The 72,089-nt window shown below is 41.2% G+C and overlaps 1 protein-coding gene and 1 long non-coding RNA gene across 3 annotated transcripts; one reads left to right on the top strand and one right to left on the bottom strand.

The window, feature by feature from the left end:
* Positions 1 to 18,666: 18,666 nt before the first annotated feature.
* Positions 18,667 to 56,920, bottom strand: MED14 (mediator complex subunit 14). 2 transcript variants are annotated; one of them, XM_072848122.1, is made up of 31 exons: positions 56,468 to 56,919; positions 54,539 to 54,565; positions 48,637 to 48,742; positions 47,779 to 47,952; positions 46,869 to 46,998; positions 45,023 to 45,151; positions 44,557 to 44,664; positions 43,554 to 43,686; positions 42,846 to 42,996; positions 40,176 to 40,287; positions 39,419 to 39,544; positions 38,456 to 38,534; positions 36,713 to 36,872; positions 36,135 to 36,329; positions 35,407 to 35,541; positions 34,911 to 34,987; positions 32,817 to 32,977; positions 32,388 to 32,534; positions 32,208 to 32,299; positions 30,918 to 31,070; positions 30,427 to 30,696; positions 28,962 to 29,117; positions 28,296 to 28,407; positions 27,534 to 27,665; positions 26,297 to 26,479; positions 25,380 to 25,615; positions 24,522 to 24,701; positions 24,213 to 24,320; positions 23,641 to 23,766; positions 22,835 to 23,024; positions 18,668 to 19,282 (listed from the first exon to the last, which is right to left on the bottom strand). In XM_072848122.1, exons 1-31 carry the CDS (start codon positions 56,647 to 56,649, stop codon positions 19,209 to 19,211), a joined length of 4,344 nt encoding a protein of 1,447 aa, XP_072704223.1. In that variant the 5' UTR covers positions 56,650 to 56,919; the 3' UTR covers positions 18,668 to 19,208. The 2 variants fall into 2 exon arrangements, with proteins under 2 accessions (XP_072704230.1, XP_072704223.1); XM_072848129.1 differs by lacking the exon at positions 26,297 to 26,479 and having other exon boundaries at positions 18,667 to 19,282; positions 56,468 to 56,920.
* Positions 56,921 to 58,089: 1,169 nt separating this feature from the next.
* On the top strand, positions 58,090 to 65,221 carry LOC140644894 (uncharacterized). Its single transcript, XR_012039860.1, has 5 exons — positions 58,090 to 58,489; positions 58,640 to 58,741; positions 61,118 to 61,191; positions 61,815 to 61,929; positions 64,488 to 65,221. It is a non-coding gene; the product is annotated as an uncharacterized lncRNA (long non-coding RNA).
* Positions 65,222 to 72,089: the final 6,868 nt, after the last annotated feature.

Raw genomic sequence — 72,089 nt, 5'->3', positions numbered from 1 at the left:
TTAAAAAAAATCACTTATGTGGCAGGAGGAAGAATAACCACTGTCAAGTTACTGTCAGATTGCAGGGACCAGTTCGCAGTGAAAGGTTAACAAACACAAAGGTAAGGCAAAGGTAAATGCTCTGGGAATATTTAGAAGCCTGCATTGTTTTCAGCTGTCTTGGACATAAAGCAGTTGAAATAGAGTAAAACCACTTTGTGGGATTCTGTTTGTCCTAAACAATACTAAGAGGTTTAAAACATTAAAATACTCTTTAAAAAACAATGGCTACAATAGGTTCCCTGATATTTCAAATCATTCTTTGAAATTTCTAATTACCAATTTACAGTTGTTATGTCTTTTTATATTAATTCCCTTATTGCTTAAGGAGATGCTTAAGCTCCATTTCTGAGACTTGTTGCATTAACTTCCTGGTTAATTGCAACATCTTTGCTACAATGTACAGTGATCACAATGTGCTAAGGTGACCTTATGTTCGGTTAGAAATGAGGAGCTCAGTTCTGCCACAAGAGTAAAGCTGCCATAATTCATTTAAAGTAACTGGGAAGCATTATTGTGACAGAGTTCTGAAGAACCTCTTGGAGAGGTTCTCTCATATGGAAGAACAATATCTCTGGGGTAAAAATATACTACATTGTGATTCTGATAGGCCAAGCACTATAGTATCAGAAAGTTTGATCTCCTCTCTCACCTGCCTTTATCAGCAGTAAGTAACTCAAATTACAGCTTTGTAGAGAGGGTTTCAGCAAGGCCTGTTAAGGAGGGGAAAAAAAAAAGGGGGTAAAACATGTTGCACATCTACGATCTAGTACTAGGACTCCCAATGCTTTTGCAAGATTGGGCTGTCTGGGCTGTGGGTTCTTTAAATAAAGTGAAGTGCTGATTGCCTGAAAATTAGTCATGCTATAGGCCTTTTGGTGAGGACTTACTTCAACTTGAGCTTCTTGCTGGTCTATATTGAATTAATGCGTTCTTAGTTTACTTAGTTCAGAGGTTTAATCAGATTAATAGTCCACTTCAGATACTGGTGTGAAGTTTTACAGGAGCTAGTTGTTTAAAGTGACTGTATAATTAATTGTAAGTCTTTAACGTCTGCATGCCAGATATACCTAGGTAGCGATATTGTAACCAGGCTGCAGTTGGCAGTATAGAGTTTGTTTAAATGCAAGACCTGCTGCTGAGATGGTCATCCTGTCAGCTCTGTTCCAGCTGCTTGCTGCTGCTGTAGGCTCTAATTTTACTTTTTAAAGCTAGTCTTAGACTACTGCCACTTTCTGCCATCTGTTTGAAGGGCACATTTGAATTCCCGCTTCTCGTGTTGTTCATTCTCATGGCTGCAGGCCCTCAGCTGGTACTAAACGTGCTTTTGAGCACTCTAATGTGCCTTATTTCTTAAATACCAGTTGCTTTGTGCGGCACAAGCTACTTTTTGAACCACTATAAAGCCACTGTGCTTTAGTTTGAGCTAGGTAAGCGAGGCATGTTATGTTGTACAACACTATTGGTCCTTAACTGCTAATCAAACAGGCAATTACAATACTGATCCCTGAGCCAGGAATAGCCTTTTTGTATTTAGAATTTAGTTAATTAGAATGAAAGTGCTGTCAACACCACTAGATCTGCTATTGATCATTCTCTTTAATCTTCCCAAGAATATAAATTATAAAAAGATTTGTGATATGCAGAAATTGTAGGTTTTGTGTACAGTGCTACCAGGAAAGCAATGAAACTGTCATGTGAAGCTCTGTGAAGGGAGACAAGAGTGAGAGCAGAAGCCCACAGTTTTGTTTTCCAAAGGGAGGTTATCACTGCTGTTTTGAGGCACTCCTGTGAGGCCGAGGGAGGGAGAGGGATGCAAGGAAAATACAGCCTGTATGGGGATCCTGTCTGCTTGAAGTGAGAAGGGCAGGAGAGTCATTATGCAATATTCAGCGGCAAGCAATTTGCAGCCAGGCTGGGAAAGGCTTGATAACAGTGCTGTCTGTAGGATTTAGGATGTAACTGCTGTAGGGAGTGGTGATCTGGTCACCAAAGAGAGTTTTTCCTGGGGGAGCTTGGCCTCTGGCAAAAAGGGTGAGATTATTTGATTGGGTCTCCTTCAGAGCTTAGTCATATATTGTCCAGTATTTGGACTGGGGAGTGCCTAGAGTCTGGGTAGCTGTTCTCATGAAGCGCTGACATTTCTGAAAAAGGAGAGAATTCAGAGTCAGAGCTGAAGCCTGAACATTGCTTTTGGTATTCAGATTGAAAAGAGAAAGTAAGCCATAAAACAAAGGGTTCTTTTAAGAGTCAGTGTGCTTTTTCTAGATAATCCCCCAAAGTCTAAACTTGGCAGAAGGGAGGTATAATCTAGGCTTTGCATATGCCTCAGCTTTCCAGACTTCTCTGTGGCAGGCATGGGAACTTTCAAAGTTCTTCCAGCCAACGCACTGCTGTTACAACACACAGGCAAGGGAAGCCTAAAGCAGATTTGAAATGTGTAAATGTTATGTTCAAGTCTTTAAAAAAAAAAAAAAGAAAAAAAGAAAAAAAAAAAAAAGGAAGTGGAAATGAAGAAACCATGTTGAAATGCAAATGTTGAGCAACTTGCAAGGGATTGCTGGGATTTACAGGTCAGCCTTAATGGAGGCGACAAGAGCACTGCCAGAGTCTAGCATAAGGAGATAAGCATCTGTCTGAAAACAAAACAAAACCCCCACAATAACAATGACCTTTGGAATCCTATTACTGACACAATTTTTTGGCTATGGTGAAGTGGGTCCTTTGAGCTAAAATTCACACATGTTCTCTAGAAAAAATTAACTTTTGTGCTCAGGTAAGGGTTGGGGACCGTCCTGCATTTTTAATTTTCTCTTCTGCGGGCCCTAAACCATATTCTTAAGAATTTTCATCTTTGTAGAGTGGGGAGAGGGGATCCACACAAGTATTGCAGGACAGAAAAGGAGGCAGATCAAGGAAGACTGAAGTGGAACTATAGGATTTCAAATCTGGCAGAACAGAAGAAATGGGAATAAATGGGGAACCAAGAAGTTTATTTCCTGTCCTGTTCTGCCACTAATGCAAGGTGTTGCTATGGAGGAACTACACTTACTTGCAAGGCTCTGAACTGTAAAGGGCTTCTACAGCTCACGGCGCGGAGGATGAAAGAGAAATGAGTGAAAGCTAGCCAGTGTGCACAGAAGCCGTATCCCTGCAGGAGCAGGACTGGTATGTGGTGTGTCACTGGATCGGAGAGCAAAGACACTGGCACCGCTGCCACCAAACCCTCTCCAGGCACTGCTTGCAACCAGAGACCGTAGCAGGTCTCTGAACTGGGACCACTCCAGGGCAAGTCTTTGGTCTTGCTGTAAATGACTGCAATCTCCTGGTCCAGTGACAAATTTGGGTCCCTCAGCTTGTGTTCTTTATTTTTTTTTTGGGGGGGAACAACATCTGTAGTCAGTGGAGCACTAGCAGATATTACACCACTTCCCATACTTCTCAGAGACTCGTGCCCTGGCACAATGCAGCTGCTGTGAAATAACTGTGCTGTTCTTTCTACTCAGACTTGTGTAACACGTGTCCTGCCTGACCAATGATGAGGTACAGGGTACAGAAAGCCCAGGTGACCACATTCCTCTCAAATAAACAGAGCAGAAACTGATGGATGGCATGAAGCCATGCATCTATATAGCCTGCTCCAGTGCGCTCTCCTACCTGAACTGCTGGAAAATCAGTTGCTACAGATGGTGCCTGTCTATGACAGGCGGGAGAGATGGGTCTGCTGAAAGGCTATCTAAAACCAGGAATGGATAGGCGGTGCTCTGAAACTGAAGAGATTCTGATAGATGTCTATAATAAAATCAGCAGGAATTCTTTTCTAGAATAGGTCAAAAAGGCATACTAAACTGCATCTGTACTCAAGAGTGGTTGAGGACAGCTTTTAGAATATAAATCCCATCCTTAAATAGGGACTTACCTTGCCAGTGTGCTTTCAGAGTTTAGAGATTCTTCTTTTGCTGAAGAACAGCTTCACACTAAAGGACTCGGGCAATCAAATTTAGTAATGCCATCAGTGTCACCCAACATCACCAAAAATACATAGCTAAGTTCTTGGCATGAATACATGTCATAAAATATTTAGAATGCTTCATAAGGGAAATAAAATTCATGGTTGCATCAAATGGTTTTATAAAGGCAGTTGAATTCCACTTTAATTATATTCCAGTGCATGAATTTATGATGACAAATTTACATGCCCTTAATCTAGTGAGCATATGCTTTTCATTAGGCAACGGGGATAGAAGCAGTATGGCTAGGATAAATTCATAGTAATTTAGTTGGTAGCTTATAGCCAACACTGTAAGGTCACTGACTTGAAAGACTTCCGTGCTGCCTACCTACTTACCTGATCAACCCCCTTATTTTAAGTACTTCCTTAAAATGCCATGGTCAAAGTACCCAAGGAGTTGATAAAAAAAAGTCTGTCACAATACCCATTTAATCAATTACAGCATTTGGAACACAGCAGAGCTAAATGGGAGCTCTAACTACATCCTATGGTAGGTCATCAATCAAAATCTTGACTAATGTACAGCATCAGCTTGGAAAGGAAAAAACCTTTAAGTGATCAGACAGCTCTCAACTCCTAAGAATCTATTTCTGTCCCTCTTAGTCTCTGCTGCAGCAAAAAAAGAGGAAAAAATACATAAAAACAGCTGTACCAATGATTTTCAATCGACCTGTCTCAAATGTTTCAGCTAGTTGACAGAGCCAAGAGGGGGCAGCTAGACTCCTCTGCCAGTGCTCCCCATAGCTGAGCTGCCACCTCCACAGCTGCTGGAGCACCTTTAACTGGGGCAGCCAACCCCGAGAAAGTCATCAGCTTTGCAGACAGGTGAGTTAGTACAACCTAAGCCACGTTGGTGAACGTGCAGCTCTGCCCTCTGGAAATCTTCAAGTTATTAGATATATCCTTGGGAGCAGAGGGGCTCTGCTTCATGGCTGAATGTGGTCTTATTTCCAAGGGAAATAAGTCAGAATAGCTCTGGGTAACCTGAAAGGAAAATGTGCTAGAAAAAGGAAGGGCAATCAACCGTCAGTCATGCTGAGCAGCGGATGGGGTGAGGAGGCATAACTGGAAAAAGCAAAAACTAAGATAAGCACTCTCTATATATGAATTGGTCTTGATCTCTTTTGTGCACGTGTGTGTGTGCACGCACACAGAGTTATATCAGTCTTTACAAATGAAACGTTGGAAGAAGAGGTTTCCTCCCCCTATTAAAAACATTACTTTTATTAAAAAGTGGAAATATTTTTACATTCTTTCCATATTTTAAAGGAGATTTAAAGAAAAAGTATGCTCAGTATTTTGTAAAAATGAGGATTTATAAACTCAGAAGGCTAATAGGAATACATCCACCTAAAAAGATGTCCAGTCTAAAAAGATCCATCTAAAAGATGTCCTAAAACATCTGCAGGAAAACTGTGCCCATACCGCTAACATCCCAAAGGTGATGCTGACTACCAGAAACTGGCTTTGATGTGTGTTACTTCTGGAGAAAACCAAAATAAGGGTACCAAAAATAAGCACAAGCGAATCAGGAAAATAAGCATGCTGGGACACAAATAGCACCATTGGAGCATAATGGCGCCAGTGTCAACCTGCAGCACAGTGGTCACTTTAATTTTGCCTTTGTCCCCTAACTACTGTTTTTTATCCAAGGGCATGGAAGAGTCAGTACTAAAGGGAATACAGAGGGAGTCACAGGGGCCAGGCACCAAACTGAAAGAAATTATATCTCCTGCAGGCAGCTGCTGATGCCGTGGGACACGTGCCAAGCCTGTGGTCGCCAGCCTCCTCCATCCTCTTTCCTGACTTCTAGGGAGCCCAGGGGCACAAGCTGCCAGCGTCCCCAGAGGGCCCCCGCGCTGCTGGGCACAGGCAGCCCCCAGCCCACTGCCGCCTCCTCTTGCTTCCCCATGGCCCTGCCGAGAAGCAACTTGCCCAAACGGCAGCGGAAAGCCTGAAACTTTAGAAAGCCATTTCAGGGCAGTGCTCCCTCGAAGTCTGTCTGTCCTGCCATCTCAGGGCAGAGCCAGAGCCTCCTGTGCTGCTAGGGAGGAGCTAGCTGCCGGACAAACTGCTGCATCCCAGGAACCTCGCTTGGGAAAGCAGCCTCTGACATGTCGCAATAGGAGTCATGATCATCGTCATGAGACCAGCTTCCTTGTCTTGAACGGACAGTCTGGATTTAAACATCACAAAACCATTCTGCATTTTAGTTCCTCCTCTGCTCCCTCTTTTTTTCTTTTTTTCTTTTTCTTTTTTTTTCTGTTATCCCAGAGCTTCCCAGGAGTTCATCCACAGAGGAATCACCTTTACTTCTTCTTTCCACCCCGTGTTTGACCACTTTCACGCCACAGGCCTGATGCTTAACAAATTCCACAGCTGCTGAAATATTCAGATTATTGGCAGTGGTAAAACAAGTCCCGGTTGCTATAATTTCTAGCACTGTGTAGGAGTCATTGGTTACTGTAGACTAAATTAACTATTTGGCAGAGGGGAAAAAAATCTAAAAAGCTTAAGTCTTTAAATGTTATTGCCTGCCAAATTCCTTTATGAATTTCCCTGTAACATGCAACATAACCTTAGCTAGAAAATAAATACATTTACATTCTTACCTTCATTTTTTTTCCTCCTCAAGCTCTTCCTCTCCAGTCTCTGTTCAAATTTGGTTTTAGTTATGTTTCTGTTTTTCAAAGAATCGTAGCTTCTGCACTCCTGTCCTTCAAAAAGTTCTTTATAATCTGCATCTCTTGCAGGCATTGGAGTAGCACAAACAGACAAAAATATTCTGATGGAACAAAGTATTACCACATAAATTGCCTCATTTTCCTGATATCTGATGTCTAATATGAAACTGTGTGTTCTCCAGCCAGAAGTAAACATTTCTGATCTTGGACTCTCCCATGAACTGCAAAAATAATGGTGGTTAAACTATTTTAAAAGCTACGAATCAGAGCAGAGATCTAGAAAAGACCAAGATACAGGAAACATCCGAAACAAACAAGTTACAGTGATGGCAGGTTGTTTAACACCTCCCAGTGTTAAAACCCGCTCAGGCTGTGACCGGTCAGCTTCTGGGACTTTTCCATCTGAAGAGCCGGCATTTTACCACATGCTGTTGTGAAAGTGGAGGCTTGGTAAGACGCACAACATAACGTGAAAGATCCAGTTGTTTCTCAGCCCATCAAAGTCAGACCAACCGCACAACTACACTGCTTTGCCGCAGCACTGACCCAGCCGCCCGTGGCACAGATCATTCATTGCCTCACTTTGTTATTTACATCCATAATTTAATGTATCATTGCATGTGAAGCCCCCCTGCCAGAACAGGGGGGCAATTTCAGCTGCCCTTGCCCCATTTTCAGCTGTGTCCTCCAGCACCTGCCCCAGGACGCCCTGAGCCCTCCCCAGTGGCTCAGTAAATTCAGACCTGAATTTACTGCTTCTGCCGTGTTCGTGAAAATGGACAGGAGTAAACCAACATTTAATAAACAGCCATCCAACGTGAACAGTCAAGAGAAAATAATTTCCTGAGATCGCAATTTTCTTTTACACTACAGCATTGAAAAAGAAAATCCGTTTGCAGCCTTATAATGAAGTTGTACTTGAAAGCAGTGAGGCTGCCGGGGACACCAGCTCCGAGGAACGCCTGCTCGGACCTGGCAAGCCTACTGCTGCCCTGAGAAACTCCCACTAACAGGGCGATTCCTGGGAGCAGCAATAAGTTTATGCGATGCATACGTGCTGGGGGGCAGCACTGGACTGCATTGCCATGCTGCATGAGAGTTCAAACAGAGACACAGTAAAATTTCTGCCGTGTCCCACACTGAAACACCAGAAGGATTTTTGGTGCTGAGAGTCCAGAGGAAGTAACTAAGTTTCCATGTTGGAGACAAATTTATGAAGATAATCTGTGAAATGAAACAAAGGTTCTCAGATTAAAGTCTATGAAATGCCAGATTTTGGCAACAGAGCACTGATGGTCAAGACGTGGAGGGATGAAGGGAGGGAACCACACACAGAGTGGGCACTCTTCCTCAAAGCGGACAAGGAGAACAGAAGCAGAAAACCCCTCCAATACAAAAATCTTCATTTTGAAATACTGAAATTTTTCCATCTGAAGGGATACTTCTGTGTCCTTACCGAGTATACAGCAGAGCCAGATAGCAAGTAACTGTGATATATTAAATAGTTAAAGGGAAAAATATTTATTTTCATTTTCTTATGGATCCAGGTATGTCCCAAGTAACCATGAGGTTAAAAGCACTCATATAAATTGAAAACCTACTACAAATTTTAGGAAAATACGTGGAACGCAGAGAAAGCTAGGCTGGAGGATATTTTTCCCCAGAAAAATCAACACTTCATTTAAAAGAACATTTCCACTGTTATTATAAGAATTGCTGTTTAAAACAACAACAAGAAAAAAAAGCCCAACAAAAAATACCCCACTTGCTAAAGGTAAAATTAGATTTGTTCTATCAAATCATCTGTAACAATAGAAGAGTGGAGGAGGAGGAAATGCCACAGTTGCTAAAAGCTTTATTTTAACTCCTGATCTATGGAGGAAAACAACCAAGAGCTGTGCAGGGAGGAGGGCTGGAGGAAGCTGTTAGCTAGACAATAGCAGACTGTCAAAAACAGAGTCTTATTTAGAGCAGGAAAATGGGGTTCTGACAGCACAGTTTTTGTAAGTGCATATCCAAAATTAAAGGTCAGAAATGCCCAACGTGGGCAGCGGTTCACAACTGAACCCCAGCTATTATTTGCTTTTTGTTCCTAAGGCTCCCACACCAGCTTCTGCCCAAAGACTTCACGGTGCAAGACTGAAATACAGGCGTTACAGGGGGGAAAAAATAATGACCCAATTTCTCTGTGCAAAACATTATCAAAGCAGTCAAACACAGCCAAATTTGGGACAACGTTGTGAGATCCAGCAGGTTGGTTCACCTAAAGTAAAAATAGAGAGAGAGTGTGTGTGTGTGTACATGTCTGTTAAGCATCCTCCCACAGCTGGAAACTAAAGGGTTAAACACATCTTCCTTTCAACCTGGGTTCAGAGCCACATTTTTATTTAAGAAAAAAACCAAAAGAAGTCTTTCCCACAGTCAAAGTGTTTATGGAGTTCAGAAAGGCTCCGTGCAGTCCTGGGTCCAGACCTGTTCTCGCTGAGAAAGGTCTCCTCTGGTGTGTTCCCGCGGGCGCCAGCCAGAAGCAGGCTCCTCAGGAGACCTCTCGCTCAAGAGGACGATGTGAATTAGTTCTCCATGGCTGGCCTGTTCCTGCACAGCTTGCACGATCTTCATTTCATCAGCTTTAACCTGTGCTCTGCCAATCCCTGAACCAGGCTAGTCCTGCATGTTTTAGCATGTGGGATGCCCTGGCAAAGATTTGGGATGGGATGGGGGTGTGTGTGTGTACTTTTATTTATCTACTTATTTAAATGGCCGTGCAACTCAAATGTGGAGGAAAATTTGGAAAGTCAAAGAGAATCAGAGTAAGATTTTTATGTCCTTCCTTAAAAACTAAGGTGTGAAAAGCACTGAAGTGATACAGGCTGGTCAGCCTCACTTTCTCTTTGTTGTTGTTGAATAGCACGATGTTGCTATATTCAGATTTGCAGAAACACAGTGATGTTCACATTGAAAAAAAAAACCCCAAACAACAAAATGCAACCCCAAAACCCAGTACTCCATCTCAGCTATCTCCACTGGAATTAGAATTTGCGTAAAAGATTAATTTTGTAATGATTCAATTTTAAACTTTTTAAATGTTTAAAACTTTAAATGTCTTAACATTTCCTTGTAGTGTTAAATCAAACCATGTAGATATAAATAGGCTTTCAAATAACTACATTGTCTCCAAAACCTGATAATGACAGGTTGGCTTTATTATTTTTTAAACCATTTCCTTGCATAAGCTTTGCTAACTTAAGTCCTCCAGAGTCATAGCGTGGTGCATGCAAAATCTTGACTGTAGGACAAAAAGCTCCAAGAAACTGTGGGATGGGGAAAAAAGCAGAGAAAAATAAATTCCTTTTAAAATTCCTTGTTTGGAATTTATTTTGGTTAGTTTGGTTAACTGAGGAGCCCTGTTGCTGGCTGAGGCAGGTAAGAAGTGTCTGAGAGTGCTGCATAACTGCACTGAGGAGCAAGCGAGCAGCTCACAAATGCCAACAATGGAGGCAAATGCAAATATGCGAGGCCTTCCCTGCAAAATTGCCACAATGGACTAGAACAAGAGAGTTGTGAGATGGAGAACATTTCTGATCCCTTTTGGAGGGACTCCAAATTTGTCACATGGCAACCTAAAAATCTGCCTTTGCTTGTGCAGGCCTTCATCAGCAAATACTTTGTTTAAGGTCAAAGAAGGAATCCTACAAAGCTATCTGCCAGCTGCTTTCCTAAAACTAACCTCTCTAAACTGATAAACTGAGTTCAATGGGGAGAGTTGAAGTACCTTCTCAGACAGCCTCTCCTGCTCTTCTGGATCTCTTGAAATCTCTCCTTTATTAATTCCTGCTCTATTTCATTTACTTGCACGGAGATCAAGCACCGTCCCATCTCTTCTTCCAGTTCACCTCAAGGATCTGCCTCCTCCTGTGCATGGACAACCCAACCCAATGACCTGTCTGAGGCACGAAGAGGAGAACAGAACAGGCAATGCCAGCCCAAAGGAGATGTTCCTGTTCCCTCTCAGTTGCGGGGAGGTCATCCCAGCGCCTGGGACTGGGAGAGAGGCCATGGGGAAGGGGAAGGAGGGAAGCAGCCGGGTACAGTCCCTCCACCCAGCCTGCGGTGGGTCCTCCCCCGCATGCTGAACACCCCTGGGCCAGGCTGCGCTGCACTCCTCCCTCCAGCTCCCTCCACTCCTCACTAGCTTTAAGCTAGGTCTTTAAAAAAGAGCTGTGGCTGGGTGGATTTCGTTGTTGTTGTGCTTGCAAGAGAACAAATCAAGATGCTTTTAAAATCATGATTTAACAGCTGCTGCCTGACTGTGGTTCTAACCTTGCCCAAAGGGACTGGAGCTCACAAACAAGACAGAAAAGGAGCAGTTTTTTTCCTTGGACGCTTAAAAATATCACCTCATGCTCATAGCTTTCTGTGGCTGACATAATCTCTGTAGAGCACCACAAAGCTCAGAGCAGTGAGGATCTCCAAGAGCCTCCCCAGGGGATACTGAGCGGACTTGTGAGTTTAGGCAAAAGCACATAACTTTAAGATGGAGCCTGCCAAGTTTATAAACAGCATTTTACAGCGTGTTTGCCTGCAATGGGTCTGGGTTTGGAGACACAGGAGGCCACTGCTAGCCCTATATTTCTCACTAAATGCAAAGCAGAACCCTTTGTTTTACCTTTTTTTATAGCTGTACGAGCGGTCAGACCTCTGACACCTTCTGCAATGCATGCAGTGAATCTTGGGTCTCTGTCCTAAACCCTCTCAGCCAGGACGAAGAAGAAACTCCTTTCTGCAGAACGAATGCATCAGTTCATTGCCACCTCCAGTCCCCCAAGGAGAAGGTGAAGAGCAGCAGCAGTGCCACTGCAGGGCCACGACCGCTCTGCGCCCAGCACTGGTACTGCTGCCCACAAATACCTTGCACAATGTAGGGCTGTACGGTACTACATGTTATGAAAGAAAAGAGGACTCCTTGGAAATACTCTGGTCAGGATGACCTCTGTGACTTTCTGCTGATGTATGTCTGTCTCTGAGGCAGTCGTAGAAGTTAAAAAGATGGAGGGCTGCTGCTGCATCCCACCAATCTGGCCCAAAAACTTTCTTCTGCCCACAACCTAGGTGAACCTGCACAACAACCCTGATGGGTCACCTTGGGCTTCAGCTGCATGCTCTGTCCAGCGTCACTACCTGACCATGAATGCCACTGATGTTTCAAGGTCATGTCATCTGAAGCACATGAAACAAACTGGAATAATCTTCTTCCAGGATGCCCAGAATGTGCTGTTTGCTAGTTAACAGCATGTTTGAATAAAAGGTTGATTCCTTCAGGCTTAAATCATTCTCTATTTGAGCGGCTGACTCTTCAGTAAGAGTAGAATGTGGATGGCACCATATCGCGTGCCAAACTGTGCAGTGAGCAAGAAGGAGAAGGTTGTACGGGCAAACTTTTTTTTTTAAAGCACCTATCTGCAACAAAACAAATTCAGAAAAACAAATGCAGAACTGTGTGTAGAGGAAAGCAATTTACAAATCTGGTTTCAGGCCCAACGAGCATCCTTTCAAATCTAAGATGAATTCAAGTTGACTATGACCAACTATGTATAGACCTGGATACCTGCAGCATAGAAAAGAATGAATGTATTTCTAAAGCATGCCTTACTCCCCATTTGTGAGACAGCACGAAAGGAAAGACACTACCCAGCACAGCAGTCGCTCCCAAGGTAAATTCCGGCCCACAGAAATCAAAAGGAATTTAACATCTCTGACCATCCAGAGCTACCTCAAACACACAGGTTACACGCGTGCATTCAGCATGGAGCTACAGGATGGTGAGGGACTGCACCTACACTGCTACATGAGAGGAATAGACCCTTCGGGGGTCTAGATCCTGGGCCCTTCGGACAAACGGCCCTGACTGACTCACACCCACACACGTCCATACCCACCCAGAACAAATTCAGCTTGTGGAGAGCTAGCCAAAGTGGTCTTGCACAGAGCCAGGAAGCTGGCTAGCCAGTAGGCTCTGCAGGTCAACATGGCAAGCCCGAGTTCACTCCCTAGCCCACTTTTATTTAGCAGAGGAAAACATGCTCGAACTGAGCCTACCCTTCAGAGACTCCTGCTAAACAGAAAATTCAATAGCGTGACCGCTGTGGGTTCCCAAGAGCCGCCTAGCAAAAGCCGAGGTCTGTGGTTCAGTTTCCCCAGCTGACTCCTGCATCCCTGCTGGTGCAGCGTGACAGGGTGGAGAACACAAGAGGTGTTTTTCCATGGCAGCAGCTGCCAGGAGGCTGCTGCCAGGATGGCCACTCAGCAAATGGCTTCTCATATCGTGTCCTGACATGTTAACTGAGGGCTGAACTGGAAAACTGGAACCCAAGAGTGCACAGTAGGTGGAAAGGGTAGAGCTAGGTTCAAATACAGGTGAGGTCTCAGCTGGTGGAAAAGCTGGCAGCTCTCCTCTGGACACTGAGGTGACAGCTAAGGAGGACTCGTGGCTAAGATGGGCTCAACCAGGCTGCTTCAGTGTGGGGGGAAAGATGTCTCAGTAGTATTCAGTAGTATTTGAAATTACGTTTCAGTTTTCACACAGTAATGTTACTAAAATACCTATTTTAACATAGCTAAATCCTTAGGAAATAGTCTGCTTTGCAGGCTGCCCAAGTAGTTAAGGCATATATCCATTTAACCTTTTTTTTCAAGCTCATTGGTGCCACATGTATGCAAACACTTCTTTTCCTTGCAGCTTTTGATGGGAGAAGGGTAGGGGACAGATTTAACTAAACAAGATCTAGTCTGTCCTGCTAGCTGATGTCTTAAAAGATCAGTAAGTCAAAGTGTTAGCTCTTATCTAATAGCACCAGCATGCAATAATTGCAGTATCGTTCGGCATTGTGGAATTGCTTCTGTAGAGGTACACAATGAACAACATGGCTTCTCAGCTGCATGTGAAAATCGCGACGTCTTCCTACAACATTACAGCACTTCAAGAGCAGAGGCCTGATAGGAGTATAAACTGGGAGAGGAGTGGCTGGAGGGCAGCCCTGCAGAAAGGGATCTGGGGGTGCTGGTCGGCAGCAGGCTCAATAGGAGTCAGCAGCGTGCCCTGGCAGCCAAGAGGGCAAACCGCACCCTGGGGTGCATCAAACACAGCAGAACCAGCCGGCCAAAAGAGGTGATTATCCCGCTGTATTCAGCGTTGGTGCGGCCTCACCTGGAGTTCTGCGTGCAGTTCTGGGCCCCACCATTTACGAAGGATGTGAAGGTCCTTGAATGCATCCAGAGAAGGGCACCAAAGCTGGTGAAAGGGCTGGAAGGCATGTCCTGTGAGTAGCGGCTGAGGACCTTGGGCTTGTCTAGTTTGCAGAAAAGGAGGCTGAGAGGCAACCTTGTGGCTCTCTACAGCTTCCTGAGGAGGGGACGTGGAGAGGGAGGTGCTGAGCTCTTCTCCCTGGGATCCAGTGACAGGACACCTGGGAATGGTTCAAAGCTGCGCCAGGGGAGGTTTAGACTGGACATTGGGAAGCATTTCTTTACCAAGAGGGTGGTCAAACACTGGAACAGGCTTCCTAGAGAGGTGGTTGATGCCCCAAGCCTGTCAGGGTTTAAGAGGCATTTGGGCAATGCCCTTAACAACATGCTTTAACTTTTGGTCAGCCCTGAGTTGGTCAGGCAGTTGGACTAGGTGACTGTTGCAGGTCCATTCCAGCTAAAATCGTCTTCTATTCTATGTAACCCCGAGGAGCAAGGCGGGAGCTGCCGTGCAGAGCGGCACCAGAGACACCACCAGCAGCTCGCAGCCCTGCGCCAGGCTGGCTCTGTCCCAGCTTTGCGGGGTCAACATTGCACAGATCCGTGCCGAAAGCACAGCAGGGCTCAGGCTGGCCTGCAGCCCCCCAGCCGCCCCCTCTCTCCCTCAGCTGCAAAATCAGCTTCAAAGGATGGGCGCACTTTTCTCTGTCTCTTTTAAATGCAGCACTTATGGTTTGCCTGCTGCTTTGCAAGCTTGCCAGCTGCTTTCAAGGCTGTATCAAGTCACAGAGGAAGCCTCAAAAATAGATGCAGAAAGGAGCACGCTGCTCGATGAGGGAGCAGCCCCCGCGGCAGCAGGCAGGGCCAGGAGGGCCGTGGGCAGGCCAGGCTGGGCCGGGAGGGCCGTGGGCAGGCCAGGCTGGGCCGTGGGCAGGCCAGGCTTCTGGAAGGCCGGTCCTGGCCTGTGGGGTCCCTGTCAGCAGGAGCACCAGGCAGGTGGGCGGCTGCAGGCGAGAGCTGGGGGCTTGGCGTGGGCTTCCCTGCCCATACGCACCAGGCTATGGCAATGGAGGGACGCGAGTGCTTCAAGGCCACGGTGCAGGTTTCCTAAGGGTAGGGTAGGACTCCTCACTTATTTTAGCTGATTAGCTGAAGCGACCCAAGAGGGATCAGACATCAGGGCAGCAGGCGCATCCCCAGGCGTGGCAGAAGATGTCAGCAAAACCCTTCCCCACCTCAGACCGGCCTATTAGCACACCGCTTCTTTGTAGTTTCTGACAAACTCCCCCTTTAGCCTCTGCTCTCCAAAAGACAGCCTCAGGTACAGCTGAAACTCCCCTGCTCTGGTATTTGCAGCCTTGATAATGGCCTTTTAAAGACATGTGTGGTGGTGGGGAGTAAAACCAGTCAATGACAAGCCTAAACGTCATGCTTTTTCACCCCTACGAGAGCCCTATTTCACATAGCAGAAACCATTTTCTCTGCGGCACTCGCTTACGCCAGCTGCTGCTGGCTGCGTGCAGTGGCTCTCCAGCAAAGGGCGAGGGGACGGTCCTGCGCTGGGGGCCTCTGCCTCCACCGCCTCCGGAGGCCCCTCCGAACTCCATGTCTTGGGGCAGGAATTCAAGCTGTCCAGGCTTAAGCTGCTGTCGCTTTCTGCATCCGTGCTGCTCTGCACAGCCCCCAACCAACAGGAGTACAACCCTTCCTCACTCAGCATCTCTTATCTTTCAGAGCAGCAGCCGGATGTTTCCTGTAAAACCTATTATGCAGGGTCATTTCCCAAAGAAGTTAATCACCGCTCTGGAAGAATGTGAGGGGCTGGGAGTACACGGGGAGAGCGTCACGCAGGGAAGGGCAGCACAGCATTGCTTCCTGGGCTTGCGATGCTCCTGTTAAGTCTTAAAAACATTCCCCCAAAATTCCCGCTGAACCACCCGCAGCTGGTGGAGCATCCTAGGAAAAGCCCCGCAATACGTGAAGTCAATGTGATTTAATCTAAACATGAAACTCTCAATTATATTGCTATTATGGGGTTACACAGCAGTCGCAGCTTCGTAACTACAGTCTAGATGCTACGTACGGTTAATACATTTCAATTACACGTTAATTTATTGAAATACATTCTTACCTTAAGAACATTTGAAATTCTATGGTACATGGAAAATTTGGGCCAGGGGAATAATTATAACCACTTGAGCTGAAATAACCAGTGTAGCACAACTTCTGAAGTGACACCTTTGACAATTTAATCATAAATCTGATTAAAATGACCCAAATATTCTCCTAGTAGTTTATCTGCTATTTTTCATAAGGAAGATTTAGCTTTAAAATGCCTGCTAACTAGAGTAACCTTCAACTAATAGATGAAACCGAGCACATGCTTAGAGACAAACTATAGCTCTTGAAAGAAAAACAGCTTCTATTTTTAAGGAGCTTTGTTTTGTCTCAGCTACTTATTATCAGAACTTGTTTCCTGCAATCTTTGTAAACTCATTTAAAACATCTGCAGTCTCAAAGGCAACCCGCAGGACACTCAAATGTGTAAGGATAGCAAGCAATTTAAACTTAGTTTCAAGAAAAAAAGAAACCCAAAAAACTCACCTTGATTCAGCTCCTTGTCCGAGTGTTTGCAGGGCTTAAAAAAGCCTCTCCCCTCTTTTCTATATTAAGAAAACCTTTAACACAACTTGATCAATATTTGTCATCTGGAAAGCCACAAAGTCCAGTGCTGTCATGTGGAATGGCTTTTTGGATAGCTAAAAAGTTGTGTGTTCCCATTTGACACTGGCTAACGTTGCTATGCCAGATCTGCGGATCAGTTCAGAACTGCTATTTTTCTCTGTATAATTTCTCTCAGGCTTGTCCCACAGGCAGGTTTATCAGAAACAATCTATGGGTACCACAGGATGTGGAGTCACTGCAGCATTTTTAGTGAAATAAATGGACAACCGAATTTCCTGTAACAATTAAAATCTACAAATAGTCCCAATGCAGCAGGTAGGTATAACATCTGGCTACCAGAAAACTAGACTGAACACATGAAAAAACTAAACTTAAAACTGCACTTGTAAATACACACAGTCATTTCTTTGAAAGGAACAAGTGTCACTGGTCAGTGGGAAATGCCTTCTTTTACTAGTAGTGTTTTCCTTGAGAATTTAATTATTTAGGATAAAGGCATAAAATGTGGTGTATGTTAAGAGAAGTGGTGTGTATAACAAAATAAAATTCCATCTTCTCATAATCTCAGGTTGGGAATGTCAGTTTATAACCATCTGCCACAAGTTTATGTATTTTGTTTTCTCTGCCCTATGGGTAGACCTTCCCCCTCCCTTTTACTTCCAAGTGCTGAAGCTCTCGGAAGGCCTTTGCCTGCCAGCACACTCACCGGCCCCTTAGCACAAAGAACAGCAGATACTTCTCTGTGCATCAGGAACCTGCTTTTAGGCATGGGAATGCTCAGACCTTGAATGCAGACTAGCAGCCAGCATAATAGCCAGCCTTTTTCAGACATACTTGTATCACCTCCCAATTGTTTTAAAACATCAGTTTAGTTGTGAAAAGATAGAAATACAAAATCTTTCCAGCTGAGTAGCAGCAGCAACAACGTTTAAAGATTGCCAGGCTTTTCACTCCAGCGGACGAGTTTCGCATTTCAGAAGCGGAAATTGCATAAAAGATTTTAGATACACACAGGTCAGAAAAGTACTGACTGATTCAGTACCAACACCCACAGGTGAAAGATTGAACAAGGCTGAAATCTGGCTGAAAAGTACAAGGCTGAAATCTGGAGAGGACACCAACCAAAAGATTATTTCTAATAGCAAGAGCTTTGAAAGAGACTCATCCATTCATAGGCAAAGAAGCGTTGTGGCAGTTGTAGGGGAAATGGGCAGCCTCAAAGCCAGCAAGGCAGGCTAGGATAGATCCACCAAAAGATTTTTAAAATTAGTTTAAAACATCCTTCAGCTGAGCAGGGAGCTGACAGAGCTCTGCAAAGGGAGTGAGGCAGGGCAGCAGAAAGCTACTCTTGCAGGAAGTCAGGAAACCAACTTGAACTCAATCGAAATTTGAGAATATTGATCCATGAGGACAAATGGTTAAATGACAGAGTAATTCCTAAGGATAGAAATTTTATTCAATTACAAGAGCCTTCTTCAGTTGTCACTGACAAAGTTATCTACATACATCCTATTCAAAAAGTTAAATGTGAGGTTGTTTCTTTTTTGGATCAGCCTCTCCAATTTCATGGTATACAGTTCAAGCTTCTATCTCACCTGCCTTTACAATAAGACAAACAATACTGTATTATTATAGAGGTGCCTATAACTACAAACTCCATAAACAGATGAAAAAAGGTGCTTTCTTCCACTAACTTTTGCTTGTGGGATAGAACAGATGTAGTTCCTTACGACTGTCAGAAATGAAGCATTGTTTTAAGTAATTACTGGTTATTTATACAGCCAGGAAAATGAACAAACTGTTTTCCTATGACTTGAAACAAATCAAACCCACAGAATAAATAAATAAGGTTTGGGTTTGTTTTTTTTTTTTTTAAAGTTTGCAGCACATGTGTGTGTGGCGAAACAAGGTCACATACAGAGCTAGCCAAGTAAGTGTGAATCCAAGAGATCTGGCCAGTGGCTGCAGCGGATAGGAATAAAATTTAAGATTATACAACATCCAGTTTAAGATTTTTTAATCCAGTTTATTAAATATTGCTTTTTGGGGACATGTTTACAACAAGCCCAAATAAATTGTTTAAGGATTCAAAGCAGTCATATTAAAATACAGCTTCAATATAAAGTTTGTCACAGTTTTACAGTATTCAAAAATGACAGACCTGCCTTAAAAAAAGACTATTACACCAAAACATAAGAAAAACAGAAAAACAAACAAGTTTGGCATTTTCATAATCTTTATAGTATAAAACAGAATATTAAATCTATTACCAGCAAGCTGATACTTCAATCTATTACCTAGTCTGAAGTGTCTCCCGTTAAAACACACTATACAACAGCGCTATACAAAAGTCGTGGTGATACTCATTTGATGAAAGTGCATCCCTGAAAGTTTGCCGGTTTATTTATAGTCAGCTCTTAAAAAAAAGGTAAAATTAAAACGTCCTCTTTTAACCGAAGGCTTTACTATAGAGATATTTTTGTGGTTTGGTTTTTTTTTTATTTTTTTGCGGTTTTGTCTCACTTTCAGCCTTCTTTTAAAAGTGTCTAGGGACGCCCACCAGGGGGCAGCGTAAGATTAACCATCAAATCACGAACGGCTGCAAATATTGTGCATTCACCTGGAACAGGGAAAAGAGACAGGTTAGCATCGCTCCACAGACAGGCCTTCACCCTAACAAGCCCGCGAGGCAGCCCGCTACGCCGGCTCCGACCACGCCGGCACGGCTACTACCCCGTACGGGCAAGGGTCGACGATACGCGGTGACTGGGACTCGCAAATCCCAGCGACCTCCAAGGACGGCAGGATTTGTCATGATTTTAAGTGAAGTAGCTCCGGCTTTCCCAGCAGGACCGCTCTTGTTGGCCATGAAATTGCAAGAAGCTCTTAAATTTTAATTGCTTTGGAATGCCAGATTGGATCTATACTAGAATTTATCGTACAAGGCACTGGAATCCGAATTCTTCTGTATGCTGTTAATTAAAAGCACTACATCTTATACAGAAAAAACCCCCCAACTTTTTCAAGTTCTGTTTGTATTGATTAAGAGCAGAAACTAAACATTTTGAAAGACTCAAGTCTGAAACAGCTGGAAGATGTTTTCTGTCCTCAGCCTAGTTTTGGAAACATTTCTAATTCCAAGACTGGGCAAAAATCAGAAATCTGTTTCTTTAAACCAAATTGCTCTGGCTCTACCCTTGACATCTAAACTGCAAAATAAAATACAGAGCAAATGGACTTTTTGTTTCAAACAGCCGAGATCTAATACAGAGAAGAAAAACCAGCCACAGCTGTCTCAAGTTTTGAATACCAGCATTTTTTGACAAACACACACACACATTCTTGAATAGCTTAAAAAAGTTAAAACCAATAGAATCAAAAGGTTTAATTAGAACAACAAAAGGTGAAGTATTAGGCAGCTGTGACTTTCATCTACTGTTTCCTGGTAAGAGAATACAGTTAATAGCCACTCTCACACCCTGGTCACTGTGGGCTGAATTTTTCCTGCGTATTTCAAGAAACATCAATTAGAAGACACTGAATTTTGTTGCTGAAGGAGCAACAGTGTGAGCAAAGAGGTAAGAGCAGAGCCTAATGGGATGCATTAATCCTAACTGCCAAACTCGGGATTCCCCAGATTATTTTGGGCAAGCCATTATCATATCAAAGCTACAAATCTGGGCTAAATACCATCCACTGCATTACTGAAAATCAGACACTGAAAAATCCTTAGTCGTGAAGTGCTTTAAGAAATATCACATGAGTCCCTTGAGCTCCTCCCTAAGGGTCACCTCCAGCATCTGTAGGGACTTTCATTTCCTTACCAGATTGATGTCCACTACATAATGCAGGTTGTAGGCTTACAGCTCAAGTTTAACCCTATTATTCCAGGGCATTGGTTCCATCTCAGTTCATATAATTACTTCTCCCAAATAAAATATTTTTTCCCATGGAGGCATAGGTAAAGTGATCTCAGAAAGACAGCGTACTCACAATGACTCAACATTTTACTGTTAAACACAGCAGAATGTGTTTGCCCACAGATCTGAAAAGAAAACTCTTCCAAAAGAACTTACTTTTCAGGCACTACCATTTTATTAAGAGGAAAATTACGCTGAATACAAAATACTTTCTCACAAAGAGAGAAAGGTAAAAAAGATACAGCCAAAATGAGGCAACACTGATTACGGGTTACAATGAAAGTGCCAGTAATATCACACGTGCATGATGGGAAACCCTGGTCCTTTCTGACTGAAACAGTGAAAAAGTCCCTTAACCAAGCAAATTGCAGTTAGTGCAGCAGAAGAGCTAACACAGGTAGGAAAATCCTGGGTACAGCACAATAGCATCAGAAGAGAAAGGATATGCATCTGGGATCTCCCATGTACTGCTGTTGTAAAAGAAGTCTCCCAACTATCTACTTTCATCTGTTGGCTCTCCTATCACCTTTCAATGGCAAAGAAAAGAAGGTATCTTGTTCTCTTTTATCAGATATAATAATGTAACTTTTGACAGTAAGAACACAGGAAATTGCATTTCAAGTGTCCTCAGGGAAGATCCTACTTTGGCTGGGTGGTGATGGTGGAATTAAATAAATAAATAAATAAATAAATCCAGGCAGACTCATTCTTTCTTTTAGAAGTCAGAGGAAAGACTACTAGAAATGTCCTCTGCTCAGCTACTTACATTCTTCTTTGCCTGGATAAGGTCCTGCTTGGGGCCACAAGCTCTTTTTATACGCATTTTTTCCCTGTCTGTACTCTGCTCCCTGTACCCCATTCCCAAACTACTTCAAAACTTGTGTGACAAACAAAAATTGTCTATCCTATCTATCTACTGATCATCAGAAGACATCTCACCTGGGATACTCAAGAGCAGCTTTGACAATTACTCCCTATGCTGCGGTGTTTTGTGGAGGGTTTACCTTAAAACACAGCTTAGTGCAATAACAAACAGCAAAACAAGTATCTACCCTTCCCCACACTAGGGGAACTCAGTGGGGAAGCACCTTCCAAAAGAAACACCTGAAGTTTAGTCAACGTATCTTGAAATAAAAGTGCTATACAAACAACAGTTCTGTACCACATACAGAACTCTTACAGGTAACCCCACACGCCCTCAAGGCTATTCTCTCTCCTATTTACCTACACTATTAATATATGTTAAACAAAAAATGCATGTTAATTTAAATCTCATCACAGTTTTCAGAAATGTATGCATATCCACACCAATTTAAGATAAACATTGCTCATATTCTAGCAATCGAAATAAACCATCAAGCATATTTAAAATTACCGCATAACAACGAGATGAATAATTATACAGAATAGAAGTAGAATTCAACCGCTGGATTCACAACTTCAACCTATTCACTGGGTTATTGGAAAAAGGCTTTGTTCTTCAGCATGTAACTACAGCAGAACTGAAAGTTATTGTTCTTATGAGCCATCTGTGTATTAGGACCCCAAATGACTGCTTACAGACAACATGCTGCCCAAAGAACCTGCTACTGTTGTTCAGTGTTTCAGATATTTAAAAAAAAAAAAAAAAGGCATGACAAGAGGGAAAGCAAAGCACAATGTTGCTCACAGTGCACTACCTACAGGCCAATGAACATTCAGAACAACTTATTTAGCTCAAACACTTCACAGCACATTTGGTGGGCAGAACTGTATGCGCCTCTGTTAGTGTACACAACTGACAAAGGAGTATACAATCACTCCAATTACTTTTTAATCATTCACAGCACGTGGACAAGTTCTGATAACTATTTTAACATCCCTTTATATTCTATTGTTAAGGTCAATAACTTCATAATTAACCATGTAAACTGATACTTGACCATAGCATATTCCTTGTGACTCATTCTGGGCCCATTTGTTAAAAAGTATGACTCCTACTGTGCAGCAAGAATTGGGCCAACAAGAGGTGCATTCTATCACTTGGGCAGAACAGCAAAATCCAGCCTGAATCATCAGTGTAACCTTCTGCTGTGTTGCCAGTACTTGCTATTAAGTTATGTATTGCCTGTCACATCAGGAGTTTGTAATCACTAAAGAAGTATGATAGAAACCAAGAAGAATTCAGACTTAAAGAGAGGTTTAGTTTTACATTGGAGATTTGTCACAGATGTCTGGGTGAAGAGAATATATCTACTGGACATGTACAGTACCTGTTCGTGGTGAATTCAGTTCAGCAAACCTCTTTAGAATATTGCTAACCATCATTGGAGCAGCAACAGAAGAGTTCTGCTGCCTGGGAATGTCAGCCTGTTGCGTTGTACCCGAAGCCATATCATAAATAATTGGGACAATAATACTAACAGCTTCCTGTGGGACTGTTGTTTTCTGTGTTAGCTGGAGCTGCAGGAAAAAACAAGAAGTGCGTTACATTGAATGACCACATACTTCAGCGCAACTTCTGATACAGTTAAACACTCTAGGCCTACAGACAGCATGCACTTCCACCCCCTCAGTTTTCGGACATCAATTCTGTAACAGAGAAGTTGTCAATCAGGTGTAGACTATTTTCTTCTCAAAAGCACCCTACAGTGAGCATTGCCTCAGAGACCACGCTAATATAGATTTGTTCTAAACATCTCATTCCTGCTATCCTTTCCCAGCACCACTAAAGTGTATATCACTGAATCTAGGTGGTTAGTGCCTCAAAGAAGAACAAAACAACCAGAAGTTGAGCATTCGAAGATACCCACAGCCCAGAGGGAACTGAACTTTATATATTGTCAACATCTCTCCAAGAACATAAAACCTGAAGAGTTGCTGTGCTTTTATAGGAGGGAGAACAGGATTACTAACTGAACTCATTACAAAAGAGATGCACGCAAATCTAGGCTTCCGAACAGCAGAACATTTTTAGCTATTACAGTTGTCAGATACAGCATGCTTATGTTTTGCTGCTAACCCGTGATGATTTCAAAGACATGCAGCCCACAATTTTAAAACAGATAGCTCTACTTACAAAAAACAACATTTTGGATTTCAGCACAACAGCAGGTGTTCCTGGAGGCGCAATTGGCGGTGCACTGGGAGGAATTGTTAAACAAAACTGCACATTCCATTTCAGCTGACTTGCCTGATCAGGAAACTGTTTAGAAAGAGCAGCACAGAGAAAGAACAGCAAAGGTCTCATGTCAGTGACATACATGGCTGTGAACTAGGGAAGCGCTAGAAAGTAGAATGTGCCTCTCTAGCTAAACTTGCAGATGTTGCCAGGTTTAGCATAAGTCAGAATAACTCTGAAGGAATTGAGGATAGGGTAAACAAGAATACAATCAGAAAGATTCCAGCCAGCCTATGCATGTGCCTGTTGTGCAGTAACGTGCCTGCAGCTTCTCAAAATCATCAGTTTAAAGGAGACATTTTCGGAGTTTCCAGGAGAGCTAGTAGTAAAATGAGAACTTCTTTATTAACACTAAATAACATATATATATACATTTAGACTAATTTATGCATTTATAGATAAAGATACAGCACCTTTTTTTAAGATATAATAACCAAAGTTGAGTGAACTAAAGAGAGCAGTTAACTTACCAGCTCAAGTTTCATGATGTGTACGCAGTCCCTGAGGATATGCGTTGGAGCCCCTAGTAATTTTGTGAAGGCTATTAGGGTGTTTGCTTTAAAAGGTGGTCCTGCAACCTAAAGAAAGACACTATTTAGAGTACTACCTATTTAGATAATACCTGTATCATTTAATATGGTAACCAGCATGCACAGCTGTTGATTTTATATTTTGCAGCCCTTACACATGCCAATGAAAGTCAGCAGTACCACTCAAAACACCACCAGAGATTAAAAGCAATGCACAAAAATTTAAACATTAATAATTTGAGTACGTACCCTTGTTTCAAAGAACTTCTCCAAAACTTGTAACTCCTCTGATTTCCACTGTCCTGTATTTTCAGGTGTTACTTTCAGTTGCAAGGTCTGGTTGGTTTTGGGATTGAGAGCAACCCTGCACTTCAGTGCCTCCGTCTTAAACATAATTACACCTGGTTCATTGGAGTTTATTAACTGTAGCTGCATAAAAAGAAGTATCACGTTCAATCAGTCATTCGTTAAATAGCACGAACACACACACGTATTCACTCCCAAGACTGTAGTGATCAATCTGCCCTCTTTCCAGGAAGAAACGTGTGGTATTTGTATACAGGTAAAATTGCCTTGAGAATGAAGCTTATGCAAGATTTGGCTTCTTTGTCACTGAATCAATGCCAAAGAAGCGAAGAGGCATACGTTGTCTGTCCCAAACCCTAAAGCAACATTCATGACTGAGCAGTTCAATTATTGTCAACTAGTAACTAATTTATTGGGCACTCCCGCCAAGTAGTGGCATCCACAGTAACTCTGTGGCTGTTCTAGTTAACCCCCAACGGACATGCTAAACTCACAGAAGCCATGGCATCTGAAAATCTGGTCATAGTCATGCTATCATGTCAGTTACCAAATTTCACCTGACCAAACAGGCTTTCCACTTCTAATTTGTGTGGAAAAGAAGCAGAACTAAATGCTTCTTCTAAATTTGACACTTTAGACAGCAAGATTCAGAAGTATAGCACAAGTCCACCAGCAAAGACTTATTATATTTGAAGCATTTCAGTTTGTGCCTGATTTGAAAGACATGGAGTATAGAAGCATGAAAAAGAACAGTTGTGAAGTCATACTCGCAGGTCAATGTTAAAACAACCTAAACCATACCGTTTCCTGTTGTATGATCCTCTGAAGATGCCTCCTCATAATAACTGATCCAAGGAATCGCTCAAGAGGGGAGCAAAGATAGCTGCCAGCTAGTCCCGGCACAAGCCCAGGGGTAGGAGAGGGCAACAGCAGAATATTCAAGGCACTGTGGGTGAGGATTGTAGGTATAGATGCAGCCCAAGAACGCTGAGGTAGTTTACGAGGTGGAGGCATGCTCGTCGGCATTGCTTGGGAACCTATCGATATGGAAAAAGTACTTGCGGTAAGGAAGGATTTAAGCTAAAACATAAGATACATGTTTACTTTATTTGTTGTCACTATACAAACAATGAGTTCTCTGGGCCAAAGCTTAATCCTTCTTATTTAAGATCTTGGCTGCCTAGTGATAGGCAACAGATAGACAAAGTCAAAGAATTAGAGTTTCAATGCTCCACACATGCAAAGAGTCTCAGTAACATTAAAATCTTATTCCCTTTTCCTGCAGCATGCCAGCCGATAGCAGGTTTGTACAACAAACTCAATGAGATGTGAAGATGGCTAAATCAGTTGTGCAAGAGCAGCATTACAACTCTATGATGTGAAAAGTTAGTATTTGGGTAGGCAAATATGCCTAGCATTGCTTTCATTTCAAAGAATTTTCTCTCAGTCACGAAGCTCAATAGTTTAAGACTAATTTCTGCAGTGCAACAAGAGGTATCAATCCTGCTGAAGTTTATGCTGTATGATTTAACTCATTTTCCAATTCGTTACAGAAGACTTGAACAAGGACAGAATAAAGGCTTCATTTCCTTAGATATTTTACTGCACAAGGGCAGTAAGGACTGTTAGGCTGACACACAAAGAGCTACCAAAAAGAACAGAACTAGAAATGTTAAACATGAGTGTTTCACAGTCATAACACTGATAAAGAAACCTACTTGTTCCAGCTCGTGGGGAATGAGAGGCATCTGGGACAGGTGAATGAAGGGAAGGGTTGGCTGGTGACATTCCAGGCATTCGTGCTGCTGGTGATGGACCAGAGACCTGGGGAGATCCTGGCCAGTTCCCTGCACGCTGACTGGGTGACATCATGGTGTATGGTGAGCTTGGGTCTATGGTACCTACAGATGTTACAAGACCATTATTATTTTTTTTTAAAGTACAAGGTTTTCTAATCTAGAAATCTAAAAAAGGGCTTACCAAAATCTGTAAAGCATGAAAGTGTCTGCAAGCTTTAAGACTATATTTTACAACCATATAAAAAACATAATGGGGGGAGGAATCAAGATAGAGATTCAAGGGTTTTCTGGTTGTATTTTTTAAAAAGTAAAATAAAATTCAACTTTAAGGCAAATCGGCATGTTCAGCACGTAACGGGGTGTAAACTAAAAAGACCTCTTGCCTATAGACTTGGACTTCTACTGCTCCTTAGCAAATGAAAGTGTCAGCTAGACTGTTCCTTATCTATTCAGCATCTTGCAGTTATCTCTGCAAAAGTATCTCTGGTTTTGTACGCCGCTATAAAGACTGGTCAGAACAAGCTTCTTAAACAGTCTGTTGTAGATCTATCTCACTTTGTTCATCTTGACAGTTAAATTGGCATGCTAAAATTATGATCTGAACTGTTCATTTATTGTGATCTATAGAATGGTTTCCAATGCACTGTGATTACAACAAACAATTGTTTTGGCAGCTTTCCAAAAAAACTTAGTAAAGGAAACAACCAAAAAGCATGTTGCTCGCATATATGTATGTCAAACCAGCAAGACTCTGACAACATTTTCAAATTGCAAGTATTTGAATTTCTAACCTGTTGCAGTTATTTTTCCAGGAAACGTAAGCAGTGAAAACACATTAACTAATCTAACAAGAGACAACGCTCATTAAAAGCTGCAGCCATTGTTCTGCCCCAAGACCACACGGAATTTCCCCACATTAGTAAGCAGGAAAGAGTGACTGATAGTCAGTTTTTAAAGTATTAGGAACACCTCAACGTGCCATGCAGCTACTGTTGATTACTGTTAGAAGTTACACCATATGTATGAAAACAGCTACTTAAGCCAATTACAAAACAAATTTTTCTGAATTAACTTTAAGTCTGCTCCAGAAGACAATTTCAAGAAGCAGGTGTGCTCTCCCTGTCACTATACATACACCTGCCAGTAAAGAACTCACCATGTGGGCTGGCAAAGTTAGCTGTTTGTCCCATTGTGATTCCAAGAGAGGAAGGTGAAGGAGTTGGACCAAAGGATGCTGGTGATGGTGCTCTTAAAGCTCCGCTAGGTGAGCTTGCAGCATGCAAATTTCCTAATCAAAGACATCACGTCACTCAACATACAAATTTCCCATTTTTCTGTTACAATTTTTTCTATCAACTGCTACAGCTATCTCCTTTTTAGGGAGACAGCAAACAAGATTCATGAGGATTTGTTTTTGCACTCAAAGGCTGTATTTTGTACACGCATGAGTGTTATATTTTCCAGATTGATTCACCACACAAAAGAAACTTTCCAAGATACTTGGCTTGAAGAATGGCATTTCCCCCCTGCCCAGCCCTTCCCCAAATTTAAATATTTTCAGCTGTTGCGCTGTAACAGCTGGGAGCAGAAAGCAGAGCTTTGGTGATGAAAAGCTCTTCTGAAAAAGCAGGTATTTAAAGTTAACAGGTTTTGATCTGAGCAAGTCGTAAGCTGTAAGAATGAAACACTCCCAAATACTACATAGCTAAAGATGACAGTTCCGCTGAATGGTTTTTTAGCTTCAAAATGTACTTTCCAAAACATGCATGGCAGGACTGCTTTGCTATTTTTCCACAATATAAGGTGCATTCTCTTGGCTAACTTGGAGCTAAACACAGCTCAAATAATGGAAAAAAACATGCACACACAAAGAGCATTTCCAGTACATGATTAGCACACAAACCCTCAGCCATCTTACCTGGTGACTGCGTGTGCATCATAGACGGAGATGGCGTCACTGTGTTGTGATAGGAGGTGGGTGGTGAAGTAAGAGGATATGCTCCCGATGCTCCTGCCTGTTTTGCAAATGGCTGAAATTGTCAACACAGGACAATGAAAATCTTTGATCATTTTGTACTAAGACTAAAGTTAAGTACGTGCAGAATACTAATGAGACTTTGGTCCTCACCTATGAAATCTGATAGGTCCATCAACATAGTTTTTTCATTCTTTGTATCACCTTGTTCAGTGCTTACTATTTTTTTCAGGGACTTTTTGCAGTTTTTCCTCAAGACATAATACCTCTGCACCTCATTCCTTTTTAACTGCCACCTTATAAAGACAAGCCTCCTAACTCCCCCTCCCATCTTTTAACAGTCGCTTTCCCTCCCTCAGTCCTTTGCTTCTAAGGCAGCAAGTCTCCTGTGACCTTCCAAAGCTGCTGTTCATATGCTATGGGCTGTTTACACTGGAATGAGAAATGGCAAAATAAATTAATACATTTTGCCCCAAGAGGAATTCCACAGCAGAGCAGTTTTTTACTCTCCCTTTCCATTTTCTACTGCTAATCCTTTTAGAATGCAAGTTCTTAAAAACCTACAGTTGTGGAAGACAATAAGCCTTTCTTATTTTGCCTGGAGGGTACCTGTTGTTGTGGTTGCTGTGGTGGCTGCTGGGGTTGAAGCTGTGATATCAAAGAATCCATCATGTCTCCTCCAATAGGAGAAGGTGGGTTATCATCTTCATTTACAGATCGCCTTCGTGCATCTTGATTGCTGTCAACAAACATGTTCAGGAACGTCTGTGGAAAAATCAGTTTTGTTAGCAGTTTCCCCATTTAGATTTTATTACATAAATGAGCACAGTATTCACTGAGCTCTAATACTATCTTTATCGGCTACAGCATATAAGAAACAGGCAGGTCTCTAGAACTAACTACTAGCGGGCATTCATTATATACAGTATGAATAGTTTGCAAAATATATCAATTCATAAACAGAGCTTCTCAGTGGATATTTAAGCTTAATTTCCTTTTTCTTTAAAAAAGGGGTCTTTCATCAGCACCAAACAAGAAACCTTGCTCATTAACATGAAATATCTCTAGTTAATCGAAATACCAACATTCTTCTTTTTTCGTCAAAAATAAGGGAAAGTCTACACCTGGAGATAGCTGTTCCAGAATAACTCATCAGTATCCAGAACCTACCGGGGTGTTGTACCACACCTACAACTGCCCTGTTGGGTAAGAATGCCCAGGTCACCTCCATAGCATTCTCTTGTACCCAGAAGAATTTGCCACCCCTCTTGAATTACACTTCCTTGTCTTCCTTCCCAATTTCATTCTCTTATACTCTTCCATTGGTATCTACAATTCCCTTCCTCTTCCCATTAGCCTTCCACTTAGAGTTTGTGAAAGAGGTAGATGTTTAGGATCAGCTAAATGCAGTACCACAGAATCAATGTTCAGTTGCAACTGTCAGAAGAAAAAATTAGCAAACTATCCTGTTTCACAGTGGGTATCACTTTCCAATATTTCAGTGTAACTAGGACTGGTACAAGCTGCCCTCAGCTAAGGTATTCTGTCAGAGTGTGCACAGATTCATTTTTCAGGAAGAGAAAACGAGCACTGTATTCGGAAGCAAAGCCACAGGCTCCTGCCATACACCGATGGAAACTGTTTTAAAAGAGAAGTTTCTGTCTAGAATAATCTGACATGGAGCATTTCCTCATCTGCAACATATGAGCACTGTCCTGCCACACAACATAGTCTGTTAGGAGCAGTTGTTGTTAATCCTGGAGAATACATCTAGCCTGGTCACAAAGCTTCAGCAAATTTTAACAAAAGGGTGCCTGAAGTAGCCTTATTAGTTACTTTATTACATAGATAAGAAAAAAACCTTTGACACTTGATGCTAGTTTTCTTAAAGGAAATGCTTTAATTCAAACTAATTAACAAATCTACTTATAAATCAGAAAATTCCTTCTGTGCTCAGAATTTTGGAACGACTGCAGCTCTTCACAAAGTTTCACAAAACTCTCCACATCAGATCCATATTTCAAGTTAGAAGCTCACTTATTTACAACATGCCACAAAACACAGAAACAGTCACCTTTAATCCAGGCGCAGGGTAAAAACCTTCAACTATTTTGCTGTTGTCAAAGAGACTGTACGCCCCATCACGTATCGCTACAACGCCACGACTCCGGCAGTAGATGTCAATGCAGTACATATTCCTAAAAGCCAGCCTGATATGCGTGGGTGACTGTGGCAGAATTGAGAAACACTGATAGGCAGTGTTGGTGCGTTGAGTCAGACCCAGCATGGGCACAGTTGGAAGTTTGTTGATGGCATTTAATGGAGCCTGAGTGTCAAACAAAACCTGAGAGAGAACAGATATTGAGAGATCACGTAGCTTACCTTTAAGTAAAGCTCAGGGAAAATGGGGCATAGGAGGGATACAATCTTCCCCAAGCCACCTTCTGCCAATGAGATCCATAAACAATCATAACACACACATGTAATTTTGAAGAGAACAGTTTAATCACAATTCAGCTCTTAATTATATTGCACTTTTCTTGAGATAAGTTTTTAAAATGTTACCTGTAACAACTGCACCACATTTGGTGTTTTATTAAACATCTCCTGGAGCTGGTGCAGAATTGTGTTGTGACAATTACTGCAACCTGAGTTTGGGCCAACAGTTCCCAGTGAAATGTGGAACTTCTGGAGTATGGAGTTCCACTGAATGCTGATCTGCAATGTCAAGAACATAAAGTAGTCTTGGAAACTAGAATGACTACGAGGTTATAACAAGAAAACTGGTCTGCTGTAATTTTTATCAAACACCTCAACAGATTCCTCACTCACCTTCCTCAAAAGCTGTTGAGGCTCTGAAAAAAAAGTGCTGTTAGCTTTAATATCCATTTAGCTAGCTGGATTGTTGGCAACCACAAAACTGGGGAATTACTTTAGCAAGTCAATCAGAAAGAACAAAAGCCTTTTCTGCCAAAGGTGAGATCGAGAAAATTAAACTTGAGAGATTCACGCTGCAGAGAACTGATTAATGAGTTGCTGGTGGATTGGTTTTCTCAGTCATATCACACAAAACCGAGAACCGGTCATGCTAATATGTAAGGAAGTGACATGCAAAATCCACACTGCTACTCTTGCTACTTATTAACTGTCCCAATAAAATGCATATAGAAATACTCTTAAAAATTCAGCTTAGAACATGAACACAAAAACCTTCCAGGAAGCAAATTTCAAGTGCATCAGCTACTTTGCACTGGTTGCACACAAAAATACATTCTTAGTCTGTAATAAGTGTGCACTTACTTCCTCCACTACCTTGCATTTAATGCAAAGGTGTGAGCAAGTACACAGTTATCAAAGTAATTAATAAGCTGTAAATTCAAATACTAAAGAGTAAGCCGGAGTTCTGAACAAGTGAACAGAACTGCTACAAAATAATTAAGGACTGCCTCATTAGAAAGCACAGTACTACATTTAAAACTTCATTGGAGTCCTTTCTTCTAAAGGCAGCATTAAGCACACAGCTTACATATGTCCATATATCCCAGTATACAACAGTGACTAGTAGCAACACTTACCGTAAGTTTGTCAGAAAAAGGCTGCCACACCAGCTTTCATCAATCAGGAGCACACAACTGTCCCTCCCACAATTTGAAGCATCTTACACAAATTCTCAAAAATTCTGAACATCTAGTAACCTAGCAAATTACTAACCCTCTATTTCTGTCTTTTCTACATCAATATTAATTCCACAATAATGCAATACAAGGAAATATTTTGTAGCACAATTCTGAGAACTCTAGGCCTACCCATTCTGTTTTCAAACATACATTTTAAGTGCACTTAGGAGTTACTTACTGAGCTCCCCTTGGTAGTTCCATAACAAAGGATAAGTTTTCGGTAATTGTAGATACGAACTTCTGAAAAAACGTTTAAGTGGTTGGGTATGTCTTTGAAGAGAGAAGGGAAAAGAGGTAGAGTGAGAAAACCATAGTAATCTGTAAACATGTTTTAATGAAAAGGAGATGATTTCTGTACCTGGTAAGGATCGTGCAAACTCCAGGACACATTCATACAGCCGAGCAATACTGTTCCAGTCATTAAGGAACATCTCAACAACTTTGCGACCTCCAACCGGTTCAGATAACTGGTTTTCATATGTCAGGTAAACATGACGGGTTGGTCCTGCAGTGTTAGGAGATGATAAATACTGATTAAACTAGTAGTTCCTAAACTGTGGTTTACTGACTATGAGTGAACTGTGGCAAGCGACCAGGAAGCATATTTAAATAATAAAAGTACATCAACTCAGCAGTCAAAAATTTGATTCAAGTGCACTGTGGTTGGTTTATTAGAAATCTTAAGAGCAGATAGTTGTCCAGTAACACCAAAACATTAGAACTACTGGAACAGACAATGTAAAACACAAACAATCAAAATTTACCAGTCTTCCTAAATAAAACTTACCTTGCTCCCTGGATGAAGTGCTATTAAGTGGACAGTTTGCAAACACCAGCTCAGCCACCCATGTGCGATTATTTCTACCTTGTAATCGGAAAGTGCAATCAAGAAGAGATCGGTCCAGAGCCTTCTGTGTTTCTTCGTTTACACCTTTACAGGGAGGAATTCTATTCATGAAGAAAAAAGGATCTCAATTACACACAGTACAGTTCCAAAACTAAAAATACTATCTTCTAACATTTCCTGAAGGACTTCCAAGTCTGGACATGAAAGAACGAACAAAGCAACAGCAAAGATAGCTGGACTACACAGTGAGATATCCTATTCCTCTTCAAGGACTGTAGTGTGTTACAAAAGCACTCTGAGTTAAGACCAACTTTTATATGGATTCAACACCTGCAAATTACAAACTGTTAAGGAATCTGTTGAATTGCCCTGATGTCCTGGTGAGAGTAAGAGCACACCAATACAAAGCTTTTATACAGAGAAACAAGCCAAAAAGGATGAAAAGAAGTAAGTTCTGTGGCAACCTGAATTCATAAATCAGTTCGCCTTCTAGAACAAGCTCACTCTAAGTGCAATGAACAACCTGGTAGTTATCTTAGTACCCACTAATTTATTCATATCCTAATGTGAGAATTGAGCTCAGGGGACAGGCTAAATAAAGCGTAAGTAAAAACATGCCGAACTTCTTCAAATCCCTTGAGACCCTATTCAGAAATTTGATGTACCACCCTTAACTTCAGCTCACAAGTTCTAAGTACTTCTCTGCTCACATGCAAAGTTAAAAAGGTAGGTCCTGATGCATTTAGACTGATGCCTTTCTATCACTGTACCTTTCTGCAGCATAAAAGAAGTTAATAAGGTTTTACTCTAGAAGGTGTCTTTGAGATTTTTGTTTTAATGTTCTAAACTGATATAATCTGTTTTACTTCATAACACAATCCAAAGTTTAACTGGTGAGGCTTGAAGTAGGCTCCAAGAAGTGTGAAAAACTGGATGGACTACCAGGTAGAAAGCACTGTGGTCAACAGGTGCAGGTCCAATTAGTGGCTGGTTGTGGCTGGCATTCCTCAGGGTTAACACAGAGGCCAATACTATTTAACAGTTTCAATAACCTACGTGATGCACCTTTACAGGGAGGAAGTTTGCAGATGACACCAAACTGAAGGGAGCACTTAACATGCTGGAGGACAGGGCTGCCATTCAGAGAGACCTCAGCTGGCTGGAGGAATGAGTTAACAGGAACCTCATGAAGCTCAACGAAAACAAATGCAAAGTCCTGCACTTGGGCCTAAATAACCTCAAGCAACAGCACAGGATGCGGACTGACTGGCTGGATAACAGCTCTGCAGAAAAAGAAGTTGGGGGCCTGGGAGACAGACTGAATAGGAGTCAGCAGCGTGCCCTGGAAGCAATGACAGACCGCTGCATACTGGGCTGTATTAGCCAGGCAATCAAGTAACTACTCCCCTCTAGTCAGCATTTGAGACCGCTGTGCCCAGAGAGGGCACAAAACCCCTTGGAGATTGGAAAATGCAGCTGATCAGCCCTGCTTTGAGTAGGAGGTTGGACCACATGACCTCCACAGGTCTCTTCCACTCTTAAATTACCGTACGATTCTCAGATGTTTCCTCTACAAGTTTTTTACCATGCAATTGTCTCTTCTGGGATTCCTTACATTTTCCTCTGCAGTATCACATACTGGTAATTGTCAAATAACATATGGAGTACGTAAGGCCTCTGATCTGATCTAAAATTGCAATTACATGTTCATGAATCATCATCACCATATCTTCCTTAGCACTGCCTGGATTTTAAGATTGAGACTGTCAGACTTTTCAGAACTCTCCAGTTTAGGCTAATGAAGGAAAGAAATTATAGTTGGCTCTGCGCTTACTTTTATTTTCCTCTTTCTCCAGCACTGCTTCACATGAGCGTGCGAGACACACAATAATTAAAAAACCCCACAACCAAAAAAACCCAAAACCAAAAATCCCCCCCGCCATGATATTTTTAGTGTTACTCTCCAAACAATCCTTTTTTTCTCTCAAGCATATGTACAGTAATAAACTGAAACACAGGAGCATATCCTCTTACTTTAATAAACGTATTGCATGGCTGAAGCCATCTCCTTCTACTTGTACTCCTTGGTGAGGAATGTCCATATTAGATAACTAGGAATGAACGAGAAAAATGTTATCCCAAGCAAAAAAGTCAAGCAAAATAACTGTAACTTTTTCAAGGATTTTTTTTTCCCTAAGGGTGACAGATGTTTCACATCCTCAAGCACTGGAAAGCCAAAAAACTGTCTGTGCAAATCTGGTATAAAGTTGTCTCCCACCCCCTCCCACAAGCGTGTCTTTCATCCTCTCATTTTCCCTTTTCCTTCAACTTTTCAAGCTTTTTGCAGTGCTTGGTATTAGAGAACCAGCTACAAGACTAGAGCAACCCAGTGTAGCACATCAGTCACCCAGGCTCAGCCGGCAGGGGAACTCCAAAGTGAACACATGACAAGTTTGCCCAACAGTCACATCTAGACAAGAGAATCAGTAGTAGAGGGGAAGAAGGAAACAAAATATTTCTTAATACATACCTCCATACGAAGCCCTATAAATGGCATATTTGTATCACACATGGCTACAATATGAGCTAGCACTTTATTGAAGGCACACATTTCTCCCGACCGTTTTGGTTTCTTAGGTTCTATGGAACATGGATCACCAGATAACTAGAATTAAAATAAAGACAAATGTACTTGCACATTTGGAGTAAACATTTTGAAAAGATGTCAGAGAATAATCTAATTTACCTAAGTTTTAAATGAATCACACCCTGAGCACCAACTCCTGAAAGGATCTGGTCCACTTCAGGACTGAAGCAATTAACTTAAAGTAATTTTATTATCACCTCCTTCCTTAAAACAGTATTTACATATCAGTAAGCCATGTCAGCCTGACCCCAAGAAGTAACTCTCATCAGCCCCCACAAGTCTTTCAAAGACTACACCTACACGGCACAAAGCATATCACAGAGTTACCAGTGCTCTATGTATACAAGCTACTCTAGCTGCCTCAGCACAGTGCTCTGCCTTGGCTCTTCAGAACAGCTGAGAAGGTGTGGCATGAATTAAAAGACAACTGTTACAAAATAGTTTCCCAACATCTCCCTAGGGAAGCAGTCCAGAGAACTAACCCGCAATACAAGTAAGATGTCAGCCATACAAACTTTTGAAACAACACTACTAAAGCTGGTATTGATGCTCAGAACATGCATTTAGCTTTCATGCTCTATAACTAGCCCAATGGCCTTTGAAACACATACCTTGCGCTTGACACCACTTTTCATTTGTTTCCCACTTTTTGTGTCTAGTACCAACTCTTCAATGTTTGATTTGAACTGCTGAAGTAAAAGTGCAGTAGCAGGGCTGTCATCTCCTTCAGCATTGCTCACAGAGAGAAAATGGTACTTATACTCTAGTTCTGTGGGGTTGCCAGGAACATCAAACATCTCTACAACCTATATTTAAACAAAGCAACAAATTGAGAAGACCCTCAAGCTAAGAATATGTCTACATCAGTTCCTATCCTCCCCTCCCCGCAAAGAAAAGACGCTAGTCTTTTTCAAGATATTAATATTGTGGCTAGGAAAGGGATCCAAGAAGAGAAGGAAGACTAAACTTTCAGGAAACATAAAGAGAATGGGAAGGTTGCTGAGTAATAACCCTTTAGGTCCCCTCCTCTCTATGCTTAACAAACCCACTGAATGAGAGAAGGGAGGGAGAGGGGAGAGTAGAGGATTACATCAGTCACTTGGTTCCTAATGTTAAGAGTTAACAGTACAAACTGCCTGGTATATCCATGCCTGAAAGCAAAAGATAGAAGCATTTTTCAGTTACTTACAATGTAGTACTGTGGAAGGCGAGTGAGTTTGATAAACAATTTGTGTTTGGAAAGGTTTCCCACTGGATGGCTAGCATAATTAGCTAGTTGAAGAGTTTCACTGCTCACTGTAGGCAGATGTTTTATAGACTGTTTGCAACGTTGCTGTCCAAGCCAGAACCTTGCATTGAAATAAAGGTATTAGTACCCTGAGACCGTTTTAAATTACTCTAGTATACTGCTCTTTAGAGCATCAGTGTCAAATTAAGAGTCAGCCATATTCTAAATCAACATCTATCATTGCTACACAAGTTATACACAGAAAATCACACTGAAAATTTCATGAGTTTGTATTTTCTTGTTACTATCTTTACATATTGTCTTCAGCTTGAGTAACAGACAGCTGTTAATTTATGAAGAAAAGCTCTGAAATTATTTGCTAAATTTTTATACACAATATAAAATTGCAATATAAAAAAGAAGGGACAAATTAAAAAACATGCAGATTACAGTTATTTTACAAATTGGAAGCTTCGATTATTTTTTACTATAGAAAAGAAAATCTTTGCTCCCATATGCTGGTAAACGATACTGTAAAAAAAGTCACCAAAGTTGGATTAACGTCACTCTGGGTTATGTTATAAACAAACTCATTCACCTGAATAAGTTTGGACATGAAGAACCACATGCAAGACACCAACTTTATTCTAATGTATGGAATTAAACTTGTTCTACACTCCAATGGATTTTGGCTATAGTGGCAAGGCCAGAAAGCCTAGCTAGGCTTGAAAGAGGCTCAGAAATGCACAGCTTGGTTTTTCAGTCAAACTTCCACTGAAAACAGCAGCGGAAAGTGTGGGTGCTCAGCATCTCTCCATCACGACACACCACGTTTATTCTCGTAGATACATTTTAGATATAGCTGTCCTAAAAGACATTTCGTGGGACTGCCTAGCTTCCTCAAAAACTGCAGCACTACCCAAGCCATTATCTCAAGTACATTATTTATAACAAAGGGAGGTTGATTAGTTTCTCCAGGGTGCCAGTGCTTCATGCGTCATCATGCTTCTTTTAGAAGCAACATTCCTCAAATAGAGGTTTCACCCTGCAATTAGCTCAGAGTACTGGGAATTTCCAAAATGACAGAGCAGGTGGAACTTGGTTTTCATGCAGATGCAAACTGTATTTGTATTATTTGCTACAACCTCTTATGGGAGCCAAATTTATCTTGTGCCTAAATCTCAGGGCTTTATGGAAGGAAGATTAGAGGTTTAAACCAGCAAGGGCTGATGTGTTAGAAGATAAATAGATATTATTTAAATAATCCTAGGCCACTTCCTGGTTTTCCCTCTATTGTGAGAAGGGAGATCGTTCTTGATGAGAAAAAAGTGGAGTTCAGCTGTAGAAACAGAGTGGAATAAAGGACATAGAAAATGAACATGAACACAAAATGAGATCCTCAGGAAGCAAGTGGTCTGCTATTGACTTAAAGTGAAAAGACTTCATGCAGAGTGTGTGCATAGCAATGCATGAGGCTACATGTAAGGAGGCAGACTAAAGGAGGACTACAGAATCAACTCCAAGCAAAAGCAGAATTTCCTCCACCCATTTAGAGGAGATGGCAAATACTCAAAATTGCTTAGAACAGGGAGAAAGTATATTCCCTACTGCGGTAAAACACAAAGCCATGCAAGTGTGATCATCCATAATACAAATATGGTGATTTATTCTATGCAAACTAGGTGAAACATTCAAGTCTCTTACTTGAGCTGCTGGAGCCAAGGAATGATACGCTTCATATCATCATTAACAGACTTCTCTACATCCTCAAGTGTCAGTTGATCTACAAGAATATTAGGTGAGTGAATAGTCTTAACATCTGCTTTTCAAACAAAATGTTGACCTTTTAATGAAAGTGTCTCATCTAATTTAACAAACAATTAATCACAGAATCATAGGATAGCCCAGGTTGGAAGGGACATCAAAAGATCATCTGGTCCAACCTTTCGTGGGAAAGGGAGCCTAGATGAGATTATCTAACACCCTATCCAATTGCATCTTGAAAACCTCCAGTGATGGGGACTCCACCCCGTCCCTGGAGGGGGGGCTGTTCCAGTGACTGTTTTCACTATAAAAAGTCTCTTTCATATATTGAGATGAAACCTATCCTGCTGCAACCTGTAATTGTTGCCCTTGTCTTCTCCCTGTGGCTCATTGTGAAGACAGAGATTAACATACATAACAAATGATCCATAATGCTTGTAAAACCACACCAGTATGTTATCAGGCAAATAAACTAAAAGAACTCTCTTCTTTTCTTAAGTAATCTGAAACCTGAAGCGAAGACTTGAACAGTAACTCAAGATGTGTAAAGGTCACATAATACAATTCTCAATCAGGTTCATATGAAATGACTGCATCCATTGACAGCACAACCCAAGAATCATGAGTCATAAAGAACATGCACTGCAATAATGTCTAACAATATTTAGTCTGTTGTCCTCTTAAAATATACCTAACTGAACTGTGACTCTTAAGCACAAAGATCCACTTCTCTGTTCCTCAAACTGAAATACCTAGATGATGACCCAAGTGCGGTGTTCATTTGCGTTACCCTTATTTACTTACAGAACTTTGCAGTTCTGACAGAATTGTTCACACAAAATTACCTCATAATGCAGGATTCTTGCAAGATATTAAATACAACCTGGTTTTGCACCTACTTACCCACACCATACAGCATCAGTTGAAACATTCCAGAGTGGAGATCAACAAATACATGTAGGCACTCTGATCGACCACATGGTTCCAAAATTGGAATTACAAGAGTTGGAAGAGCCGTCTCAATGAATGCTAAACAAAAATTGATGTTAATAACTTGAGACAAAATTCAAGCTCATCATATTAAAACTTAGCCCATTATAATCACAAAACCTGTTTGATTTTATAGAAGCAGTCTTCACTTGCACATTATTACACTGTTAGCATAAAGAGGGAATCGAATATAGGAATTTCTCTGTGAAAATAGTGCTAGTAACAAACCAATGAGAAAAGACAGACCAAAGTTGAAAATTATTAATCCTTGAATATCTTTTAACTCACTGCTTCATGATTATAAGCTCAATTTGAATCCCAACAGTTTAAGCAAAGTCTCATCCAAAGCTAGCTCAAGACAGTGAAGGATTTGCTTTCAATTCTGAACACATACAAGTTTTACAGTAGACAACTTTTAACCCTTCAACCCAGACTATAATGTTCTACCAGCTTCATCTATTATACTACATTTAGAGGTATGAGTATTTTACAGTTATCAATGCAGAACAATTTAAAGCTAAGCCTTGATAATTCTGAACACATCTCCCTTTATTTTTTCATATTTTTAAATTTAAATTAATGAAAACAAGAAACACCAAGAAAAAAAGGAAACCATTCCTAGGCACAAATGGAAATTAACTTGAAACAAACTTCAGTAGAAAATACGTACAATTGTCATTACTGTTGTAGCTCTTAAGAATGGCTTTCAGCTCCTGGAGTTTTTGATGAGATCTTGCATGGACACTGTCTATTAGGAGTTTTTCTATTGATAGGTGGTCAATCTGTAAAAAAGGAATGTACTTGAGCAAGTTCAAATTGGATGTGTAGACTTTACGCATTAGCACACTGGAACAAAGCTACATAACTTAATAAAACAATTGCTTAAGAAAGAATTTGCTCAGAACTGTGGTGAACCAAATGAACTATTGAGTATCTGGATCACTATGAAAATGTGCAGCAGGCAGTGGGAGGGTTTTTGAGAGAAGACTAGAAGAAAATGTAAAAGAAAAGACATTTTGCAAACTATGTTGTTACCACTTCCTGTGCACACCTACTTGTTCTGGACCAAGGCCAGAGTATTTTCCAGCTTAGCAGGCACCCTTTATAACTAGCTTACACTAAGGAAAAAAAACCAAACCAAAAACAAGCCACAAAACCCCCAGAACCAACACTCTATTAGAATATGGTTGCCTCTACACAAACACATATGTAACTGTAGCATGAAATACAACACACTAGTTTTAGTCCTGTTAACGGGGTAACAATGCAGTCAGTGAAGATGCAGTGGCAGACAGTGAATATGAGCAATCCTACCGAACCCAGGAGTATCTAGAGGCTTGTTGCACTGCCAGTGCCGAAGCTTATGTCACCACTTATGTTAACTGCAGTTTACTTGTGCAACCTAAATTAAAGCATTTGCCTTTATATCCATTCGCATTACAGTCATATTATTTACATATTTTGCATAAGCAAAGCTACAGATTACTGCAAAACCTTTTTCTAGTTAATCTCACATTGCTTTGAAAACTGTTCAAGGTGAATTAAACTCAAATTTTATTCTAGCCTAAGAGATAAATGCAGAAGAGGTTTATACCAGAACAGAATTATACAGAATTTCAGTATAAGCCTTCGTATATACCAGAATGACCTTCCCAAGACAAGGCCTTAAAAATCAAGTGTTTATCCATCCACAACAGCATTTCAAATCAGCAGCTGCTATGAGTTAAATCTTCCTCACAAACAAATGACTACAGGTTCTATAGCTACATCCAATTTTCAGTAGGCTAATGTATAATAACCTGCTCAGACAAACATATTTGTTCATGTCACTGTTTTATATAGTATCTTAAATAAACAGAAACACAGTGTGCTATCTACGTCATTACAGCTGAGATCATTATTCAAACACTAGAACAGCAGTATATATACCATAGCTGATAAATTTTTTAAGCTCAGAGCAAGTAGTTATAAAGGGAGTCAGCATTAACTTTGATAAATCTCAAATTTACAGTGGCCTTATATCTTAATCTACAGTCTGTAGGCCTGATTCAGTGAGCTTAGATTGCGTCAGCTCCAGTGGAACTTCAGCAGATGTTCTAGATAAATCACATTTTCCTGGATTTAGACATAAATACAGTATCTTCACCAAATTAACTGTATATTTCGTAGCCTAAATATGCTAATTTAGGCTACTAAATGAGTAAATTTAGCATATATTTACTATACTAATAGTAGAATTTCTATTCTAGAAATAGAGTAGAAGACTATGTGCTCCACTAAGTTTCCCACATTCCTCTGCTGCCTAAACATACAAAGTTCTTGACATTCACCATATAGAGACTTGTCTGTCAGACTTGGTAAACAAGATGGGCCAAGAGGATCAAACACAATGTATGTACAGTAGGTGAAGGCTATCATCAGTAGAAGGTTCTGTAAGACAGATGAAGAATCTGAACTGGAGAGTTTTTCCCTGTGGAAAAGCTGTACTGAAAGTTTGAAAACTACACCATTCACTCCAGTTTAACAACTCTCTTTAAAAATCGAAACACTGTAAGAAATAATGACAAACACACATCCTGATATATCACAGCCAGACTTGCTGAGGAACTTACAGAAGACATTATAAAACCTAGAATGCAGTTTCTCTTAGGTATCATTAACCAAGATCTAGAATTATCACCAGTGAAGCCTTATCCAAGTAGGAAGTTGACTGCAGTTACTCATTTTGGATCATTTCAACAATCCCACCTTTAACATATGGGAATTTGAACAACACAAAGGCACAGTCAAATAGGTCACATGACATAATCTGGTTAGTGATAATGTAAAACCAAGCTTCACCTAATGCTTGTAACAAGCAAACCACATGAGCTCTTTTGCACAAGATTTCCAAATCATAATGTAAGATTTTTCTAAAGTGAATAGCACTGCTGGGTAGCAAACTCAAGTGACATAGGGAAGCCGATTTTCAGATAAAGTTTACACAGCGTCTCCAAGACAGGAAAGGGAAGACCTAGCTCTCTATAAAGCATTTCAAGCCAAACACTAAACATAACTGAAACTTTGCTGTTGTTTCCCCCCACCCTCAGCATTCTGTCTCATAAGTGGTACATAATGCACTGAAAAGGAGGCATAATTTTTAAGATGAAGTCAAGGCCAATAATTTACAACAACAATTATAGGTCCCATCATAAACACACCACAACCTAGAGTAACTGCTGACTAGAAACCCTAGAAACAGCTTTTTAAATAGAATCAAAGTGAAACAAACTGACAATGCAAAGCGTTTTTAAGTTTTTGATTTATAAAACTAGACGCCTACTGCAAAGAAAAACTTTACCTTCATGGCTCTTTCCATCAGTCTGGAATCACAGGCTGGCAGTGGCGGCTCATGAGATATTTGTAAGGGTTTTGAGACATCAGTCTCGTCAATCTTAATAGTGACCTTATGAACAGATGCAGTTCCTGTTTTCCTGCCAAGCACCTGTTGACTTGAAATAAAGAGAATAATGAAACCATGTAATTGGAATAGCAGAAAATATGCTTTTCAGTAGCTAATGCTTGTTTCTGAGAGTTCTGCATAAAAGTAAGGTTGTCAGCTGAACTGAAGAAAAGCATTTGTTTTAGTTTACATTTTAATGCAGAATGGTTGGTAAATTATAACTACATAAAGAAGTTTTAGATGGCTGCAAATTCAACACAATCAGAAGAGCATTTGGATTGCTTTTTAAAATTTTATCTAGTGCAAGTCAAGCAATAAATACAGTGAAAGACTGACAAAGAATTGTCTAATTAATTTATTGAGTTAGATATTCACATAAATATGAGCTGATTTATGACCGCGTCCATTGTTCTCCTGTACAATAATGTACATCCCTCACTTCTTTGCAAGTCAAACAACATGTTTAGGTACTTAATTACAAGAATTTAGGAGTCTCACAACAAAAAGAAAGAACAATTCTGAAAATTCTGGCTCAAGCTTAGTAAATGAAAACCCTCCTATTATTTCATTTATTGTTTGTTAACAGCCCTTTTAAAATTAACTTACTTCCAAACAGAGAGCGAGAGACATTTCCCTGCATGATATCGCTCCACTTGCACAAGGTCACCCCAGCGCTCTCGAATCAGCATTAGTGTTTGTGAATGCAAGACTTCCAACTGAAGTGCTAAGCAGAAGGAGTCTAACGAACAGAGTTAAGAAAATATAAGATCTCCAAAGAGTCTGTACACTGCATAAATCCGTTTCTGTACACTACATAAATCTATTTGTCACAAAAGTCAGACAAGATGCTGTCTGAAAACACACTAATGTACTAATCCAGAGATAAAGACATATAAACAGCATCAAATATTTCTCAAAGGTTTTTTTTTTATTTTTTTTAAACTCTTATCTAGGGCAGAGTGTTAGACAAGAGTGTCACAATAGCTTTGTTTTATAGATTTTAACTCTCATCATCTTTTAGGGAAAAGATGATTACTAACAAAGAAATTCAATTCACCCTGTAGTTACCACTAATCCCATCTTCCATGGTCACCCTAAATAACATGATTCTATTTGTTTCTGCAGAAACTGTTTCACTGAAAACCATTTCACATTGTCAAGCAATTTGCCCTTTGCACGTAGAAAGTCACTGCGCTACTTCCTGCACATGCTATATGCCATTTTGTTATTCACACAGGTGCAATACAGTTAACACACCATCATCACCTTACTGCAGTTTGGTAGTAAGAACTGTCAGCTCCCATACCTTCCAAGTCAGCACTGTATTCTATCTCCGAAATTAGCACATGCAGCCAGCTGCTGCTGCACTGACTTAACACACAACCTGCTGTCTTGAGTACCTCACCTCTACCTCTGCTGATTAAGTGTGTAAAATCAAATTTTACACGCTGGCACATGAGAATAACTGTTTCCAAGGCCATCATTTTTACTCCACGTCCAGACATTTCCCCCTAGCTTAATAAGGAATCCATCTTTCTTGACCTCCAGCTACTAGGAAGAGCAAGGCTACATTACACAGCTTATTCAGAAGCAACTTTCAGAAGGATACGCAGACAGCTGTACATGTCCTGAAGCGGCTTTTCATCAGCAAACAGCCGTGACTGGACCAACTGATGGATGAAGTTGATCTGCATGCTGTGAACCAAGGCTCGACCATCTTTCATGAATTAAAAATAATTCACATTAGACATCAGGTAAATAGGTATTTAAAATAATAAAATAATAAATTGAAAAGAAAAAAAGATACAACTGTACTGAGCAATTTCCATATCAGAATTTCTAACAAAATAACAAAATCCTTGGTTTACTCTGGAAATTTCAGTCAGTCTACCACCCTGTCAACAGTCTACCATTGTTAAGGTATCAAAAGCATATAGATCAAGGTGAAAACAGGACAACATATACAGCTTCATTATTTTGTGATATGCAAAAGACCCTGTATAAACAAGACCTATACAACATCAGAGATGAACATCATGTTAAAAAGAAAGTGTAAAGGTTTGATTTTTTTTTACCGCCAGTTTCCTTGTCTTCAACCAAAATTTCCAGTTTGAGAAGGCGCCAGGGGATGTCAGGGTCATCACCCATCACTGTCAAGGTGGCCTCAAACTCACCCTCAACTCGGAACTTCACACGGCCATTGGCTAAGGAAGAAAAAAATGTTTTATTTCACTCAGTCTCCTAAGATGCCTGAAAATATCAGTGTGGTAGCTCCTGTCACTCACAATTAATTACTTCCCTATAGTTTCTGCTCTGTTGCATACATTTCTGTGCAAGTCTGAAGACTTCACAGTTGCTTCTGCAACAGAACCAGTGTCAATAAGCAGCATGGACAGATGTCCCAAACTGTCCTGAACAGAAGTACTTTAGTCAAGATAACTTATTAACACTTGTGCTACTATAATACAGAGTAACATTGAACTGACGACCAGCCTGACAAGTTACACAAACTAAATGCCTAGCTTAATTTTTCCAATTCTTTGCTATATCAACAATGAATACTTTAAGCAATATTCAAAAGAGGTTCAGAACATGATCTCAGCCCAGGCTGAAATCTAGTCCTGGAAACACATCCCAGTGCAAACCATTTATTTAACATTAAAATATTGTGACTCCATTTTCATGTGAGGAAGATAATATTTTGCGTAATTCATATATATGCACACAAGCAAAGACTACGTACCCTATTTATCTAATTGACATATATCCTCACACCTTTGTGAACACTGCTATCAGTTTCAAGAATTGGGAACAAAGACAGTCAAAACTATGTAAGCAAGGTCATAAAGAGAATGAGAATTTAGTACAAGTCCTTACTATAAACTGTGGGTCAACTTTCTTCTCAATCACTTAACAAAATATGCCATATACCTTTACAATTATAGATATATAGAAATATTTCTATAGAAGTTTTAACCATTTTAACTCATGAAGTTTCATTTTCAAAAGCATCCCACACATGCTCTTAAACCAAACCCCAAAACAGAAACTAAGTCATTGAAATGTTTAGCTAACTGAAAAATCCGAAGAGCTCAGACATATATCCATTTATACATCCATTAGACAAAAATGGCTCTAATACTGATATTGCAAGCATTCACATAGGAACCAGTGAAAACTAAGATTTTTCAGAAACATCTTCAATCCAGGTCTGTGGGGTATGGCTTACACATGGCTAACCTTGTCTTAGTTAAAAGCATGGACTAGGTCCATTCCAGTCCTATCCTCTGCGATTCTGCAATAACCTAGTCCAGTTTATAGACATCCTTCCTGCAAAAAAGGTAATCTTAATGTCTACCGCTACTTGGGCTAAATGAAAACAGAGATCTGAAAACAGATTAAGAGATCTGGCACTGCAGTGAGCCACAGAACAAAAGGCATGCATAAATATGAACAGATTCTATGCATGAAGATGAGTATCGAAACAGATTAAAAAAGCAACATTAGAGTGACTTGTTTAAGCTAAAGTTCAAAGAGTTTCTACAGAAAGACCTAACAGTTTAATTAAATTGCATTTTAAAATCACCTTAAGGTAAAGCAGTTACATTGTTAGGCCTAAGACTCCTTCATAACACATTTGCTGAAAGAGCAAGACAACGTCTACAACCTTTTGCTGTTACCTGCACAGAATTTCTTCTTGAAAGTAAGTAAATATTTCAGCAATATTATCAGTGCCCTCATTTTTCAAAAGGGGAGAAGACATATTTTGATGTCATACAGAGACAGGATCCCAGTCTTAATAGATTAAGCATACCTAATAATCTCACTTAAGCCATCTTTTAGCTTTACTTTAGCACTAAAGCAACAATTTTAAATCGGCCTGCAATAACATATTCTTCAAAAGGTAATTCCAGTTCTCACCAACTGTAAGATTTGCCAGCTGTGGAGGGAGATCTGTAGTCACCAGTCGATGTCGAAGAATCTGGTTTAGCTGATGAAGTGTGGTTTGCTTCTCACTCTTTGTTATTGGGTCAGGAGGGATTATTTTATCCTGTTAAAATAAACACAAACAAGTCTATGTATCTCAAACATGTATAATACATTGACAGTAGGAATGGTGAAAACTAACCAGCCTAGAAGTCTGAAAATATAAATACTACAGGCCATTACACACGAGCAAAGTTTTATATCTTACATTCAGATTTGTTTTCTAGTTGACTACATTTTACCTGAGACTGACCACTGAGTAAAATTGCTCAACTTGGATCAATTAAATAAATTCAGGGCCTCAGGCTAAACTTGTTTTTAAATACTAAGATTTGGAAGCTAATCCTTATCTGTAGCTATAGATCTAAGTCACAGGTACTACCGTTTACATTACTTCACAAAATCCTGTTATTCTGCATTTTATCAGTAAGAAAAGGCAGCAGTATTAAAGAGAGCTGTAAGTATTTCAGTACATTTCCAAACACAGGCAAAACCTCTAAGAACAACAGATGTCAGTATCTCCTTTCCACACTTCATTTTTGTAGGATGGTGGCTTAGCATGTGCAAATACTTAAAGAACCAAGGAAGAAGAGTTGCTACTATACTCGTCCTAGAGCAGAACTAGTTTAAATGGAGAGAATGTTTTACTGAGAAGGCATAACTTGTTCAAATAGGAAGCGCTCTGCATGAGAAACTGACACTACAGAGACCTGGCACTAGGCCTGCATTAAAACTACAGTTCCATTTGCACATAGAAAATTAGTTTCATTAACATGCATTTGATACTGTACCGGGGATTCTCTTCCCCCCCTCCCCCCCCCAGACATATGGTAGCATTATTTACCCTAATGCAGGTAGGCAGACGTGGGTATGATCCAGTTGTCAGAACATCAATAGCATACGGGATAGCAAAACTAGGTAGACGAGCGTGAACCAAAGCATCTCTAGCTAGCGATGCCAGACGATCAGCAGTGTCCACAAACAGAATGGCTTGCTGATCTAAAAAACTTGATATCATCTGTAGAGGACAAGGGGGGGGGGGGGGAGGGGGAGGGAAAAAGTATGTGTCCAAAAAATGTACCAATCAATGCCCCTTTATATTCAGTTCATCTAGTGCATATGACTGAGATGATTTTATCTGTCACTTACAATTCAAGTAATCACATCTATAAAACAAAGAAAGAATGAATATTCTGGCCATTTCTTACATTCGTATGCAAGAACGCTTTAAATCAGCATGCCATTTCTGATGCTGTGGAGGATCTGTGAAGCCTCACAGCTCTTTATCTGATAATTGCTACTGGAATGCAACCATACTTGTTTGTAATCACTCGGGGCTTGTTTTTTGCAACATTCTGGACTTTATTCTTATTTAACCAAGAGCAGGATGAAAGTGATAATAAGAACTAACACACAGAGATCACCATCTTCCCTGTCCTATCACCTAACCCCAAAGCACTCCTGAAACTATGTGCAGACAAGCCTTCCATTTTTTGCCACTAATGAGTTCTTGGGAACATGAACTGTTAAAAGACAAGATTATACAATTTCTAAATAGGAAGAAATTGGTTATAATTTAATATTCATTTGCCTATGAAATAGGTGCTTTTTTTTTTAATACTATAGTAAGGAGAAGTTAGGGTGTACCAAAATCCCGTATCACTTAGAGATTATTTCATACCAAACTTTGTTGCTAACTTACCGCACATTTTTCCACCTTTCCAGCATTATTAGCCCATTTGACTAAGGCTAACAAACGAACAAACAGTTGACGAGTGCGACTTGCAAACTGCACTATTTCTATTTTTCTGCAAAAAAACAAATGTACATTAAGCCAATGCTCAGATATATAATAAAGCTGCAATTTAACTCTGTGCCAATAAAAAAAGCTGTAAAGATAACTTCTAATTGTGTTAATGGAGGCATCACTAATATATGGCTTGTTCGATTAGAACATGGAAAAAAAAAATAGCTTACTGTACTGAATACCTAAATGCTAACAACATACATGGATTCTAACCAACCAAGACTGACTGTGGAAACAAAAAAGCATACTCACATGAATTAATCATTGATTTTAAGAGAAACAATTCCATAGTGAACTCACCTTAATTATTTTTATACCTTTTACAGAATTTCCCCAGGGCTTATGACTAAGTTTAAAGTAGACAAGGCAATATATGTAAGGGTTACAGGACCTGGCCATAAAATTACCCTGACATTCACAAAAAAAAAAAAAAAATTAAAAAAAATCAGATACTAAAGAAAATATCACTCTAGTGATTTTAAGACATCTTTACATAGTATGTTACAATATGCTACCATTTTGCCAGGAAACTGGGTGGTGGTGGGGAAGACCACAAAAAACCTCACCCTCTTACTTTCCTCTCCATTCCTGCCTTGCAAAGGAATTGGGATAAAGAGAAATTACTGATAGTCAATATTCCTCCCACCGTGCTTTGTACGAGATATTCGTAATGAGGCAGTGTATGTTTGCATGTCTTAAGAGTTATTTTTCATAAAAGACAATGTAACAGGGGCACAGCCAGATTCTCCCCCTTCCTTACAGATCTACGTTGTAGACAAGATATGCAGATCTACAATGTAGATCTGTAATACCATACACTCTGAAATACCATTTCATCTACTATTTATAGAGGTTATCCTCCCTTTCCACACATTCAGTTCACTAATTTCACCATGGTTTTCTAGTTACTTTGAAAAAAACCCAAATCCAAGATGTTTTCCTGATACGGTTTTCTAAAGTAACAAAAGCATTTGGACAAAAAGAACATTAATCAGTGCAACAGATATTGGCCTCTACCAAACAGACGTTGTACCTCCTTCTGATCCTTATCTGTAAAACACATAATATAGACAGAGCCTGTTTCTGCTGAAAGTGTTGGTGTAATGAGGTTAACCCTTCTGTGCAATACATAAAGCATAATCTGCTTGTAGCAGATGAACATTTAGGCCAGAAGCACAACTAATACCATCTGGTACAGTTTCTTGCATTACATACTACATACCTCATCCAAGAACTTGGGCATTAAGCCAATAACTTCTCTGCGTTCTAGAGCATATGTTTTAGAACGGCATTCAGCCTGATATTAAGATTTCAAGTGGTGGACAAGCCGCTATATATACATACTGCTCTAATAGTAACTACACTATGAAAACAAGATGTGGAGAATTGTGAAAGATTCAGAAAAACTTTACGGGATTTGAAAGATGTCTACAGTGAGACTTTAGAAAGCCAGTAATCCCTCAGACAAACTCCACATAAAAGTTGCTAAAATCTAGTAGTTATGTCAATCAAGCTTCTGTGGTCCAAACAGCACGATTGCAAGAAAAATTCAAATTTATGTTCTGTGACTGGAAATCAAAAGGTAGACAACACCCCTCCAGACCCCCCCAAAACCAGAAAAAAGCACAGCCAATTTAATAATGAAAAGTATTGATAAAACCAGACACAGTATTCCAGTAACTGTTCCATTAATACCACATGTATGAAGTTACAGAAGACTTGTTACTTCTACTTGACAGAATCCTGCTTCCAGAAACGCCACCATCATCCCTGAATGACATCCATGAATGACAACTGTGTTGGAATTCACATCCATCTACTTCTCTACTAAGAACCCAAAGCCTTTTAATTTTGCTGCATTCCTTTGTCCTTCATTATAAATAGAGGACCTTATGCTGGGCTGCACAAAAAATTTTATTCAAGGAAGATCAAACTTAAGGAAAGAGTACATTCACAAGGCCTATAAAAGCAAAGCAAAGCACATTAAAAAGCTTTCTAACAACCAGGGTACTCAGTGCATTCTTTACCTTGGTCTTTACTGCTAAGTTCTGATCTCAGGGGTTCAGATCCTTCAGACTAGTGGCTAAGTCTGGGAGAGTGAAGCATTAGCTACAGTAGAAGAATATCAAGTTAAGGGCACTTAAGCAAGCTTGACATACAAAAGTCCATTGGAGTGGATAGGATGCATCCAAGGGTGCTGAGGGAGCTGACCTATGCCACTGTAAAGTTGCTCCTCTATCATTTTCAAAAGGCCACAGCGATCAAAGGTCTTGATGACTGGAAAAAGGCAAACATCATGCCCTTCTTCAAGAAGGCCAAGAAGGATCTAGGGACCTATAGGCCAGTTGGCCTAAGCTCAGTTAAGAAAAAAAATTCATAAAACAAATCTTTCCAGAAGCTATGTCCAGATAAATAACGAACATGAAAGTAGCCTGGGAACAGCCAGCACAGTTTTGCCAAGGGCAAAGCATCCCTGATCAACACCATTGCCTTCTACAGGATGAACAGCTTTGTAATCAAGGGGAGAACAGAAACGCATTTACATGGACTTTTGCACAGCTTTTGACAAGATCTCCCATAGTATCCTTGTAGCCAAGCTGGTGAGATATGGCATGGGTAAGGGGACTACAAGGTAGGTGAAAAACTGGCTGCACTGACAGGAATAAAAGGCTGTGACTGGCTACCAGTTGGATTTCTTTAATGCTGGTTACTAGTGGTGTTCCTTAAGGATCAATACTGGGACCAATACAATTTAACACCCCCACCAACAACCTGCATGACGTGAAGGAATGCACTCTTTGGAAGTTTGCAGGTGATGCCAAACTGGTGGGAGCAAACAGAGAGACCTCAGCTGGCTGGAGGAACTGGTTGACAGGAACCTCATGAAGTTCAGCAAAACCATGTGCAAAGTGCTGCATCTGGAACCAAACAATCTCATGTAACAGCACAGGCTGGGTACTAAGCAGCACCTGGGCAGCAGCTGTGCAGAAGCAGACCTGGGGGTTCTGGTGGAGAGGAGAACAGGCATCAGCAATGTGCCCTTGCAACAATGACAGACTGTATTAGCACCAGTGCAGCCTAGGTCAAGGAAGTGGATTATTCACCTTGAGTCAGCATTTGTGAGACAGCATCTGAAGCACTATGCCCAGTTTTACACTCCCTACCCAAGAAAGATGCTGCCATACACACGTGGGTTAGGGGCTGGAACACATGACATACAAGGAGGGGCTGAGGAAGCTGCGTTTGTTTATGCTTAAGAAGAGAAGGCTATGGTGAGATCCTACTGCCGTCTTCAAATACCTCAAGGGGTGTTATAGAGAAGATGGAACCAGACTCTTCTCAAAAGTGCAACAGGCTGAGGGACAACAGCCACAAACTAAAACAGTGAAAAACTAGTGAGACATTAGGAAAACAAAGAAACACACAGAGGCAGTCAAAGACTGAAGTAGGTTACCCAGAAAGATTGCAGGACTTCTATCTTTGAAGATATTTAAAACTCAACTGGATATGACGCTAAGCAATCTGAACCGACTTTGAAACTGTCTCTTACTTCAAGCAGAGGGTTGGACTAGGTATCTCCAAAGTACCATTCTAACCAAAATTATTATCCGTGTCTATGAAAGGAGTGAAATAACAGTCATTTTGTCATTAGAACAGAATGGAACTCAACGTTTCACAAAAATTAGATGTGTAATTGCACTGTTGTTGAAGTCATGAATAACATGTTCTGCCTGCCTTTTTTTTAAATCTTGTGTGGATGATTGAGCTCTTGCTGCAAGTTTGAGAAGTAACAGTCTTGTTCACTAACTACTGCAAAACCACTAGGAAAACTGCTTGTTTTTAGGAAAACAGTATGTTTATGTAGTTCTTGGAAGTATTTTAACAATACTTCTCTTTTAAATACTTCTCAGCAGGAACTGTTCATTCTGGAATGCAGGCATAAGGTTTTACCTTCCATTTCCCCAGAAGAGAAGACAGGGCCTTGCAAAATCATTATAATCCAAGTTCCAGTTAAATCTTATATAGCCATTACTGTATTTAGATAAAAGTTTCCCATATACTACACTTTATTGGAGGATACAAAGGAAGTGATAAAGAATACTGAGCAAAAAAAGGTCTTCATTATCAAGAAGCAAGCCCCTAGATTTCCCCCAGAACTCAGCACTATTAATTTTACACCACAGTACTAATATTTTTTTAATCCAACCACTTCTTGTCGCAAAAGTGATTTATTCCTATCATTAGTAACGAATAAATGACACTTTACAAAGAAAAGCCATATTATACTGCGATGCGTAATTTCCTATCAGTTTTTCTTATCACGGCATCTTTTAGCTAGGCACTATAGTAGTCAACTTAGATTTTACGTGAACTTCATTAGAAGATAATACCATCACGTCTTCACCAAAGTATGTATGCCATGTCACCAGGCTAGCTTCAAGAAATAGACTTGAAGCCCAACTACTGCTGCCATTACAGCTCTCAAAGTTAGGAAAAACAGAATAATCTGGATAATTAGACTACCTTCCTTACAGCTTTCCTCCAAGAGCTGGAAAGCCACTTCATCAAGAAGAGTTGCAAGTCAAAGCTAACAAGGATGTGAACATTTAATTTCAAGACAGTTTCAATTGCAGGACATCCTTTGTAACCATTGAAGGTTGTCTTATTTTATCTGTAATCCATTAGGATTTAAGATGTTGCTCCAGACCTGTGTGTACCACAAAGTAGATTCCAGCTTTACCAACAAATGCTAAACATCTAGATGGGAGAAGCCCCCCCCACGAGTATGAGGGAGCTCTGGACCTAAGTTGAATGTAATTTCCTCAGCAAATAGAGTGATAATTACAAACAAAAACCAAAACAACCAACAAACAAAACCCAGACTGTTTCTCTTCGTAAAATATTATGCATAAGGAAAAGGGGCACAAGGAATTATCCCAGGTTATGATTCCCTGAAAATGGGATTAATTCCACAACATGTTATGACAGTTTTGGAAGATTTGAGATAACTGAATTAATGATCATCCTGGTACACAGAATTCTTTATTAACATTCTTAGGAAGATTATAGCTGCTATATATATGTCTCCAAAGAAAACTAGGTCAATTACATGTCAACACAAATAACAAAGGAAATAATTTTCTGACAACTTCCATAAAATTTATTCAAAGAAAAAAAAGTAAATCAAGTTCTTTCATCTTGGGGAGGTAGGGGGAGGGAGGGGGAAGGCCTGCTCTGGTCTCTTACATTTGTTTTCTAATAATCTTCACACTTCAAAACCACATAAAACACAAGCAGAAAACAGTGCTCATGATAAGAAAGATCAGGTAACATGGAAAAAAGCAGAAAGGAGGTTTTTGACTTGTTTTAATTGTTGAACTGCTTCTTCCGAACAAAAAGTTTCTTTATCACACTAACTACAACCTACTTAGGTTCTCCAGTTCCCTTTCACATCAGCTTTACTGTCACTTCATTGCTTCAAGATTCATGAAGAGAAACATGCCCTTAACAGAGTTCACCTATTATAACAGCAACAGTATGTTACTGAACAGTGCAACAAAAAAGAAAGCCCAAACAACAACAAAACCAAAACCCAACAAAAACTAATCTTGCCATTGATGCTGAGAAAAATCTTGAAACTATGTAGTGACAGCAAGACAGACAGGGCTTATTTTCTTGCATAAAACCTAAATTTAGGAGAAAAATATTTTATTTAAACAGTTCTATATTAATCTTAACATCCTAAACAAAGTCCTGTATTTTAACATGCATTACAGACTGTCTTACTGTAACTCACCTTTCCATATCAGTCTTTCTTGGTAATCTAAATTAAAAAGGAAAAAAAAAAAGTGTATTATATATTGTTCTATTACATTTCAGACTACTAGAAATTTTGTTAGTGACCTTCAACTAAGTACAAGAACTTCTACATACCTATAAAGAGCATTTCAAAATTTCTACGATTGTAAATATTTCCTAAATACAGTGAAATTATATGTTTGATAAAGGAAATAGCTTGACAGCTCTAGAAAGCAGCCTAGTTAAGGGGGAAAAAAATAAATAAAATCAGGTGTATTTAGCACCACAGGGCACCTGCCACTACTCTGTACCAGGTAAGCTGGAACTGGTCAAATTAATTTAAAAGCTTGATGAAGGGTGGTGAAATCCCAAGACTTCTGCTAGTCTAGTGAGCCACATAGTATCACTGCCCGTACTTTGTAATTGATGATTCTCACTAAGCATCCATGACTAGAGTTACTTAATCCATAGTAGAAATCCTAGAACATCTGCAGCATATGTTAAAATTGGCTGTTTCCTGACTTGCCTGAAATTAGTTTCTCTTCCCTTTTTAATCAACCTAAAAGTGGAGAAATGCCATACTCCAGAACTTTATCAATGACCTGTGTGACAGATACTACTGCAGAGAGGGGACTGTATTTCTGTAATGTTCTACAGGTATCACAGGCATCTCATTTAAAAAGTTGGGTTTTTTTTATTCTAGAACTAGGCTGGTGCTAGCAAAATAATGTGAAATCATTTTGTTGGAGGGAAGGAGGAGAATGCTTTCCAGCTGGGCTTTCTACTAGCCAAATCCATATTTTATGGGGAAATACAGTGGAAAAATCTAGCTTACTCTGCTTTTGGAGGGGACATCACATAGCTTATAAACTACTTGGTGAATCAAAGTGCCCAAAGCATTCCCCATCTGTTGTTCACACCACCCATTTTATTTTGTACCTTAATGATGTACTTAAGTCAAAAGGACCTGTTCTACACCTTAAAACAAGAATAAAAGATATCACAGGCACATGCTCCTACCAGAACACATACAGTATCAATTACTGTCTACACATACCATAAACATACAGGGAAGACTTCTTGACTGACATTTTGGAAGTTCTTCCAAAGCAAACTAAAATTCTAAAACTCCTCATCCTTTCCAGAGTTTGAACACTCTTAACCCCAAGTTAAGCAAAACTCTGTTTGCATACTTACCAGATACGGTATTTTACAAGAACTATACCTTTCTTTTTCCCATTTGTTCTGTATGTCACTTCTTAAAACATACAGGTTCCCCACAAGAACCTCTAAGGTTAAACAAACTAAAAGGGAAACAGGTTTATACAGAGTCCAAATGCTTTCATTAAAGTTTTCCTTGGCCCAAAAACATTCCTTTGTTTTGCCACTTCAAACACAACAACATCAGCACTGCAGATTCTAAAGTAAATGTAAATAACTTATTTTCTTTCTCCAAAATAATCAAATGGTATTTTTAAAAGTTCACAGGTAACTCAGGGAGCTGCAGCATCTGAAAACATTTTAGTTTCACATGGTTCAGTTTCATGTATTTTGTTATCAGTACAAACGCTACAGTTGGGGTTTTTGGCAGTAATTTGGGGGCAAACTTAAGCATTTAACCAGACGATCTGCATTCAGCTGCTCTGCATTCCTCACAATCATTTTCTCTCTTTGTGACAGATCACTCAGCCGCTTTCGCTAGGCCCCTGAATACACTCCGATGCACAGACAAACCTGCACGAACAGGACATTTCCGCGGGGTGTGAGAAGGGGAAGGAGCCACCACCACCCCCGCTCCAGCCCCGGCCGGAGTCCGGGACAGATCCCTGGCGAGGCCTCCTCGTCCTCCCGGGATGCTGGGAGGCGGCACTGGCAGCCGGGCAGGGACAGGCGCGGGAACGGGCCGGGGGGAATTTGGGGCACTCACAGGTCGGCCAGCACGGTGAGCTCAGCGTAGGTCCGGTGCAGGAGGAAGTCGATGAGGGTGCTGAGCCGGTAGCCGGGGCTGGCGGCGGCTGTCACGGCCCCGGGAGCCGGCGGGGCCGGGGCTGACGCGGGGCCCCCGCCGGCCGGCACCAGCTGGTTGCTCTCCAGCTGCACCGGCGCCATGGCGGCGGCGGCGGCAGCAGCAGCAGCAGCGCCTCAACCCCGAGCAGGAACCGCTCGGCAGCCCGGGGCGGCCGGCGCTCCCGGCGGCACCGGCACCCGGCCCGACTCGCCTCGCACGGAGGGAGCGGGGAGGCCGGGGGCGGGCGCGGGCCCCGGCGCTGGGGCGGGCGGCGGCGGCACCGAGGGGGCTCCGCAGCGCTCAGAGCCCGCTTGGCGCAGGGGCCGCCGCCATGTTGGGGGCACGGAACCGGAAGCGAACAGCTGTGGCGGACCGGAAAGAGAACCTTTCCGGGAAAGCCTAACTCGGGGGGCCGGCACCGCGCTCGAGTGGGCGGGGCCGGCAGGCGGCGGCGGCGGCGGCGGCGGCGGCGGGGGTGCGCGCGCGCCGCGGAGCCGTTGGGGCGGGGCGTCGCCGCCGCCGCCTGAGGGCCAGCGCGCGGGGCCGGGCGGCGGGCTGGCGCGTCGCCCGGCCCGGCACACCTCTCCTGAGGCCCTGGGCGGGGCGGGAAGGTGGCCCGTGCCTGGGAGGCCGGCTTTGCACGTCGTCCGCCGGTCTGGTGGCGGCGAGGCTGGAGGGGCCGAGCCTGGCTGCCTCGTCGTGGGGCACGGCGGAGGGGAGGCGCGGCCGGGAGGGGAAATGGCGCCGCGCTGGGGAACGAGCTGTCGGGAGAAGGGCTGGAGCCGGCTGCCTTCCCTGAAGTGCTTCCCGGCAGCGCCGCGATTGAAACATCTGTAAAAGAGGATGGGGAGAAAAACGAGGATGGCTCTCCCATTGTATCTGCCCGCGTTAGTGAAATACGGGGTGAAGGAGAACCAGATTACAGACTTAGCGTCTCAAAGAGCCTCGATGCGGTTCTTCAGGCTGTCAAGGAAACAACGGTCTGTGTTAGGCGCTGGGTTCGCTAATCCCTTTCTAATGGCTTGGGAAATGTGAAGCATTTGTGAAGGGAGCAAAGCGATGCCGGGTAATGGAGACCGGAGGTGGCTAGCTGTACATCCTCCGTTAAAGTTGCTGTTGAAGCTCGGAAAAGGAGCAGTGAGCAGCAGAGTGGTCGGTGGGATCTGGTGATAAACACAAAACTGGGAACTTTTGCATATTTCCATCTTCCAGATTAACTGACGCTTCTGAAGGGAGCGGGGGAGAAGGAAGGTCTGTAAACAATTGAACATGGATTTTTTTGTGTGTACTGGTTACCAAAGTGGGCTGTGTAAGGAAGGGAACAGTATAAATCCTGAGTGTTTTGTATTGTGATTCACTCGAGTGTTAAATCATAAATTCTTGCCTTATGTTTACACAGAAATCCCCAAAATAGGCACGTTGTCGGCAATAAATATCCAAACTTCTGAAAGTTCACTAAAAAGAAAAAAAAAGTCCTACTTGTTTTGTATTAAATATAGACTTTTAAAAACCTCTTCTCTTACTCATCTCTTTCCAAGGTGAAAGTAAGCAAGAAAAGGAAATTTTTTCAACATGAGAAATGTGTAGTCAACATTTAATATAAAAAAAAAAAGAAGGAGGCATGTATGCCAGCAACAAGAATAGTTGGTTATATTCCTACGGGGAGCACGTTTCTTGCTCCAGGTTACGAGCCGGTTGCCAGCTGACAAGGAGCAGCTTTGCTGGCAGGCAAGCTCTCCCATCGCCTCCTTGGAGCATAAAACCGTGTATTGAGCAAGATGTACAGGCTGCCAGCCAATGCCTCCTCTCTAAGGAGCGAAGAGACGAAGAGACACCAGCTGTAGTGGAGCGCTGCTCCTCACCCATCCGGGTGGGAAGGGGCTGGATCACTACAGCTGTGAGCCGTGCCAGCCCGCAGTTTTGTGGGCTGCTTCAGCGGTGGTGAGATGAACCTGTGGGCCTTAGAGCAGGGGGTGGGTGCTGATGGATGGTTGGGAATTTTTTACTCCTAAAATCACTGAAATGTGTTTAGACCTACGTTTTGCATTTATATTCTTTTCTTTAGGTTAATGGAAGTTTTTTTCAATACAGGTGAAAGAAATACCTACTTTGTGCTGTTTATAAAAATTCATCTATGAAGGATAGATGTCTGGATCATATTTCGCTACAAACAAGTTATTCGCTCAGTGTATTGTAAGTTGTTGCCTCCCCACTGCAAAGATGCATTTTTCCAAATGTATGACAATCATTTTTTTCCTTTATATGCATGAATAAATGCAGTGTGCCCATTTTATGGCCAGCTGGTTGCACTGTTGAAGAAAATACCAACTTACATGCACTGGAATGCGATTAGGCTATCTATAAGAACTACAAGTTAGAAATACAGGCTTTTTAATTGTTCTTTTCCCTTCTTCCCATCTCTTCTAATTTAGTCCATAATAAAATTCCAATTTATTTCAGCAGCACAGGCTTAGACTTTGTTGATGAAAAGGCAGGTGGGAAATTGTGGTGCAATTGGACTTTGCCCGTTAGAGCTGTTCTTGCTTGGAGAAGCTCTGGTCTTGGTGAATTTTTCAGCCTTGGCTGGGGAGCGGGGGATATCCACTTGTCTTGGAGAGGAGAGGTTAATCAGAGCTGCGGCAGGCATCATGCTGAGCTCGCCTCTCACATGGCTGCATAGGAAAGAAGCTCTTGCTCCTGTTTTCAAACAAAGGAGGAGCAGCCGCAGAGAAATTTCAGAAGCTCAAGGCTTACACTTGTGTGCACTCAACAATCATGCTGTTGGGAGACTTGGCAAGATTAGTTGTTTTAGCAGTAAGCTGAAGATGAGTATTAGGAGTTCAAAAATCAGGTGACTGTAAAAAGAAATATATATGTTTGCTGCTTCTTGTTGCCTTTCTGAGGTGGCAGTGCTACCACTGTTTGATACAAGTGCTTCTAAGAAGGGTGAGCATTGTGTCTGAATTCAAAACCCCAGCTTATAGGAACTGGAAATAGGTTTCAGAAGTCTGTTGGGGTGGCAGAGGCAAAACTATGGGAAGGAGAAAGCTGGGGCAGTGGGGTTGCTGGAAAGAGTAACAGGACTTCTGGGGGAGAGAGGGCTCCCTGCACGGTGCTTCCACGTGGACCTGATGAATTGTACAGTTGTTAGGTAGACTATAGATAACCCCTGCATAATGTATCATTCTCCCTAAGGGTGACAAACAAAGTTGGATTTTTCAAGCTATAAAAAAGGACGATGAAGCTTCAGTTGTGATTGGGGCTGTTGGTTCTTGCAGTCTTACAGATCCTCAATTTCTTAACATTTAAGTGTATGAATGAAAAATGGTATATCTGATTGTGGACTGCAGGTCAGGCCTGCAGTCATTATATGGGCAAATTTGTTGCACGTAGATAACGAAATTTCTTAAATTAATATTTCAAGGTAAATAGCACTCTCTAAATGCAATTCTCCAAATAACAAAGCAGATGCCAGGTACAATACAATGGTGCATTTCAGGAGAATAGTCAAGCAGAAGTAGTGAATAACGCTGAAACGTAACCGATATTGTATTCTTTCGTACAGTAGTGTGTGTCACTAAATTATATGCCCTGGGAGATTCATTGTGAGTTACAGAATTTTGCAGTTTGCAAGGGTGAAAGGATAATTCAGCATAAAATATAATCTGATTTTATTTGATAGGTGTGGTTTATTTTTCTGTTCATAGTTGATTGACTATAGGTGACCTGTTTCTATACTGTCTAGTTACTGGGATTATGATATTTTATCAAAACTTCTGAATCTGCTGCTGAGCACTTTTTAAAAGCAGTGACATTTTAAAAATCTTGAAATTACTGTCGTGCTTCCCTGTTGGCTCTTTGCTAAGAGGTAGGCAGTGCCCATTTGTGGAGCTGAGAAGGATGGCTGTGTTTGTAGTGGGTTTTTCAGGCTACTTAAATACAGATTTCTACTGTATTTTCATTTGTGTTAATTCTCTTAATTCAGCAGTTTTCAATCTTCTGCCATTTAAAGTTGATGGCAAATTTTCTAGTAGTAATGGGAAGAGAACAGGCGTGGTAAGTCTCATGCATGCAGTTGGCTCTCGCCTCAGGCTTTCTTGCAGACAGGTAATGCCTCACGCACACATGCAGCGTGGCATTGGGACCCCTGTCCAGCTGAGTGACTTGATGTGCGGGGCACGGCTGGCCTGTATATTTAGCTTGATGACTGACTCTACCTGGCTCACCTTTTCATGGAGCATGGGCAAGGTCTTAGAGCCGCAGGGGAACCGGGGAAGTGCCTGGCAGGAGGATCTGGTAGGCACACAGGAGAATCGGGTTGATGCCCTCGCAGGGGGCTGCCCAGCATTGCAACCTGTCTCCAGACGTCAGCCTGGCCAGCTCCTGCTGTGTGCATCATGTCCTCCGCTGTGCGATAGATGTCTGTCAGGTTGCACGAGCAGCATGGTAGTCTACTACGTTAGGACTGTACTGCTCTTGTAATGCACTGCTTAGTCTGGCTTAAAGGATGTTTGTGCTCAGGAAAGGCTTGGGCATTCCCAGCCCAGGGGTACTGTTAAATCTTTCCAGTGCAGATGGTGCTGAGGAATCAGAACATCAGCTTCTCCCTCCAACATGGTTATTAATACACTTTGTGAGTCCAGGTAAGCCATTTCTTCTCCATGCCTCAGCTTCCCCACTTGTGAAATAGCTACAGTAGTGATTGCACCCCTCTGTACATGAATATTTATCCAAGCATGTGGCCAAATATTTTAAATTGGCTCCTCTTCCTTACCATAATGGGGAGCCTAGAAGCCTAACTTCAGATAGGGTTTTGTTGGTCGATCAAAACCTGTTGATATTTAGCTGTGGAGCTAACAGTGTTACAGAGCTAACGGGAAGGACAGCAGATGACTTTCTATTTCCAGATAAGTTAAACATTTACTGTTCTTCAGAGCTGTGGGACAAATGTTCAGTGGGAGGGAGGTAGACCATATCGCACTCTACGAGACAGCCTCCTAGCTGTCCTGTGTTTGTGTTTTAGAGCTTGGTCATTCCATTTCTCTGTCAGTTTTTTTATCAGAGAACTGTTTAATCACACAGGCACCTCCTGGACTTGACATTTAAGCATTCTTTTAATAATAAAAAATAATAGCACACAAATATAGCGCAAAGATTTCTTGTTAATCACTTGATTCATAAAGTGTTGTGACATTTAGCAATGTTATATCCAAATGCCTATATAAATTATGGGTAGTAAGAGTTTGATATCTTTCATCCTTTTCAGAAGACATCAGAGAATCAGATATGGTGTGGGAGAGCTCCCACACATAGTATCATTACTACAATGCTGCATATTATGAACTTACAAAGCTTCAACTTTGTATTCAATAAAAATTAAGGTATGTATTTAAATTCTAATGAGTTATCATGCATCACTATACATCAGAGACATACCAATAGCCACAAAATATTTAGACTTTTCCATTGTAGCACTTGCATGAACATAAGACTTTTTCTGTGATGTTATGGTAAAAGTCCAGTTGAAAAATAACAATGACCTTTTAATCACAAATGATTTTATGGCCTATATCTTTATTAGTGATTACATTATTTGTTGACAATTCAGTACTTCATGACTCAAATTGCTGGTTTGTGAGTTGTGCAGGGCTATTGTACCTACAGAAGAGCATTCTTTGCAAAAGTGTATGTGTGTGTGTTAGAGGAAGGGGGTTTGTAGCTGGTTACTGCACAAGTGCTCTGCTTTTCTCTGTTCATTAAAAGGGCTACCAAGGGAACCAATTAAAAAAACCCCAACCTGTAAGTTTTAAAATGATAAGTTACATCTCTTTTTTGATCTACTTTGTTCATAGGATTAAGTTGGGGAACTATTTCTTGGAATGGTAGAAAACATACAGTAACAGATCGAGAGTTCTCTGTCAGTCACTCATGGTTTGTAAGACAGTGTGCCACTGTGAGACAGAGAATCTCTTGTGCAGTGTGTAGTAAAGTACACTACAGTTCTAATTATACGTTGTGAATAACTTAAGAAAAGAAACATTCTCCAAGTCATAAAATAGAATCTTTCATTTTATTTGAATTTACAAAAGTCCCCTTTCTTACAATAATGCAAAATGGATTATTTTTTGAATGCTGAACATAGCCGTGTTAGTCTGAGCTTCTTTTTGGGCTTCTTTACTAATAATGTTGATATCCACTGTAAATTTTAAATTGGTTTGTCTCTGTCAGACTGGAACTAAAGCTAGCTAAAGGCCTTGCTCTCCTCAAGAGTGTATTTTCATTATTATTGTGATTAAGTTAATTACAACTCAATTTACTATTTCAACCATACAAGCTGCATTTTTTCTGTGGGTAAAAAAATGCTTTGTTCACAAGTAATTCTGAAATAGGAGCAAAACAGTAACATCCTTTCTGGACCCCACATCTTTGAAAAGCTAACAAAGGAGAAAGAACCCCTGATCTAGCGCATGGCAGTGAGGTGATGAATTGCACTGTTCAATCATTGACTGGAACAACTTGACAATATCATCCATAACCTGTGATTTCTCCCTGTCTAAGACTCCCTGAGTGTTACTCACAGAATTTGAAAAAATACATGTATGCAGGAAAAATACAAAGTGAGCGCTTATTTCAACATGAAAGTACTTTTGGCCGAAAGGATTTATCTGTACAAACACCTAAAGAGATGGAGAGAATATCAGGGAAGTAGATCTGATTAGTCATACCCAGTGGGAGAAGGACTGCAGCTGTGAAGTATTCTGTCCTAAACTTAGAAGTAGACGGCTCGATTGTATTTAACTGCCGCTGGCTAATACATTCAGACAGTGCAAACTCTCACGCTCTTCTAAAGACAAGAGTGGGTATCAGGACGTGCTTAATTGCAAATGCTTTGTAGATCTGCAGCTGTGGTCAGATAATGTTTAAATGCTGACCCTCGCTCTCAGAAGTAAGGACACACAGAATTATGCCTGAGCTGCCATTTTCCACCCAGCCTTCGGATGTGAAGGGAGTTGTCTGAGTTTCTGGGCTAAGATGCTATCCAAGAAGTTTACTTCTTGCACAGCTTCTAGAAAGAGCTAATTATTTTCAGAAATGATAAACCAGCACTTTTTGTAGCAGTTAGGAGAAACTTATCTAAACTCCACCTATGTCACAAAACTCCGAGATGTTGGCTTTGGCAGAAGGGGATGTTAGAACGGGTTTGGCTCTGGGGACTGAAGAGCTGATTACATGTTTAGTTGTGTGACTGCAAACTTGGTTGACTGTTAGTGAACTCCAGCGACTCCTCACTGTCCATTAAAATTGAAAGAAAAGTACAGTGAAAAGGCAGAATGTTACCACGGTAGCAATGCGGGAATACCGGTCCTCTGGTGGATTATAGGATATTTTGCTTATGGAGAAGAGGAGCAGATTGCTCTCAGATGCCATAGGGGCATGCACATGGGCAGCCATTCCGGCCAGTGCCAGTTTTGAAAGATCAGACAATGTAGGTTGAGTGTGGAATCACCTCTGTGCAAGGATCCTAGTTCTCCTGGAAACACAAACTTCTTATACCTAACTAGATACTGCCTGTTGTGCCAGAGGGATATGCAGTGCTTTGTGTGGGGTCAGGCAGCACCTGGCTGAGCAGTTGTTAGAGATTTTTGTGGGGCACAGACCACATCCTGAGATCTGCATATAGTCCACAATTTGTGCAACTTACATTTTAGCTTAGAAGAAGAAGGTTCCCGGCCCCGCTGGTTGCAAAGGTAATTAACAGCCTGTGGCTTGTTGCAGTGCTGTCCGAGTCTGCAAATGCTAAAAATTGTTACCTTTCTGCACAGCTCTAGAATGCAGAAGGCACAGTAGAATCTCAGTAAATCCTAGCAACATTATTTTAAATTGAGGTTTAGCCGGGAAAGCTGTAGCTCCTTCTGTCTTTTGTTTGTTTGTTTTTTAGGAAATTATCTGATCCTGAAAATGAGCACTTCTTGTGAAAATGCCTTCTCAACAGAAAATACAGCACCATACAATGGTGCTGTAGCGCACACTGAATAAATCACATGGGGAAATGACTGAGCTTCACCTCTGTACGTCACTTATTAAAATTGGTTCCTTCAGGCTTGAGAGCATGATTCGAAAGAAGAGCAATAGCAAAGCTATGCCTCTCCCTCTAGTGCCTACAGAGACAGACTTTTCAGAGTGTGACAGCTCAAAGAAAGACTGAAGGAGATGCAAAAAAAATAAATGGTGTCTTTCTGCAATGTATTTAGGACAAGCAAAAGCACATTCACAGCTAATTTTAAGCAGCCTTCAGAATGCAGTATGGCACCTTATTAACTCACTTGCACTTAATCCTTGCATTCTGGTATTTTTAGAAGCCATCATGCAATTCAGCAGTACTTTCAGCCCATCTCTCCTTTGTAATGGATGACATCGCTCTATTTCTCATTCTGATTTAGAATTTGCTTTCTGACAATAAGCCTTGCTCACACACAAAAGTTATACTGATTTAACTAAATTAATTTAGAAATGGAATTAAACATGTGCGCTCTTCCGTCTCCTCCCCCTAATGTGGCCTTCTTAATTTGGCTAAATAGTGCCTTTTGTCGCAATCTAGGTGGAACTGGTAAAAGCTGGCCTTCACCGCTTGCCCCTGTCTGATCCTCTGCAACATGATGAGAGTTTGGTCTAGTTGAACCTCTTGCAATCTGAAACTGTAGGAGAGTAAAGTCACCTTCATAGATTTAGGGCTCTTTGCCAGAGGGCTACCTCCCTTGACCAGTTTTGTAGTGCAAGTACCCCTGCAAGTACTGGGTCACAGCAATTTGAATGGATGGGGTTTGAGGCTTTTGAAGACAGCGCCTCTTCCTTCGGTGGCTTATTATTTTTTGATCACCTGGGAACTCAGGGTATGGCTGTATCAAGTGTAAACAGTCCTATTTTGTCTGCATCTGGTTTTATCTTGATCCAGTATCTCCTAGCCAGGAGGCTTAAGTTAGCTTTGGGCTGCCTCTAATGAGCTGCAAATTAAAACAAAGTCCTCTAAACCATGGTTTCTCTCTGTTACGTATTATCTAATCAGGGCTCTCCAGAACAGGCCTTTGGAACAAGCATATGAACTAGACTTACCAGGTAGTTTGTGTTAAGGCTGCTCTGGAGCAGAGAGAAACTTACAGAGAGGTCTTTTTGATGATTTTTTTTCTAAATGCATAATGTGCTTACTTACAGAGACATACACAAAACCTCCTCTTTCTCTCTTTAGCGTCTCATAGAACACTAGTCAAAGGCACAGTACATAAAATACCAGTACAGCAAGAGGTAAGAATTTAGAACAAGAGACAGTAATGCCCCACTGACCATTTTCTGGAGGAAAACAAGGAATGCAAACCAAAACCAATTCCTCTTCCTTCGGCTTGCTAGAATGTAGATAAAAAGAAGACTAACATTTCTAGGAATGGATTTGAGTACATGGGAAAGCTACTGGGAAATCAGTGAACATGTGTACTTAAAACATGATTATTCTGCACCTTTCCCTGCACAGATCCTTTCATTCCATACGAAGAGTGTCCTTTTGCAGTTTAGCTTTATCTGTTTCTAAAAGGTGAAAGAAAAGAGACCACGTGGTCCTCTAGTGCAGAATATCTGCTGCAGAATAGCTGGTCAGACCCATTTCTCTATGCAAAGAAGTTCTAGCTTAATTGCAGTTAATCCAGTCAGAAAAGAGCAACAAATCCCTATGCAGAAGAGGTATTTATCAGTCTAAAATTTGACAAGAAAACAATGAAAACTTCCCCAGAGAGTGCTGAGTCTGAGCCCTCATCTGGAGCTCTCCCTTCATTTTGCCCCAAAGTTTGTCTGTAAAAGAGATTCACAACTTACGACTGTATTATATTACTGCTTTGTTTGAAACATTACATTACGTGAGGAAATTGTTTCTAGGACTTCAGTGTGCTGGTAAATTGTATACCTACCTCTTGGAGAGGGAGGCAAAAGGACAAGTGAATGACATGGCAAGTGTTTATCAATTGTAAGTATTTTACATAGGTGCCTGAGTACGGGAGAACTTAGACTTTTCACATGCTCTGAACTGCATCTAATCTTGATGCCCAGAGGAGCTGATGTGAATAGAGCTCCTGTTGTCACCATGAGTAGAAGCTTGTGACAAATTTTGACTCCGAAAGAAATATGTTAGTCATAGGAAAAAGGGAGAAAGTTAGAGAAATGAAGAAACTGTAGGAAGCCAGAGGAAGCCAGACTGCTTTTAAATCAAGGCAGGAGAAATGTGATCCATAACTTGTCATGACTGATGGGAATGAGGGCTAACTAGGATACTGATTAGGCCACTGGAGGACTCTGGTTTAAGGAGTCTTACAAAAAGGTGCTTTTTATCGGACCTATTGCTAGGGCAGGCACCTGCCGCTTTAATATCTGTAGTTCAGACTATATTTTTCTGCATGCATTCTGAATGTAAACAGTTATAATGAAGATAGGAAATGAATGTATTTCTGCTTAACCCATGAAGAGAGGTTGAGAGCGTCACTGAAATGAAGTATCTTCCACAAATTTTGTAATCAGAATAGAGATTACATTTTGAGGGACTCAAAGGTCTCCACTTAGTATGTAATCTTGCACCCTTTGGAGTGTGCACTCTGCATGTGCTTCCGTCACAGCCTGAGCATGAAGGGCTGGGGCAGGGCACATAATTTCTTACTGTCATGGGAGAAGCAGAAATGATAAAAGCATTTCCAGTACATTGCTAGGAGAATGCTGAGATGGCACATGTACAGTCAAAAATTACTCTTCTAAACAGAGAGAGAACCTGCAGTTTCTGTAATTGCTGGTTTGGTGTTTGTGTCCACAGATCAAAAGAAAGGGAGCTCTCCTCCTGTTAGGTAAGGGAGGATGGTGGTATCACTAGAAACAAGCTACTAATCCAAGATGAAGGGCATAGGGGAGAAGTCCTCTTTGTTTTGGAAGAACAATGGGAATTGGTTGTGCTTATTACCCGAAAAGTCTTGCTTTAGTATCTTTTTTTTTTTCTTTGTGTAATCTGTACTTTACGGATTTACAGAGTATAAGATTATCTCCTTTGACCTCCAGTATATCACAGACCTTTCAGTTTCACTGAACTAACCCTGTTACTAAGCATAACATGTTCAATGAAGTATACCTTGTCTTTGATATAGCGTATCTTGAAGAAAGCGTCCAGTCTTGGTCTGAAGATACCAAAAGATGGAGCAGCCAAGGTTTCATTTCAGAGAGGAACCACTTCAACCTTTAGACAACTGTGCTGCTCTTAGCTCCACTTATGCACTTCTCCACTAGACTTCATAACAGGGCAGGTCATAGTTGATACTTAATGGTTTTCAGTGTTTCACATATTTGTAGTAACATCCCAAGAGACAGATTTTCCTAGAGGTATAGAGTGCTGTGCTTGAAGGGGGTGTCTATAACACTCTCATGCTATGATTTGTGGTAGAACATGCCAGCTAGGCACAGAAGGGAAATAAAATGAAATATAAATTCATTACTGCATAGCTAGAACAGTGAGGATAAATTCCCTCAATTTCCAGGCATCTATATTATATTCTCAGCTAGGGATACCGTTAGTGGAGCTCTTTTGATCACTTTCTGCTGTGAAAAGGGTCAATCCTCCTTGCTCTTCACACTCCCTCCTACATGATCCTGACTCACCCTTGGGCTGACTTTCATATTCACTGAGCTGATCCAACTCATTAACCCATCAGAAAACTGTCCCTTTTCTACTTCTCTGGATTTATTTTCTGCCAGTTCAGTGAGCTGAATCAGCTCAGTGAGGGGTCAGATGAGTGTCAAAAGTGCTGCAAGGAAGCACGGGTGGGCAACATAGAGGTGGAATTAGGGGAAGGAAGAGGAAAAAGACAGGAAAAAGCATGCAAGGTGAAGGAACAAGACTGCTTCTTTCAACGACAGAAAGCGTTAAGATCAGCTAATCTCACCTTGTCTGATCACATCTTTAGGAAGGTAATTTCTTTAGAGTTCTTGTGGAGTCAATGTGGAAAAGGGAGTTTCTTTAGAGGGTGGTTAAAAAGGAAGTAAGGGGAAGTAATCTAATTTAGATGCATAGGTTAGGCATGTAAATATGCCTGTTCTTTACTGCAAAGACCCCTGTGGATTAAAGCTTTAAAACACAGTTAATGACTAAATGACTAAATGCTGGGAAAACCAAAATAATGGTCTTTAAATGCGGAAGTAGTCTTCTGAGAGCTCTAAAAGGCCTCAAGTACAATCAGAAAGACCATGTAAGTCCACAGAGCAGAGCATGAGCACCAGGTAAATCGGCCGTGTGAAGTCAGTGTGGAGCAAAGGTTGGTGAAGCTGATGTCACTTGGAATTTGCTCAGGCTCTGCCTGAGGAGAAAATCAGGAATGATCCTCCAGCCTACATCTTGTTTTCAGCAGAGTAGAGTTTCCCCTGCCATTCCCTGCGTGCCACCAGCTCTCCCCCTAACTTTGTTTCTCTCTTGCTCTTTTCACTTCCGCCATTATTTGTAAAACTACTACTGAAAATGACCTACATAAATAAATAAATTGAATTAATAAATTATGAGGGAGGGAATGAATGTGTGAGCGTGTGTAGGTGGACGACACAGAGAACCAGGCTGGTGGGAGCAGCAGGAGCTATCAGTTCATTTGCTGTCAGCGGCAGAGCCCCAGGGAGGGTAAGGACATTAAGTACCTGATTGTGCAAGGTGCTGAGTGCCTTCATCTTCTGTCATTTTTGGAGATAACTGAAAGCATTTCCATACCTTGCCAGTAGAGGCTTCAAGGAAGGAAGAAAAGGTCAGCAGCCTAAACCTGTGATTTTCAGCCTTTTCTTTTAGTTTGCAGATCGCTACGGATTTCTCCCCTGTAACGAATCTTTTCATAATTACCTTTCATGGAGCCTTTTAAAATAATCAATGGACCTTCAGGGGCCTGTGCAACTCAGTTGCTGTCTTTCAGATAATACAACGCGGGAGAAACTTCCCTCTTGCAAAAGCAAGGCTGGAAGTGTAATTTCAGAGTTGATATTGGTTGTATCCTCTTGGGTACAACCTCTTCTCCATGGAAGACACTAGCCATTACGTTAATCAAATAGCTGAGCCACTGGCCCCTTGCCACACCACTGAACTCTGGGACATTTTCTGTACGAGAACATGAGGTGAACTCTACAGTGCAGAAGGGATGCAATGCTCCCTTGAGATTTGCCACATCTTGCCCCAGAGGTGAAATGTGCCCATTGCGCTGTGTTGTAGAGTCACGCGTGCTGACAGGTTTGCCCTTCAGGCTGGGGCATATACAGCTGGAATTCAACTGGTTGCAGAAAGACATTTGCATTATTAAATGGATAAATATAGAAAAAAAAAGTGATTTAATTATCAGTGGCGTTTGCACTAAGTACTTAGTAATCCTGACACTGCAGCAGTCCTCTCTTTTTTTTCTGAAGTAGTTCAAATCTTTATATGATATTTCCAGAGTATAAGATTGTATTATCGTATCTGGTAGATTGAGCAGCTTTTTAAAGAATGCTTGGAGATGTGTGTCCATATCTGTGTATTTTGTGTGCATACAATTTCCTCTCACCTTTTCTAAGTATGTGGCTCTATAGCAGTCTTTGTAGGAGTCTAGGTATCCCTCACAAATGGTAAATAATAGGGCTAGAGCAAAAGAAATTGTCTTGAATTTTCCTTCAAAATAAGTGTAGCTTGTTCCTGATCACTTCGAAAAGACCCAGTTGTTGCCCTGACACAAACTTACTCTTTACAATTGTCCGTTGGAGCTGTTGTGGGAGATCCAAATGACACGCTGTGCAGCCAGCCCTTAGGTAGATTATCCACTCCCCTGGAGAGCACTGGAAAGGAAAATAGAATTTTTCAATTTTTTGCAGTATTCAGGGTAGCAGCAGAGGAGAGAATAGGATATAAAGGATGAGGTATTATTAGTTGCAGGCTGTGCCTTTGAGAAGATGTGATGTTCTGAATCGATTTTCACTTTAAACTTGGCAATTGTATATGCAGGAATATGCAGGAATTTATTACAATAATAAAGCCTGAAAATCATAAATACACTTACAACTCTGGTCGAGTGCAAATCCCTCAGACATTAAGAAAGGGGCATGGTCTGCCTATCAGCCACAGGTAGAACAGTCTCTACAGATTGCTCTACAGTGATTGCTCTTAATCAATCCTTTATTCAGCTGCGAGATGCTGTTAACATATAAAGTAGGCCAGGTCGTCATCTGACTGTTATTGACAGCCAGTCCAGCGACTGAGTCTAGAGTTGCAGGTGTGTGTGTAAGTCCAAGGTTACCTAAGTTAATGCAAGAAGAAGAAGGAGAGAATTAGAAGGAAAATCTGGGCAGTTGCATGAGAAACTTCATAAACGTGAATCTGGGAGCCTCCAGATGACTTGTGAATGTCACTGCCCTCCACTCCTGCAGAAAATACTGCTTTCTGTAGGACCCGATTGCAAAACATCACTCATACACTGCATGGGCTTGCTTCGTGCCAGGGTGACTGAAGGGGCTGTGCAGCAGCATGGCCAGCCCTACTAAGTGGTTTTAAGCCTGTGACCATGGGCCGTGGCCAGTACTGATGCAGGAGCTGTGCTCCTTGCTGTCCTGGACGTGCCACCACCTTTCTCTGTCTTTCCTTGCCTTGGACATCTTCTGTTCATCCTCACAGCATAATGTCTTGAAGCAATGGAAGAGGAAGTGAGTCTTGGCCATAGGCTGATATGGGCAGCAGTAAAAATGCTGCCCTGCTAGAGGTTATGCGCGTTATCTTTGATTTGATTGCTTCTTCAGGTGTCTGAAAACAATAGAAATAATAAAATTATCTACATGACACAGAACCCTGCATCCCATTTTCAGAGAGAACTGGGCCATACAAGTACTTAAGGCCTCACTGACAGTGGGCCAGATCTTACAATATTTAGGGGGAGACCAAACACCATGCTTAGTGGGATTTCTAGGATTTCATTACTTAAGGTTCATGTTGATTTAAGAGTAGGTGCCTAATGATGTAAGCACTTTTATAAATCTATCAAGTGTGCATTTGTATGTGTAGATGTCTACATATTTATTTTTGTATGGCACTTAGTAACCCTGAAAATAAGGCTTACTAGCCAGTTCCAGTCCAGAAGCCTCTACAGTCATGTAAATGTGGCACTGCCTCTCAGCAGGGGTTATTAAGTCTGGCACCACATGGAGCTAACTCAAACATATGACTTCTCAACCAGAACTGCACTTGGATGCTTTTAAAAATGCTACCTTATTCTGCTAGAACAACAGAAGTGGAGTTAGAACACCACCTTGTCAGGGCTCTCCGCTCCTTCGGGTAAGGATTATCTCCATGTCAGGGTGTTGAATACAGCATCCATTGGAAACAAGAGAGGCAACTGCTCTGCACTCTTTTCCAGGTATATAATTGTGAGCTTCCTTGTATGTTTCTCAATTCTTGAATCTAAAAAAAACAATTTAAAAATCTTAAAAGGATCACAGATAACATGTTATTTACACACATATTTGAAGTTAAATA

Source organism: Ciconia boyciana, chromosome 1 (genome assembly GCF_034638445.1).
Source record: "Ciconia boyciana chromosome 1, ASM3463844v1, whole genome shotgun sequence".
In the NCBI taxonomy this organism is placed as follows: domain Eukaryota; kingdom Metazoa; phylum Chordata; class Aves; order Ciconiiformes; family Ciconiidae; genus Ciconia; species Ciconia boyciana.
The sequence above is the reverse complement of the archived record's forward strand: the minus strand, read 5'-3'. Positions and strand labels throughout refer to the sequence as shown.

Excerpts from the sequence above, each read along its gene's own strand:
- MED14 (XM_072848122.1), bottom strand. The coding sequence starts at position 56,649 with ATGGCGCCGGTGCAGCTGGAGAGCAACCAGCTGGTGCCGGCCGGCGGG. Across the intron at positions 30,697-30,917 it reads ATGTGGTGCAGTTGTTACAG|GTTTTGTTTGACACTCAGGC; the intron begins GTAACATTTTAA and ends GTTCTCTCTCAG. Across the intron at positions 27,666-28,295 it reads GATGCACACGCAGTCACCAG|GAAATTTGCATGCTGCAAGC; the intron begins GTAAGATGGCTG and ends GTCTTTGATTAG.